General features: G+C 34.0%; 1 protein-coding gene across 1 annotated transcript; it reads left to right on the top strand.

Annotated features, from left to right (window-relative positions):
* Positions 1–11,217: 11,217 nt before the first annotated feature.
* Positions 11,218–48,525, top strand: LOC145242794 (uncharacterized). Its single transcript, XM_080105927.1, has 3 exons — positions 11,218–11,333; positions 20,295–21,515; positions 47,359–48,525. The coding sequence occupies exons 2-3, from the start codon at positions 20,616–20,618 to the stop codon at positions 48,376–48,378; spliced, it is 1,920 nt and encodes a 639-aa protein (XP_079962053.1). The 5' UTR covers positions 11,218–11,333; positions 20,295–20,615; the 3' UTR covers positions 48,379–48,525.
* The last annotated feature ends 23,564 nt before the right edge of the window (positions 48,526–72,089 follow it).

Here is a 72,089-nt window from a genome sequence, read left to right on the forward strand (position 1 = left end):
AAAAAACAACAACAACTTGATTTTGCGGCCATTTTTGGCGGTGCCTAAATAAATATATATAACTGCCAAAAAATCACTTACCTGTTCAAAATTACGAAGCTATGGGTGCTTCTATTCTTCATGTATAAGAATTTGTCCATATTTATATATTATATCCCATGTATTTTTTTAAATAAAAGGATTTTAAGCCAAGAGTTGCGGAAAAACATCTTTTCAACAATTGTTTATCCGTCATTAGCGAAACCGGATGTTCGTCGATTTGTCATATACAGAAGCATCAAAGTGACAAAAAATAATTATTTATGCCATGTAGCCTTATATCCCTTTTGTATTTTTGACATATTTCATTTCACCTACAAAGTGCTCAGTATGTGCTACCATATTTGCAAAATGATAACATTTCATTCATAGATTTTAGCTGATTACTAAAAATTTGCTCTACCAAATCTCCATTTTTTTATTCTCTTAAAGAAATGCATGAATTTTTTATTTATTATATTTTAATTCTTCTTTATCGAGTGATTTTTTTTAAATATCTAAAAAAAGAAAACATTGAATGAAATAGAAAAAATTGTGGTCAGCGTCCAATCTTTACTTGACAATCTAAGCATAACATAAGCCTCCACTCAAAAAAAAAAAAAAAAATTAATGTGGTTTTAAAAAAAGATTTTACATTTTGGACTTTACAGGTAAATTTCCAAAAAAACACTTCTTTTTTATTTTTTCAAATTAGAATATTTTATTTATTGATCTTTTATCTGCAATGTGTAATATATAAAACTTTGGTGCGTAAATTAATTTAAATTTTAATAGACATTTCAAAATGGGGGGGGTGAATTTAACAAAAAACGTTTGTCTAAAATAGTATATTTGGTTTATTGGAAAGAGCATAAAATTTCACATTGACCCTGAAAATATCGTAAGAATTGAACCAAGAAAATTTTTTTTATAGATTTTTAAAGTTTAAAAATTGAAAAATATTTAACTCGTAAAATTCAATTGATTTCATTACGTAAAAAAAATGGCTGCATGAAGGCGCGCCGGCACTTTGTAAACACTATGTTGGCTGCCGTAGTGGGTTATATCGATAGCCTTCATTATCTGGGGTGCTACGTTTAGCCCAAATCCGAGTCGCGTAAGACAGTATCTCTTCCCGGAAAACATCACTGTCTGGAAAGGCCACATCGCCTCGCCGATCCGGACCTGCAAGTATGCTTTTCTCAAGTCCAGTAGGGACACATTGGACCCCTGCCGGCGCCACTCTCGCAGCTTGCTGGCACAGACGTCGGCGTCTGCTGTGAACGCATCAACGTGCGCATTCAACTCACGGTAGTCCATTACCGGCCTCACCTTTGACTTGTTAGGTTGGGCAACTGCCATCAGCGGTATCAGGCTCTTGGGGGGTCCAAGTTTGTCATAGGGGTATGGAATCAGCCAACCGTTCTTAATCCATTCACGGAGCTCGCTTTCGTATGCAGGCCTTATCTGGTCGGGCATACGGTACTCTGCCACTTTGTTTTGTAGTTTGGCCGGTTCCTTGTCTTCTGACCACCTCCAAGTGGCGGTCCACGCCTTCTGTTGGTCGTCGAATTCCGCACTGAAGTCCGGCTGGTCGACACTTAGTGCTGCGCACACCGGGGGCCTATCCTGAAACTCTACAACACCAGCGCGCGTTATGCGCACGCCGCCCAGGGCTTTGATGGCATCGTAGCCTAGCAACAGGTCGAAACTCAGCGGCTTTTCGCGTGTCACCAGCGCTTCGACGTTGGCCGAGTTCCCAGTTCTTGTGTGAATGTGTACCACACCCACGCCGCAACACATTCGTATTTTTCCAGTAATGGTAGTTATCCTGACGTTCTTCTTTTTCCACGCCCGACAGAAGTCCGCACACACTATGGTGCGGGAGCAACCGGAATCAAGGAGGGCTGAACATAACGTGTCATTAACTCGGATCTGAATGACAGGGAGCGCCTTGTTTATTTTCTGTTTGGGGAAGAGGTCAGCACTAGCACCTTGTCCCCGTCCCCGTTTCCCGCACAGTCTCGGGCCATGTGCCCAGTCTTGTTACAGCGGTAGCAGCGAACAGCCATCGACCGCCTTCTACAATTTCTTGCCATGTGGCCCCGCCCGTTGCATCTGTAGCAGATGACATCACCTTGCGGGCTGGGTCCCTGAGATGGTCCTTCGCCACTTGGTGGGGCCTGTGCGACGGCGACTACCGGTTCCTGCACCGTCGAGTCATCCTTCATTATTGTCCTGGCTCTGTCCACTAGGTCACTCAGCGGTAGTGAGGACATGGTAGAGGTTGCTCACAGGAGCTGCTTTGCTCCAGCGGGGAGTCCTGACAGGAATTTGTAGGCTAGGGCCCTCTCGGGAAGACTGCCGAACAACACCGTCAGCTTCTTAAGTTCGGCGAGATACACGTCCACAGTTTCGCCCAAGTGTATAGACCTCGTCTCAAACTGCTCCCATGCAGTGGCGGGGTCAGTGGCGAACGCCCTGTACAACGCCGCCTTGATACTCGAGTAGTCACACTTCTCCTCAGCGCTGAGTTGCTGATATACAGCGAAGGCCCCGCCGGTCAGCCGCAGAGGAATCACGCGCTCGACATTTTTCACGCCGGACAACTGACAATGTAACTCGACCTTCTCAACCCAGCTGAGTACCGGGTCGGATCCGTCGAATTCCGGTATCAACTTTAGATCGAACCTATCCGCCATTGAAGAAAAGAAAACCAAGTTCAGAGTGGGGGGGCCGAAATAGCTTGTAAGAGTATCTTGTGTAGGAGACGGGGGGTCTCGTCGTGGGCGACGAAGCGTTTCACTGAAGAACCACAGCAACACACAGCAAACCAACAAACAATGACAGCCACGGCGCGAAGGTAACTAACAAAGCTCAGCTGACTGCACGAATAGAAACGGAACCCAACGGTCACTGTACTAATCGCCCCGAACGTCAGAACCCGACTGCCTCGCACCTCCAATGGACCGATTTTTATTCCTCAAGATGGCCTAGCTAATTTGCATCCCCGCGAGATCTCGCGCGATCCTGCGAGATTCCGTCTCTAATAAAAGCAGGCAGGCGCCATCTTGAAACTTTCTTCCGCTGCCCCGACCACAGGATCAGCCACCACCCCACACGCCAGGCACACACGGACCCTCTTGCGCCGAGGGCTACGGTTAGTCTCACAGGCTTTTACTGTTATATCTCACTATTGATGATTGAACCTAAATTATAACAAGGTATAATGTATATTTGTCCTAAATTTTTCTCCTATATTTTTAATGCTTAATTCAGTAATTTTTCTTCTGTAATGTTGTGACCCTTTGGCTATGATCATAGCGTAGTATCTGTGTTAACTATGGTAAGCAAGACCAAGGGTCAAAATATTATTTTTACTATTATTATTATTAATTGATTCGAGCGACAGCTGGTCGCTGGATCAATTATTATGATTAGAAAAATAAACGATTAGATTGGGAAAAGGTGATTGACAGAAGAAAATAATAATAATAATAATAATGATAATAATAATAATATCGCTACAAAGAAATGTGAGAATAGAAAATAGATGTGAACATGATTTTTGGTTTGCATAAACAAATAACTAGATTGAGGTTACATCAGCTGTTGGTCTGAGACACATAATGAGACGTAGATTTGGGGAGATTCTAGTTAGTCGTTAGCTGGACATCAGAGAGAATGGACAACTCAAAGGAGGGAGTTGGTCTCTCCATGACGCAGGGAGTGGTGTTTCCCCAGGCAGCCAAATTTAAAGACGTTGTAATCTTTGAAGATGTCGGCCGAAATCATGAAAATAAATGTTCGTAAATAATTCAGGTATGTGTTGTGTTATTTACATCTGTTAAAAAGAACTGTTTGTCCACAACTGTTTCGATACATCTACGTAAATCGTTTCCTGTTAGAACTGTTGCATAAATGTTAAAATATACACAGTAGACGATCAACTAAATGATACGACGTATATACATGCACGCATTTACACGTACATGAATATACAGATAAAATATAAACCCCACTATTGAACATGTACGTCGTAATGGAACATATTCATATGCACACACAACGTCGTAACACTTCTAATTGCAAAAATTTTACAGCCATTTTGATTTTTTGTCATTTTTAAGGTTTCGTTATTTTGCGATGTTTAAATCAAATTTCGCCAGTTAAAATTTGAAACAGGATCTAAGAGATGTATATGATTTTTTTCACATAACCATTTTCTTTTATACGTTTTAGATGACCTCTAACTGTATGTCCTAAAACAAGTTCAGACTAAATCCAAGAAATTTTTTTACAGCTTTCCCGCAGCAAACAAAACAAAATGAACTTTCTCATCCCAAACCTTTTTATATTCAAAACCGAATTTTTTCATCATACACTAGTGCTGTTGATAAATTTTACTTGTCTGTGTTTATACACTTTTCCTTTTCCTGGGTAGTAGATTGGGTATGCTGGGCTGTTTCTGTCATATCCGATAAATATTCCTCTCTGACATTTTGGCTCAAGTTTTCCTCCTTTTGTGTTAGAGTAGGCATAGCACATCGAGTCGAAAATGTGCATTTTTGAAATATATGAATACGGTGCACAAAAAAATCATCGGTGAATGCGACAGCATAGTAGTTTCCGCTTAAATCTGCCAGGTCTATTGAGCTGGCTAAGTCTTATTGTACTAAGTGTAGTATACCAGTTGCCCGTTCATCGGGTTGTTTATTTCTGCTTTGGGGGAATTTCTCTTGAAGGCAGATGTCACAGGTTTTGTTGCTGGGTTTTTTATTTTTTATTTTTATTCCGTTGACTACAGCGGGTAGTTTTGCTACGACGTCATTGTAGTTACAGTGGCCGAGTATTCTGTGCCACGTGTGGATGTCGTTGCATTGATGGCAGCTGCCTTCATCACTTTCATCCTCCACAGTCATTAGATTATATAATCTTTTGTGTACATATGTTTTAGACTTGGTTCCATTTTTGTGCATTAGTTCGTTTTCATTTTCTTTGAAGATGACCGTTGCTCCATTTTTAGTGGTGAAAATATCTTGTGGATAGGTGAGTATCAGTAACGCCATTTTCAGGGTTACTGTGACGCTGTCTCCATTTTCGTCTAGTAAACGCATTTCGGCGTCTCCTCTTTTTAATACTATACTGCTGGTTTTTGTTCCGTCCGCTAATGCCATGTTATGGTTTTTTGGTTGGAACGTAGCGTCGAAGTTTTTTAATTTCTTTTCATATCGCACTGACTCGTAAGCCAATAGGTGATATCGCCTCTCATCTGTAGTAGTCGTCCATTTTGAACGCGAATGTGTTTTCTTCGGTGTTCGCTGCCTTTTCCATAGTATCCTTGCATTTATAGCGGCAGGACTCTCTCTTATGAGTAGTGCTTTTACAGTAGTTACACCACTGTTTTCGCCTGTTGTTGTATATATGTCCCTTCCCACCACATGTAAAACACGAAGCATTTCACTTGTTGTTTCGCTCGTCACAGCTATCATTTCTCATAGTGGCTTTTGAAAAAGAAGATGCCAGTTTGATGACGTCGTCACTGCTAGACTGATCTCTGTGCCTTAGCGTTTCTTCGAAGCTGTGAAGCTCGGTTTTAACTCTAGAGAACGTTAGTTCTTTTTTGCTGTGGGCATCATAGATAGAAAAAGGGTCGAACTGGCCTTTAATATCATTGCGATGATTAAGGCATCATCTCCTGTTTGTCCTGCATTTCTGAGGGCTGTTAAAATGGTTTCTGTTCTTATAATGTAGTCCGTAAAGCTTTCGTCAATTTGCTTTTTAAAGGATGTCAGTTGGGTATATAAAGAAATAACTCTTGGTTTTCCTTTTCTTGCATAGTGTTCGCGTAATATTCCTAGGGCTTCTCTTCCATTATCGGCAGCTTCTGTCATTATCAGAGGTAGGCCTTTATCATCCAGGAACTGTACAAGATCCGCATAGGCTTCTTCGTTTCTCTCATCATCGTGTCCATCTCCAACGGAATTTACGCCCAAAATGGCGTCTTTCATGCCAAGCGTACGTAGATGGCCTAAGAACTTAATTTCCCAAATTTCATATTTGGTTTTGTCCCCATCGAATAGTAATCTGCTCCATCGGTTTCCATTAAATTCCTGGGCCCATAACCTGTTGAGTGGTGCATTTTAGGTGGAATTGAGATAGGAAATGGGTTAAAATTCAAAGGAGGAAATATAAACACGTGTGAACGGATAGAGAGAAGAAAATTTTATTATAGGGCAAAAAGGGGTTGGAATAACCTTTTGAAAACGAGTTGATGTACACATAATTGTTAGTAGATATTGTTTACTTACTTCTGTTGTTGGAAGAGGATCAACACAATCCACTAACCCTCCAGTAACTTGTTCCTCAAATTTTAGGATAGATCTTAAAGGGGCAGGTTTGGTTGTTTTGGTTGTTTTTGTTTTACGGCATATCAACCCTTTTCAGGTTATTTAATACCGAATCCCTTTGGATTCGGCGTTAAATAACCTGAAAAGAGTTGATATGCCGTAATTCTGAAGAAAATGTTTTTAATAGAATATATTTGTTGTTTTCAAGTCGGTTTTTATTTAACCCATAATTGGGACCCTAACGGGTCAGAGTGGACCTGGGAGCAACGGCAATTAAAGGGTGGCTCCACACTCTCCAAAGCCCGCAAGCTGGGGTCTCACCATTAGATATAGTTTAAGGTCATATCCAGGACCTTAAAGGGGCAGATGGAATCTTTTGATTGGTAAGAGTTACAAAAGCCGATGACCTCCTGTTTCAGTTTCGGCCAGTAAAAATGTTTTAATATTTTATCATATGTTTTATTTATTCCTAAATGTCCTGACATAGGACCATTATGAGCTATGTTGAATATTTGTTGTCTATACATTTTTGGAGCCACTATCTGGTTTATTGTTCTCCACTCTTCATTTAGATTAACATCCACTGGTCGCCATTTTCTCATTAAAATGCACTCATCCCCGGTAGGCTTTCCTGAGGCCAGAAACTTGTGGGTGAGGACAGTTGATGGTCTACTTGTATTGCATTTCTGATATTCTGCACAATCACTTGTTCAGCACCCCTCACTCACCCTAACTGAAACTTTAAATTAAATAAAATGAAATGGCAGCTCAAGCGAAAGTTACGTTTAAACCAGGACCAAACTCAAAGAAAATCAATCTGCCTCCTCCCTTGAGGCTTGCATTTACGAATATCCGCGGGCTCAGAACTAACTTGGATGATGTTGAATCATTTCTCCTTGTAAACACCCCGGATATCTTAGCATTAAGTGAAACTAACCTACACTCCTCCATTCCCTTGTAGCGAGCTGCTACTACTACGAGACTAGGCTGTATTCTCACCTTAGTTCTCTCTTTCTCCCTACTCTTTTCTCTTTTCCTTCCTTTCTTCTTATACGTCATCAGAGGTTCCAGCCAATGAAAAGTGAGAACGGTTTACGTGGGACATTCGAGTGAAGGAAACGTCCTTACTTCCACGGCGACTAGAGACAGAACACACGCCTCACTCCTCAGCTCCCGTTAGGTAGCCAAGAGGAGCATTGAACATTAATACAGACTTTACAAAATGCACTGTCTTTCTTTGTAATCCGAGTTTCGGGAAAACACACATATATATTGGATATATAAAACCTCATGAATTCATAACAAAGTCGCATTACACGTCCTCATTTTTATAAGACGACAATGTCTTTTTTACCAGTATTTCTTTCTATCAGCGCTCCAGTTCTCCCTGTTATCGGAGGCACCCTGAAGTGGGAGCCTACCGAAATGGTGACCTCTAATTAGTACCCCTGTTAATGTATGGTAATAATACCATACCTTCTAACCACTTTAACATGCCTGGTTATCTCCCACTCTGCTGTAAGGACTCAGACAGACATATGCATGGGCTTGAAGTCTATATTCATAACACCCTCCTCCTAACTAGAGAAATAAAACTAGAATCAGACGATCAGGCCTTTATATGCTTCAGGCTAAATATGTAGCACAATATTAGCTACTTGTATTTTCTCTACCGCTCTCCCTCAATCCAGGACTGTCCCCTAATAAACAAAGTCTCTGACAGCATAGATATAGCATTCTCCCTCGATACTAGCACACAAGTACATGTATTTGGTAACTTCAATGTCCACCACAGTAACTGGCTTGCATTCTCTAATTACACAGACATAGCTGGTAGCGCAACACATAGCTTCTCTATATCCCATTCCCTATCTAAGAGGATTATATTTCTGACATGTTTCCCAGACCAGCAAGCTCAACATGCCTCACTTCTAGATCTATTTCTGACAACAGTTCCTGATGATTGTACAACAAATGCCCACAGCCCACTTGGGAATGCTGATCACGCTGTGATGATAGTAGAAATCACCCTAAATTCTCGCCTTAAAAATTAAGACCCACTATTCAAAACAACGAGGTATTACAAAAAGGCTGACTGGGAAGCCATCAGAGGATTCATCAGAAATGCCCCATGGCGAAATCTCTTTTCTCATCCAGTGGAACAGTGTGCAAATGAGACCACTGAATGGCTCAAAACTGCAATTGGAGCACATGTTCCCACACGGAAATTCTATAGCAAACCCCACTCTCCCCAATGGTTGACTTCTGCTTGTGTCACTGCCATTCTCCAAAGGCAGCATGCGTTCCACAGATTCAACCGATATTAGTCCAGTTCAAACAGACAGAAATATATAGAAGCTATAAACAATTGTAAGAGAATAATAGTGACAGCTAAGACAGATTACACTGAAACCACCAGAAAACACATCGAAGCACAGAAATTAGGAACCCGTGATTTCTGGAAAATCTACAACAGTATAGTAAATAATAGGCAGTCAACGATTCCTCCACTATCAAACAATCATCAGGTTGCTTGCACGGCAACCGACAAGGCTAATCTGCTTGCCAGTCGGTTTGCCTCAAACTCCACACTAGACCCAGCACACCATTACCTCCTCGACTTTCCTTTGCAGACATACGCCACACTAGACGATTTGGTACATGGTATCATAAAACAACCTAGACACCTCAAAAGCATGTGGCCCTGATCTCATCCCGGCTGTGCTATTAAGAAAATACTCTGCTGAAGTTGTTCCAGTTCTCTCCAAACTTTACAATAAATGCCTTAATGAATTTTGCTTTCCCGATTGCTGGAAAACCGCTTCTGTGGTACCAGTCTTCAAGAATACTGGTGAAAGAACTGATCCATTAAATTATCGCCCCATTAGTCTCCTCCCGCTTTTTACCAAAATATTTGAGTCCTTAGTAAATCAAGCCCTAGTCCAACACCTAACAGTTGCTAAACTCCTGACTGACAAACAATATGGATTCAGGCAAGCCCGTTCAACAGCAGATATCTTAATTGTAGTTTCTGAACGTATATACCGTTCACTGAATAAAACAGGGGAAGGTAGAGCGGTAGCCCTTGATATATCTAAGGCTTTTGACAGGGTATGGCACGATGGTCTTCTAAACAAAATTAGATCATATGGAATCACTGGAAGAATACATAATGTAATTAAATCCTTCTTAAGTAAGAGAAAAATCCAAGTTGCCCTTGACGGTCATACATTTAAACAATATGACATAAATGCGGGAGTACCTCAGGGGTCTATCCTTGGACCTCTATTATTCCTGATATTCATAAATGACCTCCCTGATAAAATTGTTTCGGAGATGGGTATATTTGCTGATGAAAGTACTTCTTTTAAACTCCCCGGCCTAATGTTAACAGGGAACATGAACTGGAATAGATACATTGAGAGCATTGCCAAGGCTGCTGCAAAGAAAGTGGGCGCTCTTTACCATGATAGAAAATTACTTATGCCTGAAAGTATCCTGTACCTCTATAAGGCCACCATTCGCCCATGTATGGAGTACTGTTATCACATTTGGGCTGGTGCATCTGCTGCTTGTCTCTCATTCCTGGACAGGGTTCAAAAGAAAGTCGCCAACCTGATAGGTCCCGAACTGTCATCTAGGCTTCAGCCTTTGTCACATCGACGAAATGTTGCATCCCTCTGCCTGTTCTACAAATACTTTAATGGTGAATGCTCTGACAAACTACAAGCACTTGTACCTCCTTGACGTGACTACCCCCGACAAACCCGACAAGCAACTAAGTCCCACCCGTTTACAGTAGAGATGCCTAGGTGTAAGAAAGCCTTTTCCTCCAATAGTTTCTTCTCCAGAACTGCAAGTCTTTGGAACTTCCTTCTGGGATTCTACTTTCCCAACTGTACTGATATGCAGAAGTTCAAGTGTAATGTGAACAAACATTTTGCTACTCATCTCCCTTCATAATGCCCCTGTAAATTATGTCCCCGATAGTAGCCCCCTACTTCAAAGTGGCATTGTGCCTTGTTTGGGGTGAAAATTGATTTAAAAAAGAAAAAAAAAAAAAATTAAACGACTCACTTAAAAAAAAAAAATTACGAGTTTTGTATATTTTATTCAACATTTTGTGTTAAGGAAGTCAAAAATACCCAAAAAATTCTGACACACTTAGAGTAGCTGGTATTGAAGCGTTTAAGTTCTCTGAAATGTGTTTTTTTTTTTTTTTGCCTTTATCATAAATTTATCTTCCTCTGCGTCACCTTCATCAGTTAAGTTTACTCACTAATTATTAGTTCTGATATTACTTTAGCACCTGCCAAGTCGTTGCCTAACAGTAAGGAGACATATATTGAGCGAGTTTCTAACAGGATTTTGTATAGATTTTTATTTTTAACTCATTTTCCCAAACTTGCCATGTTCAACAGAGAGTTAGGCGCCATTTTAAATTTTCCAATACATCGGTAAACACTGTTTTTCGAGCTAAATAAACATGTTACATTAAATAAAAACACTAAAAAATTATCCAATTAGGTAGAAAAGTAACTTATCTTGCCTCTGATAACATTTATTTGTTATATATATATATATATATATATATATATATATATATATATATATATATATATATTTTTTTTTTTTTTTTTTTTGACACCTTCTCGAATCTATACAAACCCAAAAGTCAACTTTTTGACTGTCGGATTTTGTTATTACAACAAAGAACCCCCCTCCCTCCCCCAAAATAAAATCATTCGATTTTCCTCTAAAGATCAATGGATTAGAAAATCAAATCAAAATCATTATTTTAAATCTCGACAGTAAAAAGGTAAAATGACTAAACATTACAAAGGTTTCGTGTGAAAAAACGGGACACAATATTATGTTACACCGTGTAGCGAATTTCTTTGTCTTACAAAGTGGGAGAGTTCAGTGGATTCTTTCGAAAGAATACCAAAGGAGTTTCTAGAACAAGTGAGTATTCCAGCCCTTTATTAAGTGAGTTTGTAAGATTAAGGAATAGTAATATTTCGAAACTTTCTCCTAAATCTAGTTGCTCTATTCGTATTTAAGACGATAATGCATTTCATTCCGTGGATCGTATTTTATATAAAACTTTAGAACAGTTTGTCTTGAGAGGGAGTGCGGGGGGGGGGGGCAGAAGGAAAATCTTAAACGCTGTTAGGGTGTGACTAAGTTCAATTTTAGTGTGGGTAAGCCAGTACGTTTCTGATTTTAAGGTTATTTATTTATTTAAAGTTTATCTTCTCAACAATTACAAGAGACAAGCTTATACGGATAAAGACAACGCTTTGATTGAAGAAGCCGCTATGTCTATAGACGTTATTACTATATTTATTTGGGAATAAAACAGAATTTTCATCTAACTTTTTTTATTTTCAAAATCTTGTTTTCATTCGAAAATGCTAGTCTTGGTAAAGCTAGCACTGCGTTTAGTAAACAATAAACAGTTTTGGTTAATGTTGACGTTTTTTTTTTGTTTGTTTTTTAATTTACCATGGGCGTGATTTGGCCCAACGAAATCATTTGTCTCGAAAAACAGTAAAATATCCAACCGGAAATGAAAATATAAGACGAAACGAAACATAGCTTTCTTGTTTCTCCTTCCCCCCCCCCATTTTTTCAGCGAATTATTATCTTTTTGAAACGAAATAGCTTTATTTTATTTTCTTGTTGATTTTTTTTTTTTGAGGGGGTGAACCTTTACAAAGCGAATGGGGTCCGTTTTACTATACACATAGATTCGAAATAATTGTAAAAAAATATATATATAACAAATAAATGTTATCAAAGGCAAGATAAGTAACTTTTCTACTTAACTGAATAAGTTTTTAGTGTTTTTATTTAATTTAGAATGTTTATTAGGTTGGAAAAATATGCAGCGTTTATCGGTATATTTGAAAAAAGACAAATGGCGGCAAGGTCTCTGTTGAATACATTAAGTTTGGGAAAATGAGTTCAAACTAAAAGATTATACAAAATACTGTTAGAAACTCCCTCAACATATGTTACCGTGACATATATCCGGTGTGTTTCTAACAGTATTTTTATTATTTTTTTGTTTAAACTCATTTTCCCAAACGTAATATATTCTATAGCAAGTTAGCTGCCATTTGTTTTTTTCAAATATATCAATAAACACTGAGTTATTTTTTTTAACCAAATAAACATTTTACATTAAATAAAAACATTAAAATGTATCCAATTAGTTAGAAATGTAACTTATCTTGCCTTTGATAAAACTTATTTGTTATATATTTGTTTTTTTGACAACTTTTTCGAATCTATGTGTATCGTAAAACAAACCCTGCAAATGTTATTAAAAAAAAAATTAGTTCTTTATGAAACAGTTTATAGGACCACAAACTGATTTTATGCTGTTTTATAATGAAAACAAACCAATTACTTTAGACTCTTTGAGCGATTCTCGAGAATCCAACGGAGAAAACATAATGATGCTGTCTTTGTACCACTTCAAATTAAAAATATAGTTCAAAGAATTTTCGAGCATAAATGCTACCAAAGGCGACAGGTATGCGTTTTAGGTTGCAAAATAGCCTCTAACTCTTGCACAGCGAAAACGGGAAAATGTTAGTTACCCTGTTTAAATAAACGTTAATTTTTTTTTCACTTAATCGCAGTTAACAATATATTATTTTATTTCTAAATCATGTTAAGAAACGTTAAACAATAAATGCATTAATTTTAAAAAGAATGTTTTATTTCTTATATTTAAAAAAATGCTGATCTACAAGCTTCATATAAAGTAGTCGTCTACTCTCTTCGATCTTTTGTACAATACTCTGTCCTTATTGCAATTGTCAAAAAAGCTGCTATTGCTTAATCTTAATGAAGTTGCTGTGTGCAACTATTATAGCTTTCGTTAAGATTGGCACTTCTTTGTTTTTAAAGCCATTCAGCAGAAGTGATGTTAGACAAATTATAAGCGACGGATGACTAACACTGTATATTAATTTTTTTAAAGCAAATATAAAAATAGGCAGCACCACGAGACCTCTACACATAAGAATCAAGGAACACACACAAACACAAGCATCATCATTCCACAAACACCTCAACACCTGCAGAAACACTAATACATCTATTAAAGTCGATATTTTAACCACAGAACACAATATTGGGAATCTTCGCATAAAAGAATCATTACTAATATCCAAATTACGGCCAGAACTCAACAACAGACTGGAGCTCGGATTTTCATTCCTTATATAACTTTACATACGGCTCCCACCAAAGACTTACCATTACAACCATAACCCATTAGAACAGATACACCACTGCACACAGCCCAACTCACATTCCAGATAGGACATTACTACAAGCCCCTCCCATATAAATTATTAAAAAAAAATTTAAAAAATAAATAAAATAAAATAAACAATAATATATTAAAAGAAATTTAATAAATAAAGCAGCAGTATATATTTAAAACAAAAAAATTAAAATTAAAATATAGCTAGCTGAAGTAACACAAACCAATTAAATAAATAAATTTAAAAAAATCTACTACCACTTATAATCTCATAGAAATAAATAAATTAAAAACTCCCAAGGAATGTCATCCCAATTCCCCCTCCCACCTATCTTCCTAGTCCTGGCAACACTAACCTAAACACCCAGCTTCCAACCAGGAGCGCATCACCCTGCACCCCACCTCCCCTCCTCTCTCACATCCCACCCCTACTCTATCCTTCAATAGTTGACCTGACACAGCCCACTAGTGACTTACGTGACCCAGATAAACATAGACACCACACACATCAGCTGAAAAAAAATAAATAAATAATAGTAATAATAATAAAGACAACAAAATAGAGAACATACAAAATTAAAAAAAGCTCACGCTAAAGCAACAAGTTATAACAAAAAAAAAACGACAAATAAATAGAAATAAATAAAATTATAAACATGTTAATTACCTAATCATAGCGTACATAAATCCCCTACTCACATTTGCTCCAAGGCCCCACATAGCTACCCAACTTCCACTCCATCATCTAGCACGCTTTGAATCGACCTGTTACGCCAACCATTTGAAAAGGGAAATTTTCCGAAATTAATAATGGAATATGTCGCAGACATAACAAGTAAGACATTTTACCAATACAACTGAATAAATATATGTATATATATAAAATATATGTATGTACTTATTGATTTGTAAATCGCCACTTGTTCTCGTCTTCTCTTACCAACAACGACTATAATTCATTCTTCGCATGGTGACAGCCTTCTAAATCTCTACAACATACAGATCCCACACAATGCTTCAAGCAAATTACATATCAATCCTATAAAAATACAAGTTTTATTAAAACAGTCTTTATTTGAACTTTTATAGCAAAATTATAACATTTGTAACAATGTTTATGAACTGTTTTTTTTTAAATTAAACATCAGGTGTTGGTAATTTGTCTTTTTCACATCAAACATACAGTTCATAAATATTTCGTTATAACAGTTCTATTTTTATGTTTGATGTAAAAAACAGTTCATAAATATTTCGTTATAACAGTTTTATTTTTATGTTTGATGTAAAAAACAGTTCATAAATATTTCGTTATAACAGTTTTATTTTTATGTTTGATGTAAAAAACAGTTCATAAATATTTCGTTATAACAGTTCTATTTTTATGTTTGATGTAAAAAAAACAGTTCATGAATATTTATAACATTTCTTTATTTTTTTTGTTTCATATAAAAAAAACATTACCAACACCTCTGATGTTTGAAAAACAGTTTATAATATACCATACTTTGGGGTAATTGCGCCAAATTCGAGGGGGGGGGATAATTGCACCAACTAAAAAAAAACTGCTCTTCATATGTGTGCTTGCCAAAAGAGCACTTTTAGCTAGTTGGTGCAATTACTCCGCACTTGGTGCAATTACCCAAAAGTATGGTATATTTATTAGAAAAGTTTTATTTTTATGTTTGATTAAAAACATATAGTTCATAAACATTATTAAGACAAAAACAGTTTATATATATATATATATATATATATATATATATATATATATAGAACAGTTCATAAATATTTTTTATAATGGTTCTATTTTATGTTTGATATAAAAAATTTACCAACATCTGTGATGTTTGGTTAAGAAAAAAGTTCATATTTTTATTATAAAGGGTATAATTTTGTTATAAAAGTTGAAATAAACACTGTTTGAATAAAACTTTTATTTTTATATTTGCTTTTAAAAAAAAAAAAAAGTAAATTAAAAGCTATATTATTTAATGTTGGTCATCCGTAACTTCAAATTTGTGTTACGTCACTTCCGCCAAATGGCTTTGTAAACAAAGAAATATGACTCTTACCGAAAGCCGCCATGGCTTAATCCTAAGCTTATACTAATTAGAATCAGTTAATATGCTGGATTGCCATAGATTTTCTATATATAACACTATTTGAGTATTTTTAAGCAAAAATGATGTATTAATTGGAACCAATTCTGACTAAATACTGTTTACTGCAAACTTAGAGTCAGTCATTATCAATATTTGAAAATAAATAAATGGTGAATGTAGAAAGCTATCACCATTATTCTCGAAATATACTTCTCTCTTCACACTTTGGTATTTTTCTGTGGACATGCTTTTTAATTGCCATTTTAAATTTTCATCTCCCACTTAGATAAAAAAGCATCACTCAAAAAAGTAAGTATGGTATTTAAATTTCTTTATTTTACCACTTTTTAAAAAGTACTTGGCATTCCGACATATTTCTTGAGGCATTACATTGTAATATTACATCCGCTGTTTTCTAGACGATGATAGCTGATTTGCATTGCTCCGAAAATATTTAACCACCTGACTAAACATTCATACTCCTTGTCCCAATTTAAGATAATTTTAGTTGACAACAAAACTTTTATTTTTATTTTTGCTTTTAAAAAAGAACATAGACACTATTGGTCATCCATACCTTAAAATTTGTCTGACATCACTTCAGTTGAATGGCTTCGTAAACAAAGAAGTGTCAATTTTAAAGAAAGCCGTAATTATTTAATAAATGACATGAATACACAAATGTCCACTTTGTTTTCGTTAATTTCCTCGTTACTTATTACTCGATCCATCATATTAATCTTCATTTTGATGGCAAAATACTGAAAACAAATAAAATGTAAAAAAAAAAATGCGAATAAAGAAAGGTTAAAAAAGCAAATGAATTGAAATTTTCTTAAAAATGTAATTGAAATTTTCTTAAAAATGAAATTGAAATTTTCTTAAAAATGAAATGATGAAAACAAAAACAAAATCAATTTAAAATCTTTTTTAAAACAAAAGGAAAAAATAGAATTAAATAATAAAACTATTGAAAATTATACAAGTGCTCATAAAACAGATACACTTGTAATCAATTTAAATTTAACCATGTGTTCATATATTAAAGAAAACAAAACTAATTTACGTTTATGTAGGCAATGTGATTAATTATCTTCCCCGTTCATCCTATAAGGGTTAGAGGCTATTTTTGCAACCTAAAAAGACAACATAAGTTACTATTCTGTCTACTTGAATAAGTTTTTAGTGTTTTTACTTATTTTAAGGCGTTTTTTAAGTTTGAAACACAAGTAGTACCTAGGTATTAACAAGATCACAATTTTTTCTGAGTTTCAGAGTCACCAAGTGTTGACTAAAATAAACACTTAAAAATAAGTTATAAGAGTAACTTATCTTGCCTTTGGTTGACTGTATTTGATATATTTTTGAAGTTTGACACGTTTTCGTTTGTTGGTTTCTCTTTAAAACCCCCAAAAATGATGAATTATTGTTATTTTTATTTTTTTGCATGCACTGATTTTTTTATTGCAAAATCATTTTCTACTTCATTTATTTTTGTTGTTGTTAATTGTCAAATATTTAGCAGCAACTATACAAAAAATACAAGAAATATACAGAATTAAATGATTAAAACTAAGTATTGAAGTAATTAAACAAAAATGGAAGAAGCTTTGTTTCATTTCCTTAAGAAAAGATTTTATCTTTTCATTCTTAAATCAACTTCTGCTTCTTAACACAAGTTTGAGCAAAATATTTTTAGTCATAGAGGCGAGTAAATAACCAGTCAACATTACCCAATTGTGCCTTAGCTCTTGCCCAGAATCCCCTTATGTTAATAAAAAACAAAATCAAGAAAAATGGGCTCAACAGAAGAATGGGTGGCTCCACATCCAGTCTTACAATATCAGGTGAAAACCTCAAGTGGAACAAATAATAGTCTGGTTATCAAACCGGATTTCCGTTTTTATTGTAAAACAAATAGATTGTCATGAAGAAAAAGTGAAACTTTTGTATTTTTCTTTTTACATATATTTTACAAAAATACTTGATTAAATTTTGTATTAGTATTATAAAAATATCTTACTTTGTTAAATAATTATTGATTTCTTTATATTTATTAGAAAAATAGAATATGATGATTTTAATTGTTTTGTTTTTTAATTAGAATACAATGTTTTACAATGGTTTGGATTTGTTTTATAAAAAGATATTGCTTAGAAAATAGAATGTTTTTTGTTTGAAAAATAGAATACAATATTGTTTAATAGCTTGGATCTGATTTGTTATGGTAAAATTATAGAAACTTGTGTTCAAATTGTAGAATGATTCTTCTGTTACGCTGAAAAATCTGTACGATGTACATACCCATGATAAAACAAAAATAGGTAGTTTTATTTTAGCAAAGAAAATAATTTTTAAGCAATTAATAGAATTTTGCAAGTTTAAATTATTGTTGAATTATCTCCATCTGTTGCTTGATTTTGTTTTAAAATGGCTTGCAAGAAATTTAATGTTCAATTATTAATGAAACTTGATTTTTTTTAAATAATCAAAATAAAAAATCAGCGAAATTAATGACTTACCAAACAATAGATTTAATTCGCTATTGATTGACACAATTTTAAACGTTTGTTATTTCAAATATAGCTGATTTCGACAATCAGAAATAGTGGCATATTTTTGGGGGGGTGTTGGTCATTCATTTCAAGTATTTTTTGGAGGGTGTTGGTCATTCATTTCAAGTATTTTTTTTTTTTTTTTGGTATTGGTCATTCATTGCAAGTTTTAAAGATTAATTAAGTCAATGCAGAAGGGGAAGTTCACTCTGGTCTATAAAATGTTCCTAAGCAGTCCTGTCAGCATTCTCCAATGAGGGCACCTTAAGAGATTAGCAATAAACTAGCGATGCAAATAATTACCACTTTTTTTCAACTAATAAAAATCTACTAAAATCCATTATTTCTTAACAACTTTTGATTATTCCAGGAAGATAAAACCCTGTATTTCATCATATTAAGAGCAAAATTATGTAATATTTTTTCTAAAATTTTTAATAGAAGTTTAAATTTTTCCCCAAAAAGGCATACTTGATCCAATTATTGTCATTATTGATGAAGACAAATAAAACTGAAGTATTTTTTAAAAGGTTTTTTAATTAAACTAGTTTTTATGTTTAAATAATATATAGGATGACATACAAAAATATTAGAATATACATACCTAAATTTCAAATAATCCCATTATTTTATTACTAGTAGAAAATTCCATAAACACATGGATGAACAACACCATGGCGGATTGTAAGATATTTCAAAGTATGGAAGTGTAAACGTGCATACAATTATTTAAGCATTTCCATGAATTTAAAAATTTTAATGGAACCAAACAAGCAAATGTAATGATTTTTCTGTAGTAAAATAGTTTCAATATTATTTTATATTTAGCTTTATACTTTTTATCGTAATCCCTGTCGGTCACCTTACATTATGACAACTCCTGCAAATGACAAATTGTAGAAACAATTATCATAAATTTATAAACTTCCACAGTGATATATACAGAGCGGAAGGATAAAATTGTCGCCCTAAAAAAACAATACTACAACTTTATTTTAAAACTTTTATTGAAAAAAATCAATTCAGATAACTTGATTAGATAGTAGAGCTTACATCTGTTCAATGTAGCCACCTTCAGCCTCAATCACCACCTCGATATGGGTCTGGAACTGGAAACATGCCTTTTCCACAAGTGCCAACAGGAGCTTAGCAAATACTCAGCTGATGATGATGATGATCAGGCAGGCTTTAGTGTTGTGGGAGGTTATGTTGGTGATATTCTTGATGTATGACCAAACGAAGTAGTCCAGTGGGTTCAGGTCAGGGGAGGTGGCAGGGCAGTGAGAGAAGAGTACAAAGTCATAGTACCTCTTCTAAAACTAAGCCTGGGTCTGTTGGGGATTATGGGCCAGTGCTGAATCCTGCTGCCATACCCAGGATCTACTAGCAGCCACCTGATTGCACCAGGGGATCACCACACTCTTCAGCATATCCAGGTACACTTTGGTGTTGACTTTAAAGCCAACTTAGAAGATGTGAGGTGGCATAATGTGGCCCTCATTGAAACCTCACTAAAGACCATAACCGTGGCCAGAAACTTTGTTTTCATAATCCTGTGAACGTCCCTGTTATTTGTAACAATCCAGCAATGGTTCCAGCTGTTGTGCACCTGGTCCTGGCAGAAGTTCTTTTCGTCTCAAAAAAAACCTGAGCATGTTTGGCATCTTGGGATGCTTCAGTTTGTTGAGCAATCTGAAAGATTTGATTAGCCTGAGGTTCTCTGTCTTCTCAGTTAAGATTTATGCTACATAGTATTTAAAACACTAACAGTCAAACACTGTTTTTCGCCTTTAAGACTTTGTGCAAATGTGTGCAAATATTACAATACTTTTGACATGAAATAGAAATGTTCATTCAGAATGTTTATTTTCTGATACATTACACACACAACCATTTTTGTGAGTTATATTTTGCTTTACTGTTGTCTGCTCCTCATGTTTATTGATGTATGATTTGTTAAATGAAATCTTTTATTTGTTCCCAGGTAACAACAGAAAATATTTTTTGTAACATGTGCGACTTCTAATTGACAACTGATTTAAATAAACACATGAACAACATCTATTCTAAAAAGAGCCCTCAGATATAAATCCAAATCGTAATGAAATCAAGTGTTAGCTCCGGGAGGAGTTAGCTCCCTTGATCTCTTGAAAATTATAAAGTAAAATAAATAACAAAAAGAAGAGACCCTCTCATATGTAAAATTACACACTGAGTATTTATACAATGGACCATGTTTCCAAAATTTAAAGTGGAAGAGTCTTTGTGAAATGAACAGAATTAAAATTTGGCAAAATAAGAAAACATGGAAAAACAAACTGAAGAAAAACCTTATTCCTGTAAGATTTGTGGTTCATCATTTCCAACAAAACCGAATTTAAATCGACACGTACGAATTCACAGTGGAGAAAAACGTAATTGCTGTAATGTGTGTGGCTCATCATTTACAACCAAATCTGATCTAACAAGACATGTACTAATCCACACGGGAGAGAAACCATATTCATGTGAAGTATGTGTCTCATCGTTTACAACAAAATCTGATTTAAAAAGACATATCAAAATTCACACGGGAGAGAAACCTTTTTCTTGTGAAGTGTGTGCAGCATCGTTCACAACAAAATCTGATCTAAAGAGACACATACATATCCACACGGGTGAGAAGCCCCATGCTTGTGACTTCTGTGATGCATCATTTGCAAGAAAACATGACTTAAAGCTGCACATACAAAAACACACTGGCGAGCGACCGTTTACTTGTAGTGTGTGCAGCTCATCATTTACAAAAAACAATGAGTTGGAGAGACATTTACAAGTTCACACTGGAGAAAAACCTTATCCTTGTGAAATGTGCAGCTCCTCATTTGCCACAGAATCTATGTTAAAGGTTCACACACGAATCCACACTGAGGAGAAACCTTATTCTTGTAAATTCTGCAGCTCATCATTTGCAACAGCATCTAAATTAAAGGTACACACACAAATACACACTTGGGAGAAGCCTTATTCTTGTGAAATATGTGACTCGTTCTTTATGCATAAGCAGACTCTAAAGAGACACCAACGAATTCACACTGGAGATAAACCTTGGTCCTGTGAAGTGTGTGGCTTATCATTTGCATGGAAAAATAACTTAAAGTCCCATGTGCAAACGCACAAACATCAAGAAATTTTCTTCTCCAAAGTAAACAGTGACCAAGAATTCTAACATAAATTTTTATTCAGACATAAAGCTTAATATCTGGCAGAGCAAATAAGTATAGAGATACTATAATAATTGTTGAAAGTAATACTATTATAACAAAATCAAGTGGCATTTCAGAAAAAGTCTTAATCCCTCAACTCAAATTTTAAAAGAAAAACTATATTCATCTGAAGTTTGTGGCTCATCAGTTTCATATATATCAGTATCTATCTATATTAGTCTGTATAAAAAAAATACTGTTTTAAAAAAAAAACAAAAACAAAAAGCATACAAAATACATTGCAAGAGAATAAAAACGTTTTATCTATCCAGTCAATGTCATCTAATGGAAAAAATGACATGTTTCACTCCAGACAGATTAAACCGACTTCCCCTAAAAGGGAGGAGGGGGACATGGGAATATAAAGTCTATAAGCAGTTTCCAGTTGTATATATTCCAGGAAGGAGAAACGGTGATAGATTTTTGCAATTCTTGCAGGAAAGTGTTAATATCTTCTTAACTACAGCGCTTGGTATTTCAAAATAAGCACCCATCTGCCTTAACCTCAGTGATCTAATAAGAACCAGTTTATGAAGATGATTATGTTGTATATTAATGAACTTTTAAAAATAAATTAACTTGCATTTAAATAGCAAGAGCTGATGGCATTCTTTTTGACATGATATTTTGTTTATCGATTGTTTTAAACTAAATTCAAATTTCCTCAGAGTTACTTTACTCTCTTTCTTCTATTATTTACAATGTTTGTCTATGCATCAGACATTCTGTGAACAACTTCCAACTCCTGTGCTTCAATTTTACTTGTACCACTTGTTAGTAACAAGTCCTCATCGACTGATTTCCTCAATGTCTTCAGCATTTTTGGAGCAATTCCACCAGTATGGGACACACTTTTCAGTGATTTGAATAGAATATGTTGGCAAACCATATAATTTGAGACGTCATAGTGCAAAGTAATTTTCATGAAACATGCAATTTTCGTCATCCCACATGCTACAGCAAAGACTGTGCAATTTTTATATGTTGTCATTGTTGACGTCTCTCACTCATACAAGAAAAGTCTGATGTGTTTTACACTAACCATATAATGGAAATAAAGCTTTTGTTATTACACAACCTTTTCATTTGCCAATGTACTTCTTTTAGATTATCTTATGCAATATATTTCTCAACAGATTTGTTTGATTTCTATCTTTTCAGAAAATGGAAATATAGTATCATGCGGTATATTCCTTATAACAGATGTTTATGATTGTATCATGTAAACTAACATGTAATCAAAGGAAGATTTTCTGTTTTTTTGTGATACATGTAAATCCCTTGTATATCTTATACAAAATATAAAATATTTTTTATTTAAATGCCGGCCAAGAATGTTAGTTAAATTTGTATTGAAACTATATGTTAGGGTTAGAGTTTCCATAGAGAAATTTAAACAATATTGAAAGTGTATTAATAAATTCTAATGCTCTTACATGTATAAATTAAAGTTTCCTTGATGTATTTTGTTTTTATAAAATCACTGTATTTCTAGAGGAGATAAAATTTTGAAGTGTTTGGTATTTGTATGCTCAGTATGCATAATTTGTTAAATAACAAAACATTTGTTCTGTCTCCATCTTTATGGAGGAAAGACTATGGTTTTTTCATCAAAAAGTGCAACAATTTGAGCAAAAAAAAAAAAAAAAAAAGAAACATCAAGTGCCTGAGACTGGCACAGGGTCAAATACATCAGGTTAAGTTAAGCTTTCTTAGAGACAAGATGCAATCTGTACTACAATAGTCTAAGAAAAAAAGAAAGGCAAAATTTATTTATTTTAACAAAGGATTCATTACTGTAATTATTGCTCAGAAAGAATATTTAACATTAACCACTCTATCCTAAATGTGCCTTTCACAAAATTTCTACGTTTCCTGTAGGTTTGAGAGATGTTTTAGAAACTCGTTTTAACAAATTTCTCCAAAAAAATTGTATATCCTTTTTTATTGTAAACAATATGCATAATACAATTACAAATCTAGAGTTTTATCATTATTGAATTTGGTTATTTACATTCCATGAGCCTATTAACATAAAGGATAACCAAATTTGAAAATTCATATGCTATAAATCTATTCTTATGATTAGTAAATGAATCTTTTGAAACTTTCATTCTGTCAACTGATTAGTTCCACTAGATTACAAAGTAATGATATTTGGCCAAAACGTGGTGAGATGACAACAACTATGAACGGCAGTAATTGCTGAGAATGCAGTTAAGAGATTTGGAGTTCCTATCTTGTGGTAACCACCTGACAAAGGCCGAAGGAATAGTTGGCCGAAACGTAAAACACCAACTAAAAGATGAGGATAATAGTCCGCAATAAACAAATTAATAAATAATATTCATCTCAATAAACATTCCAATTGATTAAATTATTTTACATTAGTAAGAGATTTTCACTGGACACCAGTTTTAGTCGCCTATTTTTCTGTTCTGCTGAAAAATGTGTATAAAAAACTACATACCTCTGATGAAAAAAAATATCTCAAAAATCATGAACATGGAACAAGTTTTATTTTTGTAAAGAAAATAATTTTTCATCGATTCATGGCAATTCGTATTACAACATAAATCTCAAAAGTTTGAATTATTTTCGAGTTATCTCCCTCTGTTTCTTGACTTTGTTTTCAAAATGGCTAGCCAGAAAGTTTCTATTTGGTTATTAATAAACATTGATTTTCTTTTTTAAAAATAATCAAAATAAAATATCAGTGGAATATACAGCAAATAACTTTTACCAAACAACAGAACAATTTATTTTCTATCGACTGGCAGTAGTGGAGCTGTTGAATGTTGTCTGTCATAAAAGTAACATTTTATAGATGACAATAAATACAGAAATAATGCTCACTAACTTGAGTAACTTACAAACCGTATGAATTTATTATGGCCAACACATAAAAAACATGCATATAAGCAAGTCAGGAAGAGTGTGTTCTAAATATGCCTGTTCAGGGTTGCGAGAGAAACAGATGAAGTCGATATCGCCACCTATGATCTGAAAAATGCAACTACTGGAAAACGGGAAGTGTTGCGTATTGTGTCCATGTGTGTGCTTCATGCAAAATAAGGCTGATTAGTAGTTTGACAACACATCTTTATAATACTTTCCCTCCAGTTAGCCAGAAGCAAGAAAATGTTTAAGGAAAGAAGGAATATACAAACAAACCAAGTCGGGACATGTAAAAAATCTGTGTATTTGTGTGGAAAAGTTACATGAAGATGACTATGAATTGTGTGGGTCGCATGTACGGGTACAGGGGTGAATGCAAAGTCTAGAGCAGACACAATAATGGGTTCTGCATCTTAAAAACTGATTGTAGTATGTATTGAATCTGATGGGTTTTCGAGAAAAGCTGGTTTAACATGTCTATTGCGACAGTATCATGGTTGCCACTACAATTGATACCAAATATTTATCGGAGCATTCCAGTACTAGGTATTGTACGCTCTAAAGGGGTTTAAGCGATCTGCATACAGAGTCAATGGAGACGAAAACAAACTTTGTATTCTGAAGGGGAGTGAATAATAAGGTTTGGAAATAGCAGAGCAAGGTGGTGTATACATTACACTCTATATAATGAGTCTAAAACAGTTTGCAAAGCAGAGGTGTGAGTGGATATGGACTGGTTCTCTGTTAAAAACTCACCAGGCAGATGAAGAGAAGTTCCAAACATTATTGTAGCTGAGATAGGATTCAAGTCTTCTTTAATAATGAACAAAAATCCTAAAAGAAAAAGTGGCAAATGTTTACTCCATCCATGTGGTTCTGGTTGAGCGGCTAGGACATCCTTAAGCTGGTGATGAAAGTGTTTCGCCATAGCGTTAGCAAAAGGGTGATCAGCAGTAGTTGCGATATGCGACATTCCAAAAGATTGACAAAGTTCCTGAAGGTATATAGGGAAAATTGTGACCCCCCCCCCTGTCAATAGTAACAGTAGTGGGCACACTGAAAATAGAGATTTAATTCTACGAATTAACAGGTTACATATTCCAAGGAAATGGACAACGAGTAAAATGATTTACAGTTGTGAAGATGTCGCTCTTACCAGCAGAAATGGGTAGAGGACTTATGTCCAGCTGAATATGCGAGAAACAAGCATCAGGACTATGAAAAATTCCAGGGTTGGGCTTAGTGTAACAATGTATTCTGGTAGTCTGACAGAAAATACATGTTTGGGTCCATTGGAGTATGTCCATATTAATATTAGACCAAAAAAATAAGCCGTTATCATTTTGACTGTTGCGCTTTTTTCAGGGTGTGAAAATGCAGGAAAATTCTCTTCTGGCAAGAAAGAGGCAAGTAAGGTCTTGCATGTGCAACGGACATATTACACCAGATAGTTTTTTCTGAAAATGAAATTAGTACCTTTTTCAGTGGAATAGTAGAAGTAGACATGAAGTTGGATAGTGTGGTATCACTCTCCTATTCCAAAGCAATCTAATCATAGTCCAGTGGTTGATTCAAGCTGTTGCGATCACAAAAACGGAAGAGTGCATCAGCTACAACATTTTAGTCACCAGGTAAATATTGAATATCTGCAAAATATTGAGTAACGAAATCTATTGTAATTCTCTCAGACTATGTTTCCCCCAAAAAGACTATGCAAGGGAAGCAATCAAAAGTTTGTGGTCAGCGAATATAGTGAATTGTCTCCCTTCCAACATGAAACAGAAATGATTTACTGCTAAATACATAGTGAGTAATTCGCATCCAAAAACACTATATTTATGCTCGGAAGTGCTCAGCTTCGCAGAAAAAAAGACAGCGGTCACATTTGACCATCCACTAACTGATGAAGCACAGCTTCAATAACAACATCAGAATCATCGGTTGAAAGGCTGTTGGGTTGAAGTTGATGAAAGAAAGTTTTGTAAAATATATCAGAGCCATTTTGGAAGTGTGAAAAGATGGCAGGGCTTTTGCTGTGAGAGACAAGCTTTTTGTATGAATGTACAGTGAGTCGGTAAGCTTGGACAGGTGAACAGTTAGGATAAAAACAACGATAGTAGTTCATGGGTACAATGTAACGATATAGTTGATGCAAAGAGGTGAGTACAGGAAAATCTTGGATTGCTTGCACTTTCAATGGCAAAGGTTTAAATCTAAATTTATCGATTTGGTGTCTAAGGAAGTCAAGAGAATGAATGCCAAATTCGCACTTTGTAACATTGATTTTTGATGTGGAGGATTGTAAGTGCTAAAAAATCTTGGTCATGTGAACTAAATGTTCTTCCTGGGAGGAACTTGTGATCAGTATATGTTATATCCTTACTTTAAATAAGAATACAGCAAGAAACACGGGGTTATAGGTGAAAGACAAAGGGGTTTATTTACAAGGGAATACATCTGACATATGAGTTACTCGACATCTATTCTTATTCTCTTCCTGTCGTTTTCCTTCTGCCTCAGTCACGTGAGAGGGGCAATATATACATAGCCCATTTCATCTATGAAGGGATGTTAGGTTATTCCATTACATCAGTATCTCATTGATGTACACAAAAACGAAGGGTAATCCATGAAGTATTTCATCAATAAACCTTTGGAAAATTTGGGCTGCATTATGCAATCCAAACGATAGACGCATGAATTCATACAGTCCAAAAGGAGTACAGATCATTGTCTGAGGAATATCTTTTTCAGTGAAATTTGGTTGTAGACACGAACCAAATTTATCCACGAAAAAAATGTCAGAACCAGATAAGAAAGAAGAAAAGTTATGCAAAGTCTGCAGATGCCTGTCAGAAACAGTGGCTGTGTTGAGAGCATGGTAGTCTCCATAAGCTCTCCAGTCACCCTCCGATTTCTTGGGAACCATGTGAAATGAAGATGATCATGGGTTATTTGAGGACCGTATTATCCAAGGTCCATTATGGATTCTGTACAAGCAAATCCCAGTGTTTCTGGACACAAGCAACAAGGTTTGGCACGCATGAGAGCACCACAAGTTGTAATATGGTGACGTACATGATGCTTGAAATCCTCTATGTGTGAAAATGGTCGTGTAAGCTCAGAAAACTGCATTTGATGGAGTTTTTGTGTGGATTCTTCGTGTATCACAGGAAAGCATACTGCATGTCCTCGTGTCAGATGAATGACGGTTTGTCAGGTCGATTGTGAGGTTGAAATGTGAAAGGAAATCTCCGAATATAGGCGCCTTCACATTGACGATGATAAAGATGATCGAGCTGCCATTTCTGACCTACAGTGAGAAGGAGTCAGCTGTTGTATTATAGTAATCTATGGAAAGAATCACAGTTACAGCTACACAAGTATTCAATAAAATTTTCCAAGAAGAGAGTTTATCAGATATGTAAATCTAGAGAAATGGGGGTGGAATTTATCGCATGCACCTCCTGGTTTACCCACAGTCCACCTGCATCACAGTAATGGACGTCTGCCTTCAAAGTTGCATTTCTGGCTGGAACATAAAGGTCTGTCTGCAAGAAGAGCTTCTATCGCCTTGGTGAGGGCGGTGATTCCCACCGGTTCTTCGTTGAAATTAGTAGAGAAACTGAAGGAGTAGCTGCGGCTACAATGGTCGGTACCCCAGAGGTATAGTGATTGTTATGAGGAATGCAGCCTGCTATTACAGTCAGTTGAGTGAGGTCTTTGTCTCCAATGAACATGGACAATATTTGATGCAACTGCTGTGACAATTTATCCAACTTCAATTGAAGGAGCAAGTAGTCGTCCATCGTGTTATGCCCTAGAAGTCCTCTCATCTGTCGCAAATGTTGGGAGGGTTTCTGCTCCCAAAGATAGACCATTAAAAGCTGATTGAGCCAGGTTGTTTCCAAAGTATCGGTACACTCCAAAATAGCTTGTTTCAAGGATTCATACAAATCGTCGCTGGGTGGGGCTGCCAAAATATGCTCACTCTCCTCAGTGACCTATGAATGATGAAGGAGTATATCTGAACCGAAAAAGAGATTTTTGAAAGAAAAAAAAAAAAAACATGTGGCACGTTGTATGGAGGCATCTTAAAATGAATGGAGTCTGCTTTATGTCGTAGGATTGCTTTAGTCTTTACAGTGACAAAGTAAGAAAAAATGAGTTTTACATCAAATTAGATATTTTGGGTGCGTTTTTCTTCTAAAATATACTTATTTTAGAAAAATATTGGGGTATTACTTTGACAGCACCCAACAAGCCATAAGAAGTTATGGGACAAATGGAGAGAAAGAAAAACTCGAGAGAAAGAAGAAATTGCTTAAAGCACATGAGATATGTCATTTCTTGGTGCGTGGAATTCTCCATATTGTTGAAGAATTTGTAGCTGGTATTCATACTGGTTTCAGGTTAATATCATGTCGCCGGGTCAACATTTATAGTGGAGCTGTCGAATGTTGTCTACCACTTTGGAAAAGTAATATTTGTAGATGAACAGAAATAATCCTCACTAAGTGTAGGGAAAATTGTGGCTTACCATTAAAGTGTCCATGTGTGTGTGCATCATGTGAAGTCGAGCTGTCAGGTGGAAGGAGGAAAGAATCAAGATGACGCCACCTGCAGCTTTTATAACTGGGTAGTCTTCCAAAGTGATGAAAAGTCTCACAGCTTGTGTGCAAAATCTTGCCACTTGGCTCCATAAAAGAAAGCAGTGGGGAAAACAGGGACAGATGGTGACGAGAATCCTTGGTGACGGTTGTATGAAAATTCTTGGAGACTTGTGTGATACTGTTGTTTTTTATTTCTTTTTTCTTTCTTCATTCATTCCTTTTTTTATGTTACAAGTTATTTCAGCGTTATGGACAAATTCGACCTAAAGTTGAACGGCTCCTCCACTGGCCTGTCTGTTGTTGTCTCAAAAGGCTGAACGCATTTGCAGGCTGTCCAAAATAAAAGAGCCTGTATTAGTTATCCCATTGAGATACATATAATGAGCCTATGCCATGTACCAGCAACTTGGATGACGTGGACCAGGAAGAAATCAAGCAGGCACTATATGCGGCCTTTGGTATAGATCCCTTCATTGCCTGGAAACAATTTACTGAATGAAGGCTCGAACCAGGCAAAAAAAAAAACAATTATTGTAAATTTATAAACTCCCACAGTAATATTTTCTTTTTTTGACCAAATTAGGGGGATGGCTGTACCACCATTCGGTGGAGTGAATGACCGCATACTAGGGATGAACTTTTTGGTGAGTTTTCCAACTGACAACGGTCACCTACTGTGAGCGTCTCTGAGGCTTAATGAGCTTGAACTGGACGAATCACTAGAACAGATCCTGAAACATTTTCAAAGACTCGGGAGCAGTTGTGGCAGCTATAAAAGCACCTGAATCAGCAACAGAAGGATCAAGATACTATAGATGTGGTGGACCCAACCATTTTTCCAAGGACTAGCGAAGCTGGGACAATGCAGAGAACACAAATGACTAAGGACTACGAGGACAAATACTCTGCAAGAAGGTAGGCCACATAACGAAATTAACCTTGGCCTAGGTCAGTCAATAGATGTGGCACTGCATGTGGTTCATCTAGAAGAAGTGGACGGCATACAACACTCAGCACCTGTCAACAGCAGGTGTTCCTAGTCAATAGTTAGTGCTGATCGATGATGGACGAAAGCTGAGCAGCAGTGGAAAGACTAAACCAAGACCAGATAGCCAATGTCCATTTTCAAAGCAGACATCCGGGTGTAAAGCAGATTGTATTTCATCAGATTAATCGACCTGCAAATGTCGTGAAATCCATTGCAAAAGCCTGTGAAACCTGCCAGCACCTGTTCACTGAACAAGAGGGAGACTGAGCACAAAAGACAATTGGAATAGACTGGCGATGGATATAATCCACCACAATGGTGAGAATGTTTTTATGCTTATCGACTGCGATCTATCTAGGTTTGCAATATGGCAGCCACTGTGTCGGCAAGATGCGACCACCGTCATCCAAAAATTAGAGAGTGTCTTCATTGCGCTACGCCCATAAATGGAGATACACACCAAAAATAACGTTGCATTTATTAGTGAGAAGTTCAAGAAATTTGTGGATAGTTGGGATGTACATCTGTGGTTTTGATGTGCTTACTTCAAAGTGGGAACTGGATCATTGAACAAAATCACAGAACTGTTAAGACCATTGCAAAGAGGAAGAACTTACAGTGTCTGAGGTGATCTACTGATACAATGTAACCCCAAAAGATGACGTTTCATCTTCCATAGCACCAATGCCTTGGGATAGATACCATGTCAGGGTGAATAACATTGAAGCCAACCTGCTGCCCAAACTGGAAGTGACCAGAAAGAAGTTTAAGAAGAAGTTTAAGAAGAAGTTGATGTTGTTTTGGTCAAAAACCTGTGCAACAGGGGTTCAAGATATGGTACTGAACGCATCACTGAGGTAACCAACCCACAATCAGTGCGCATTGATGGTGTGCCCTGTCACATAAAAAAAAAAACAGCAACACAATCGCAGCCACCATTGGATGACGAAAGTGAATTGGATTCTGAGTGGGGCATCACTCTTGTTTACACCAGCTTCATCAGGCAATGATTCATATATTAGCAGCCTCTGGGCGGATGCAGTGATTCTCAACCCTCAGATGAAAGTATACGTGAGGATGAAGATTGCGTTGTTCCTCTTCGAAGGAGTAAGGTGGCCAAGACAATCGCCACCTCCCTGTCCTGTATATGACAATGAATTCGGAAGAAGTGTAGGAAAAATTGTGGCTTACCATTAAAGCTGTTGGCAAGAGGGAGAAAAGAATCAAGATGGTGGTGTCGGAATTTATCTTGCTTCCAGATAAATTCGACGCTAAAGTAACTAAGCTGAAAAAAAAGCATGAAACAAAAGAGGGGGGGGGGGTAAAGAATAAAATATAAATGTCTTGCTTTAAAACGAAGAAGAAACTTTATTTACAATAAGTTGCAAATTTTTCCCTTTGCGGGCATTAAACTTAAAACGTCAATGTAACATATAATGAAAAAGTAACATGTAAAGAAAAAATAACATCACTGCTGGTTCTTATAAAGAAGTTGTGTGTATCCATTACGAATACAACAAGAATATACAAAATAGTGGTATCTCCCATTCATTCTCGCATATGAAGTTAATTTCAGGAGCGTACTCACAATTGAAAGCCTGTTAGACAATTGGCCTTTTTCTTTTTTCTGTTTAAAGTTCCTTGAGAATTTTCCTTCCTTGCATGAAAACACGTATTACAGGACCAAGACCTCGTCGCTTGTCCGGATAGGAAATTCCATAATACCTTGTCACGTAAAAGGCATTTTCTTTAAATTCCACTCCTTGTAAAATAATAATAAATAAATACGTGCAGGACCGCAGCCACGTAGTTAATTTCCAGAAGCCTGTCTCGTCACAGCCGGGTATAAATTTCTTGCCGGGTTTACTTCTTTCAAGGAGGGCTCTTCAAAATTCCATCTTCAGCGCCGGGCAAAGAACACGTTCTCTCTCCTCGACAGCAGAATTTCAAAAGAGCGCGAAATATGCGCGGAGCTCGTGACGTCATCACAGAGCTAGCATTTCTCTTTTCTCCAAATTGAAGGGAGTTTCGTACAAACCGAGAATATACGAAACTAAAAAGCATAATGGATATAAAACACAAAAAATCATATATAAGAACCAGATAAACAATAATAAATGTAAACAGGGGGGATGCACCATTATGGGTACAAAAAAAATTCCAACAGTGGCAACCACAGCTTTTATAACTGGACAGTCTCACAAAGTGACGAAAAGTCTCACAACTCTTGTGAAAGATCTCACTGCTCGGCTACATAAAAGGCCACGAAGAGAACAGAGATAAAGAGTGACAGATGATGAATTGGAGACACTTGTACAAGAATCCTTGGAGACTGTTGTTGCATGATACTGTCTTGCCTTCTTATTTTATGATATTTTTTCCTTCCTTTTTTTGTGTTACACGAACTTGAGTAGCTTACAAACTATGAATTTATTACATGCAACATATACAAACCATGCAACATGTACAAGCCATGCAACATGTACAAACCATGCAACATGTACAAGCCATGCAACATGTACAAGCCATGCAACATGTACAAGCCATTCATGAAAGAAAGTCAGGAAGATCATGTTCTCAACATGGTCATTTCAAGTTTAAAAAAAAAAAAAATCTGACTTCAATCCGACTAAAAACCAAATATAAGTACCTGAATTTCAAATAATTTCATTTTTTTTATTACTAGTAGAAAATTTTGTAAACATATGGACGAACACTGTGCCATGGCGGAGTGTAATAATTTTCAATGTATGGAAATGTAAACGTGCTTACATATTTATTCCATGAATTTTAAAATCTAAATGAAAGCAAACCAGCAAATACAATGTTTTTTTTTTGTTGTTGTTTTTTCAAATAATTGAATTAAATTATAATTCTAAACGCTATTTATGGCAAAAAGCTTCAATATTGTTATTTTTAGCTTTATATTTTTATTTGTAGTCCCTCCTGGCTATTTTAACTCATGTAAACGACAAATTGTAAAAATAATTATTGTAAATTTATAAACTCCCACAGTAATATTTTCTTCTTTTTTTTTCGTATTTATTCTTCAAAACATTTTCTACTTAATAGTATATTAGAAAACAACCGAATACATGTCAACTTATGTCACGGTAACATATATTGAGCGAATTTCTAACAGTATTTTGTCTAGTTTATTATTTATAATACTTTTTCCCAAACGTACCCTCTCCGAGAGACAGTCGGCTGCCATTTTGAATTTTCCAATACATCGGTAAACATTGCATGTTTTTCGAGCTGAATAAACATGTTACACTGAATAAAAACACGTGAATTATATCCAGTTAGGTAGAAAAGTAACTTATCTTGCCTTTGATAACATTTATTTGTTCTATATTTGTTTTTTGACAACTTTTTCGAATCTATGTGTACAGTAATACAAACCCAAAAGTTTTAATTGTCAAAGATTTAAAAAATAGTGTTTTTCAAAAAAATAATGAAAATGATTTTTTTCGTGCTGATCTGAAAGTTATTAATTATTAATAACATATTCAACGGAACATTTAAAATTTGGATTTTACATCTCAGAATTTGAAAACAACTCTCTCTCTCTCTCTCTCTCTCTCTCTCTCTCTCTCTCTCTCTCTCTCTCTCTCTCTCTCTCTCTCTCTCTCTTTCTTCGCCCTTCCCCATATAGGAAGTGTATGTTCAGTTCTGGCTTTTTATTTCATGATTTAGAATGTACATAGGCAACAAAAAAATGTATATATGGATAGTGAAAAAACAAAACAAAAAAAAATCTTTATAAAGGCTATTCTTCATTTATTAATCGATGAAAATTTGATATTGATCACCTGAGTTTTGGTAGATTTTTTAAAGAGAGACTCCGCCAAACCTTACACCCCACCTCCATTTTATTCGTCGCTGCCTTTTGGTCAAAGTGTAGTATCTGTTCTTCAGATGCTGCACTTCCATTTCTTGTTCTCTTTCGGTGGAGGAGAAATCCTTCACGACTAAGACAATTTTTATTTTTGTACCCTTTCTCCACGTTAAAAAACGACCCTGGTGTCTAACTCTGCCCCGTGGGGAGGCAAAGTAAATAGGTACAATAAACTAACCCTTTTCTGAGAGAGAGAGAGAGAGAGAGAGAGAGAGAGAGAGAGAGAGAGAGAGAGAGAGAGAGAGAGAGAGAGAGAGAGAGAGAGAGAAAACAAAAGGACTGAGAAAGTGAACCTCCTAGGACTGGGCAGAACTGTATCTCAGCCCAATGGCAACAACAACTACTGTCGAACTGATTTTCAAAGATGTATCTCCAACTGATACTAACACGCACTCATACAGCGCCATTTAGTTCGTGTATGAGCGTAGTAGTAGTACCTATTTATTTACTATGCCTCCCTAGACACCAGGGTCGTTTTTTTTTTTAACGCGGAGAAAAGGTACAAAAGTAAAAACTTGTCTCAGTCGTGAAGGACTGATCCTCCACCGAAAGAGAACAAGAAATTGAAGTGCAACATCTGAAGAACAGATGCTACACTTTGATCTTGGCCAAAAGGCCAAATGAGCGTAGTAGTATGAAAAGCTTCGTTATAAAAAAAGGTGGGAGGATTAGCAAAGTTATGTCCCCTATCGGAACTCACTAATAAAGGAAACCATATATATTGGCTATAATACATTTCTAAATAAAGACTGCGCGTGAATGTTTACGTATTCGCTACAAACACAAGAATATAAATAACAGGTCTGTATGCGATTTTCTATTATGACGATCGAAACCTCAATATAAGTATGTTTCATGAGCTAAAAAAGCTGTCCTTCAATTTAATGAGATATAAGAGTAAGGGTAAAGATTGGCGGTCTAAAATGTTTCTTAAAAATTCGAATAATACCAATGAATTTACAATAATATATATATATATATATATATATATATATGTATATATATATATATATATATATATATATATATATATATATATATATATATATATATATACACTTATCTTGTGTTTCCTTTTGTAAAATTAAATATGTTTTTAACTCTTTTTCAAGATGTCTTTTAACATGTTTTATTAATCATTTGTTCATATTATAAGCTCTATTTCCTTTTCGGTTTTATTGAGCTTTTACATCTGGCTGAGTTTATTTTACTTGTAAATATTAACTCTTTAATATTTATAATATATTTTAAGTTTACCATTTTGATTACCTTGGTAAACTTATTGTAATTTTTATTATATATATATATATATATATATATATATATATATATATATATATATATATATATATATATATATATATATATACAAAACCTTAATGGAGGTGGGGGTTTAAAACTCGTTGCTATGGTTTCAAAGGATCTGAAATAACGGCACAGAGAGACTTGAGTCCAAGTATTACTCATCTGTTATATCTCCCCTCTTTTGGAAATAAGGGACAATTATAAATATCTCCACTATCAAATTATCTTTATACACTGTGAAAATTACTTTATGTATGAAAACAAATAAAGGCCAGAGGGTTTGGGGGAAATATCAGATATTTTTGTAAATTCATATGCAAAACTAGGAAAACAAATAACTATTATTGAAACATTTTATGGCTGTAAAAAGTGCCAAAAATAGACTCTGAATGAAGGAAGATTCCCTTAATGTTCATCTTAAAAAGCAAATGTCACATAGCCAACTACACAAGTCAGGTCATTACCTTTCCAACGAGCCTTCATTTGTTTATTTCTGATTAATAATAGCTGAGATTTCAAACTTGTAAAATTGCCAAAAAAAGTGGCATATCTATCTATCTATCTATCTATCTATCTATCTATCTCAATATATATATATATATATATATATATATATATATATACTCGTAGCCAAATTGAATATTGAAATGCTCATATCCATAATATTTATACATAAAAATTTGCAGGCTTTTTGAAGATTATAATACTATTCTATGGTTAAAATTTTATGATAATTAGTAAAAAATAACCTATATTTTCAGACCAATAAAATGTGTCCAAATTTGCTTACATTTGTATATTTTGTATACACTATATATAGTGTCCTGGCATGCAGCTTCAGTTATTCTGCTTCGATTGCCTCTCTTGTATTGTAATTTTTGCAGTATTCTCAAGAAAGATTCTAAAAACACTTCATATTTCATTTTACTCTCAGTAAAACCGGCAAACTTAAAAAAAAATCAAAAAAAATCCCACCAAAGCTAAAAACGGTAAAATTGGAACCACATTTCTACATATTATGACGTAAACAAAGTAAACAATACGATTTTCAAAATTCTCTAAAAAATTTAGTAATTCATCAATTTCTGTCAATTTTTTTACAAACTTATTTAAAAAAAGGGGGCTGACTATATATAAACGGTAGGTACAAAATGGTACGTGCAAAATGAATGGCCTATCCTAAAAATGCATAAACATTTTGATCCCTCCTTTCAATTACAAATTCACTAAAATTCAGGAAATCAACTAATTTTAAAGTAGTTATTAATTAACAATCACAGGATATAAGGAACCTATTATTTTGTTGTTAATTTTAATGAAAATGTATTAATTTTTTCTAAACAAAAACACCTAAAGTTAAAGTTTTAAGTACTAAAGATGCATTAATTATTGTTTTGCTTTTTCTTTTAATAAAAGCAAAGCATTGTAGATGTTAATAATTTTTTTAAAAATTCTATTTCAGGAGCCCCTAAAGTCCGTGTTAATTAAATCAATAAAACTTGAAGAAAAATTAATTTCTCGAACTATCGATACTATAGTTGAATTAAGCATTGTTTATTCAATATTTTCATCAAAAAATAATATAATTGCGAAAAAGTATTTCCTGTGATTTTAATAACAATTCCCACAAAAGTTTCAAATCTAATATTAAAAATACTTTTCTTGTATGCATGATGGTGAAGATATCAGTGTGAGAAAGTTTTTTTTTTTTTTTTTTTTTTTTTTTTTTTTACAAAGGCGTCACCACATTATCAAGGCCCAGAGGCCACTCAAGGATAAGGGTTAAAGAGTGTACAGTAGAAATTGGTCAATATAGTAATCATTAGTAATGAAAATTTGGTAAATTTAATAACTTATATGGAACGGCTCATCAAGAACTTATTTACTTTAGACTTGAACACAACCATATTGTAGTCAGTCGGAAAGCAAGAAAACGGAAGACAATTCCACAGGCGTGCAGTTCTAAGAAAGAAGCTTTGTTCATGGAATCTACGTTTAGGTTTAGGCATAGATAAAGAGTGGGGGAAATTATTGATAGTGTTTACAGCTAGACGAGTGTTTCTTGTGAAAGTTTGGCGAGGGGGGACCATAGATTGAAGCTCAGTTGAACACTTTCCATGAAAATAACGATACATCAGAGACAAACTCGCAACATCTCTTCTGTGAGATAGAGGTTGCAAGGAGGAGAAAAGGACATCTCCTACGAGGCTACGAAGTCTATTTTGAACTCTATCAAGGCAGGACAAGTCCTTTCTAGCAGCTCCTGCCCAGATGTGGCAACAGTATTCCATCCTTGGACGTACCTGGCTCTTATATAGGTAGAGAATAGCATCAGCAGTGAGATATCTACTGGATCGATAGAAAGATCCCACCATTTTTCCAGCGGCCTTGGCAACAGATTTGATATACGTGTTCCATTTAAGAACAGGAGTAATGGTCAAGCCCAGAAGCTTGTCAAAACTTGAGGCCTCCTGAAGACGAGAGCCATTCATTTCAATTGATGACAAATGTGAATTAGAATGTTGATGATGTAAAGAGAGAAGCTTGGTTTTAGATGCATTAAAAGTAACCAGCCACTCCTTTCCCCATTGTACTACGTGCTCAAGATCAGAGGAGAGAGAATTGGAGAGAACTTGGTCGTTTACTGTCTTAGATGTGCTACCATAAATGGTAGTGTCGTCAGCATAAATGTCTACAAATGATGTAAGGATATGATTTGGAAGATCATTAATGTAGATCAGGAAAAGAGTTGGGCCCAAGATGGATCCCTGAGGGACACCGGCATTAATACTGTGAGCTTCTGATTTTTGCCCCTCAACTACTACTCTTATGAACCTATCAGAAAGAAATGATTTAATAATTGAGAAGACTTTTCCAGCTATACCATAGCTAGCGATCTTATGAAGTAAACCTTTATGCCATACCCTATCAAAGGCTTTAGATATGTCAAGAGCAATTGCCCTAGAAAGATTGCCACCGTCGAGAGATTTGCTAATCCTATGCGATATAACTGTAAGGACATCTGCTGTAGATCTAGCAGAACGGAAACCATATTGAGTGTCACTAAGAAGGTTATTTTTGTTGAGATGTTTGATTACTTCTGTATTTAACACAGATTCTAGCAACTTACTCATGACGCACAGGAGACTTATTGGTCTGTACTGAGAGGGGGATGAGCGATCACCTGAATTCTTAAATACAGGGCATACTGATGAGATTTTCCAGGGAGATGGGAAACTATTCTCCTTAAGACAACGTTTAAACAGTTTTGTAAGTATGGGCGCTAATTCAGGTTGAAGTTTTTTGAGTACTATAATTGGAATACCGTCAGGGCCAGTTGCTTTACTCGAATCAAGGTTTTTGATTAGCTTCGCAACATCACATACAGATATACGTATATCACATAGCGTGTTTTCTGATACAGGAGGAAATATTGGGGGTTGGCGGTCTTGGTCGCAAAGGGTAGAATTAGCTGCAAAGTTCTTGACAAAGAGTTTGGCTTTGTCTGATGCTGACGAGATTACCTCAGGTCCATTGATAATAGTTGGGATGGAGCACACGCTTCTGTTCAGGATTCTGTTTGCTATTTGCCAAAACTGGTGGGAACCAAGCCGCTGCTCAGCTACTTTGGACTTAACAGATTGAGCATACAACACTCTTGCGTTCCTTATTACTTTCTTACAATGGTTGCTGGCAGTCCTGAAAACGGCTTTAGTTTCCATACATCTATTACGTTTGAAGCAGTGGAAAAAGTGATTTCTGTGCGCAATGGCAGCAGCACATTCTGGAGAGAACCATGGCTGGCTGTTAGGTTTTTGCTGAAACTTTTTAGAGGGTATGAAATGATCAATACCTACAATTAACCATTCAGTTAGGTCTAATACTATAGAGGACACATCCTTTTTAAACATGGAATGCAGAGGTAGATCAGATATAAATGTACGGAAGCTATCCCAGTCAGCCTTAGTGTATCGATATACTGTACGATGAAGAGGTACGTCTGGGGACTTATTACATTTCATTTTTATCTTGATTGATACAACAGAGTGGTCGGAAGATCCAAGAGGCGACAGAACAGAAACTGAACATAGTTCAGGGCAAGTTGTGAGAAAAAGGTCTAGTAGGCTCGCATACTGGCCGTCATTATCGGGCACACGGGTAGGTTCCTGAACAATCTGAGTGAGGTCATAGGCAATGGAGAAATCATGACAGAACCTCCCCTCATCATCGGTCTTGTTTGAGTAGGTCAACCAATTCGACGTTGTGAACATTGAAGTCTCCACATATGTGAATGTTAGCTGAAGGATAAGTAGAAAGGACTTGGTCAATTTTCTCAGATATGCTTTGAAAGATAGTAACTCCGCTGTTGTGGGGGCGATAGAGAGTAAATATAAATGCAGTAGTGTGAGCTAAAGCAACCCGGAAGCACATATAGGGTAAGTTAGGATCTTCCCTGGAGATGTCCCTCCCACATGGAAAGCTATCTTTAATATAGGCACATATTCCATGCCCATGGCGACCTTGGGGGTCAGTTTTAGAAGTTAAGTTAGAGTATCCTGAAATTGCAAACTCATCTAGGGAAATAGCCTGTCCAATGCCAGTTTCACTTAAAAATAAAAGGTCTGGTTTAGTCTCCTGTAATTGGGTTTCAACCTCTGGAAGGTTAGAACGAAGACCCCTGATGTTGGAGAAGGAGACATGGTAGTAGGGGTCTACGTTGGAAGTTGGAGAACCGGGTTTAATCGTGTATTTTATCTTGAAACTTGTCATGATGAAATTTTGGAATTTGTGGACTAGGTCGACAGATTTACTTAGAGCAGGACAGAGAGGGGAAATTAAGAGAGAAAAAGAAACGAAGAATTTTTTTTTTATTTGTAGCTATGATAAGGTAAAGCCGTAACAATTACCCACTAGTATGGCATCGAGAGGCCCCACCAGAAGCTACTGCATGGTCCAGAATCCATTCACCAAATGGCAATACAGCAGCCCCAGTACTTTGCACCTGCTGATAGGACAGCCTCCTTAGTGGTTAATCCAAGGTTCGGGTCCCTGACTATCAGGCGGATAACGTCAGCCCAGACAAAACGTTTACCTCCAGCACCCTTACTAGTGACATGGCTACAAGGATAGACATAGAAACAGAAAATTTCCGCCATCTCAGCCAACTGTTCGCAAAAATACTGCCAACCTAGAAAACAGCTTTTTCTTCTCCCTTTGTCCGAAAAATCACTCATTTAAAAAATGAAGACTGAGGGACAAATAAGAAGAAGCGAGAGTAACAGGAGCTGCCGATAACGCATCCACAATGCGTTTTCTACTCTCCATTAAAAAAAAAAAAAAAAAAAAAAAAAAAAAAAAACTATTAAGTATTGTACTTAGTAAAAGTCCGACAGACGTGTTTAAGGGAAAGTATGGTGATAGATTCCCCTCACACGAACTAAAAATAAGTATAATTCGTAATTTTTGCTATCAACTCGGTAGATAAATAAACATATGTACGAGGAAAAAAAAAAGCTAGCATTTAATAAAACAGAAATACACAAATTAAATACTGAAATAAAATGGAGTTGTTAATATTTTAAATCTAAAATAAAAAGCATGATTGAAATCACTTATCTCAACAAAAACAATTCCGTCTCCAAATTGCAAACTGCATTGAAAGAAATTCAGTTAGTAGCGTTCAAAACATTTTTTTTTTTTTTTTTTTTAAATTAGCCGTTAAAGAAAGTCGTGATTTTATTCTGAACTTAAGCTAGTAACGTTTTAAGAAGCTTACGACATAAAAGAAAAGGCTGATGGTGGGGAGGGGTTCTTCCGAAAGTAAGTTGGTGCCGTTATAAGTAATTTCAAGATAAGATGGAAGCCGGTATTGGACTAGAAAAAAGCTAGTATTTAATAAAACAGAAATACACAAATTAAATACTGAAATAAAATGGAGTTGTTAATATTTTAAATCTAAAATAAAAAGCATGATTGAAATCACTTATCTCAACAAAAACAATTCCGTCTCCAAATTGCAAAAAAAAAAAAAAAATTGAGAGCCAGGATCAATAAGAAAAAATAATTTAAAAATGGTATAATTTTTTATAACGATTAATTTAGAAAAATACAGATGGGTAGAATTATATAGCAGGAACATAGAAAAATAATTAAATTAAAAAATGGTAAAAATTATACAAATGTTCATGATAGAAATGTACTGAGGCACGGCTGGGAAAAAAAGAAAGAAAACCAGTCAACTCCCTCCAACTACCTGACGTCATCTTCAGACAGCCTTTTGACTTTCTGATATTTTGGGCTTCCATAAAATCCATACTTAGACGACTTCGTTTTGTTTTGTTTGAGCAAAGCCAGAATCTCTTTTGGGGTCTAATTAAGCTATTTTATTTTACATTTAACAGTTTTACCTGTGTACGTTCAAACAATTTCCGAATTTATTTCTTACCTTTTTTTAATGATTGAATTTTTCAAGCTTTATTAAAAAATGCTGAAGTTTCAGTCTTAAAACTTATAAATAAACAGACAATCTTACTGTTAATAATTGAAAAATATTCTTTAATCGATGTCGTTTTTGAATAGTGAATAATGGAAAAATTTAATTATAAATTGAACATGAATAATATTTTTGGTGCTAATGCAGAGAGTGATCCGCGCTATTTTTTAAATCGTATTTCCAAGTTTAATTAAAGTTTTATGATATGTTTTTTTATTCAATTGTAAGTACAGAATAGGTACAAAACACCCTCCCCATGTTAAGAATGGCTTTTTAAATAATGTTATTATTTCAGCACGATTCACTCTCTGCATACCATTTTTTCTACGGAAGGCCAATGACGCAGTAATCTGTTCGTATGTCACTGATAAAAATCATAGCATTACTCGTTTCTTTTGTCAGAACAAAATTATAATTTTAAACTAACTAACTGAAACAATTATGGTTTAAAAGTTAATTAAATTTCTTTGTGCATGGCATGTTTAATCAGTCTGTTTGTATTAAATAAAAATGTGACTTTTGTCAAATTTTGTATGGAAAATAAGTTTCCGATAAAATCAATTCAAGGATTCAGTTACAATTTTAAAAATAGCTTAGTTTTATGAATTAAAAATTGATATTTTCTAGAATACAGAGAAATAACATAAAAATAATTTAAATATTTTTCAAGTTTTTCAAGTTACAAATTACGATATTGAAAATTAATATTAAATGAAATTCCATCAGTTGATGGGTTCCATATCAAACTGAAAGTTAAGATGTTGTCTACTTAAAATATGAATTTTTTCTTGGATATTCTATCTATATATGTTTTCTTCATAATATTTCAAGTCAATAGTAAAACTTTTACTGTTATATATCACTTGAATAATGATTGAACAAAAACTTTAAAAAGATATAATATGTATTTGTACTAAGTTACTTTTCTATATGTTTAATGTTTTATAAGACCTGTGTTTTGTATATTTGTGATGCCTTGTTCATTTCTCATTTTTTCATTATAAATATTCTTTATTTTATCTGATCTTTCTCCTCACTACACAGTAAAAATGACGCTAAATTAATTCCATTTTACTAGTTTTTACTTGTATTTTTTGTTATGGGTGTTGAAAATTAGTGCCATAACTACTTTAAAACTAGTTAATTGGCGATAATATATGTTGTATTTGGAAAATGATATGAGCTAAATATCAATTATTACTGTAGTGGGATAAACTTCGATTTGCAAGAAACAAAATAAATACGAGTTTTTATTCATATATTCAGATGAATATCGGATGTTCCAGAAGCAGTAACTCTGATAACACCCGAGATTATCTCCCTTTTAATGCGTTTTTTTCTTTTATATATATATATATATATATATATATATATATATATATATATATATATATATATATATATATAAAGCAGAGAAAGATCATTTAAAATGTATTTGTACTGATGTCAGAGTATTTGCACTGATGAGCCAGGTTTCCTGTATGAGACATCTGTCAATTTGAATGAAGGAAGATTACAATTAATTAGTTATTATGTACAGAGGTATATTTGGGTGGTTTTAGTAATCGAACCTTCTGGGTGGTAGTTTGGTTCAGCTGGAACGCCTGAGACTTAAAGTTTGTTGTGCTTGATTGTCTTTTGGCTTTAGTTGTGTTGCCATGGGTGTGTGGCCTTCATCATCGCATCCTCAAGCAGGTCGTGTGTGGGGTTTATTGGGGATTTTGGTTTTGTATTACTATACACATAGATTCGAAAAAGTTGTCAAAAAACATATAACAAATAAATATTATGAAAGACAAGATAAGTTACCTTTTTACCTAACTGGATATTTTTTAGTGTTTTTATTTAACATGTTTATTCAGCTCGAAAAACATACAGTGTTTACCGATGTATTGGAAAATTAAAAAATTGTATTACTATACTCATAAATTCGAAAAAGTTGTAGAAAAAACAAATATATAACAAATAAATATTATCAAAGGCAAGATAAGTTACTTTTCTACCTAAATGGATATTTTTTAGTGTTTTTATTTAATGTAACATGTTTATTCAACTCGAAAAACATACAGTGTTTACCAATGTATTGGAAAACTAAAAATGGCACCCAACACTCTTTTGAGCATGGTAAGTTTGGTAAAATGAGTTAAAGATAAAAAACTAGACAAAATACTGTCAGAAACTCGCTAAATATATGTTACCATGACATAGGCTTACATTTTTTTTCTTTGTTATAGTCATTGGGTTATATTGGTAGGGTATGATGGCCTTCAAGGTGTGGTTGTTTTTATGATGTCTGTATCACTCACACTGAGATCATTATAATGTATTGTTTTATTGTTTCTTTGGCTTTGGTGTCATGTTTCTTAATGTTAGGGTCTCCAACTATGGGTGTGACCAGATATGGCAGCCGTTTTTTTATGGTTTAACCAAATAGACTCAAGGATGGGGATATGCCAGTGGTGTAATGTGGCACTGTCCAATAGTCCAGCAGGAACTTGAATAATTCTGGTTTCCAGCTTCGACCTTTAATTAGGGCTGCTTTGATGGACTTTTATGGTTCTCATAAAGCGTTCTGTTTCAGAATTGACTTGAGCCTATCTCCTGTGTCTAAATCAGTGACAAATTCCGTCTGTGTTTGTTTACAATATCACGTCAGCTGACGATAAATTTCCTGGAAAAGTCACTTCTGATTAAGGTTTAGTTTTAAAATATGCAAACAAAGAAATGATTTGCAGCGATTTTAAATGGTACCTCTTTTTTTATCGTAAATTAAACTCATTAATAAGAAAAAATTAAAATAAAATCGTGAGGTACATCCGAGCTTGAACAGGGGATCATTTGATCTGTAGTTGAATGCTCCACCACTAAATATTATAATAAATCTGTTTTTTTTAAGAAAAAATGATTTGTTGAAATTTTCTTATTTTCCTTGACCAGTGTAACGTAAAATATTCCATTATTCTTTTCTGTCTATAAGAGAGAAAAGCTATTTTTAGGATCGGATGTTTTTTTATTTTTGATATGTATTGGATGAATTTCTGTATAAAACATATCTAAGACATAAATTAGCTTTGTATGAAATTTGCAAAAGATAAACTCAGCCATATTTAAAAGATTAAAGATAGACTCAGCCGTATTTAAAAGATTAAAACCTAAAATTAATTTACAAAAGAAAAAAATATTTGTATACGTGAAAAAAAAGTTATAATGAAAAATGTTTTCACAGCGACATTAGGAAACTGACATGGTCAGATAAATTTTGAAGTTAAGCAAATTAATTTTATAAATGCCTTGAAAGAAAAATATTAGTTTTCTGGGTCTAATGCCTTGTTTATACAAAAAATGGCTTATTTAACCCCCACAATCAAAACAAATGCATGAATTTTACAGAAGCCCAAAATGTCAACAACTCAAAAGGGTATTGGAAAATGACGTTGGGTGGTTGAATTGTAGGATCTTAGATATAAAACTTACACTAAAATTTTAATCTGAAAAAACAAGGGGATGATTTTGGAATAATAAATTTTTTGTGTGTGAAAATATTAAATAATCAATGCTTAATTCAATAATAATATCATTAGTCCGAGAAATTAATTTTTTTTCGAGTTATATCGATTTTGTAAATATGAACTCAAGGGGCTTTTTTCTTAAAGTTCCTGAATTTTTTTAAAAAATTTTGTTACAGCAATTAATCTTTAAGGTTAGTCATTGTTACATTAATTTTTAAAAATTTTAATGAATTTTATTTTTCTTTTTTATGAAAATAAATCAAAATTCATTCATTTTTTTTTTACTACTGAAAACGATAATTTTAGTAAAGGTGTTTTTTTTGTTGTTGTTTGTTAAACAACATAATGCATTTTTACTAAGATTCAAATAAAACTAATAGGTTCTTTATATTTCGTGATCATTATTTGATAAATACTGATAATTCCATTAAAATTGGTTAATTCTCTGATTTTTTGTAAATGTTTACATAAAATGAGAAGTCAAAATATTTACACATTTTGATTATCAGCTATTCATCTTGCATGTATCTAGTAAAAACAGATTGGTTTTATCACCTTAATAGATACACGATTTCTTCTTAATGTTAGAGGGGAACCTATCTCCAATTCTATGCTTATTTATTTGGAATAGAACAAGACTTTATTTAAGTGAGATACTTATTATTTTCATCCATGTGGGGCAGTCACAGTGTAAAAAGGTGCATGGTTACATAATTATATTTGAAGAATAATTCTTATATTCTACTTCATATGTTTTCAGTTCTTTAATTTTATCTTAATTAACACATACGTTGATACTTCTTTATTGAATATATTAGTTTAATATATTTTATTTTATGATACTTTTTGGACTGAACTTTCGTAAGTAGCTCTCATTTCATGTTTCTCAATTTCTCTATCCCTTAAAAATCTGTGTGTACAATGGTTAGTACAAATGTTTGGCGATACTTGAATATTTATTAGTTTGCATATAAAATGACTAAAATAGTTAGAGCGGCATGAGACCATATTTTGATATTTGTTAGTTTGTATATAAAATGATAAAAATAGTTTAAACTGCATAAAGCAATATGTGGATATTTGTTCATTTGGATATAATACAATATTTTAATATTTGTTTGGTTATAAAATCATTAGAATAATTTCAGCTGCATGATGCATTTATTTAATATTTGTTTTTATACAAACGTATATAAAATGGTTACATAGTTAATGCTAGATATTGGTTAGTTGGAGTGTTGATTTTACGGCATATCAACCCTTTTCAGGTTATTTAATGCCAAATCCAGTGATTTTGAAGAACAAGTTTTTAATATAATATATTTGTTTTTTTGTTTTTTTTCAAGTCAGTTTCTATTTAATCAATAATTGGGACCCTAACAGGTACTACCACTCTGAGTCAAAGTGGACCTGGGAGCAATGGCAATTAAGGGGTGGCTCCACACTCCTCAATGCCGCAAGCTGTGGCCTCACCATCGGATATAGTTTAAGGTCATATCCAGGACCAGCTACATAATGCAATATTTTGATATTTGTTAGTTTGTATATTAAATGATAAAAATAATTTGAGCTGCATAAGGCCATATTTGTATATTTGTTAGTTTGTATATAAAATAATTGTCACAGTTTGACCCATGTAAGATCTCCACTCTGGTTTATGTTGTAGTATTTGAAACACTAACAGGCAAGCACTGTTTCTCGCCTTTAAGACTTTGTGCAAATGTGTGCAAATATTACAAAACTTTTGATGTGAAATAGAAATGTTCATTCAGAATGTTTATTTTTTCATACATTACACACACAACTATTTTTGTAAGTTATATTTTGCTTCTCGTGTTTATTGATGTCTGATTTGTTAAATGATATCTTTTATTTTGTCTACAGGTAAATACAAAAAATATTTTTGTAACATGTGTGACTTATAATTGACAAGGAACTCTACTTTTAATAAACACACATGAATCCACACTAGGGGGCCCTCTCATTTGCGAAATTAGTGGCTTATCACTCACAACAAAATGAATTTTACAGAAATCAGTATTTTTGATACTCATCATTTTCATCAGGAAACTCATTTTAAATAACACATGATGTAGCCAAACTCATGTGATCAACTCATTCTAAAAAACATTTTAATTTCCTATGAATCAGATGATTCTGTTGTTGATATTAGTTTCCTGGTGCATGTTAAGATTTCAAAAATCTTAAGTGTAAGTGTTTTTGTGAAACGATCAGGTTTCAAACTTTGCAAAAAAGAAAACATGAAAAAACATACTGGAGATAAACCTTACATTTGCCAAGTATGTGGTTCATCGTGTATTGCAAGATCTCATCTCAAAATACATATGCGAATACACACTGGAGAAAAACCATATTCCTGTGAAGTGTGTGGATCAGCATTTACAACAAAACCAAATTTAAATCGACATATACAAATTCATAGTGGGGAAAAACGTAATTGCTGTGATGTATGTGGCTCATCATTTACAACCAAATCTGATCTAACAAGACATGTACTAATCCACACGGGAGAGAAACCGTATTCATGTGAAGTATGTGTCTCATCGTTTACAACAAAATCTGATTTAAAAAGACATATCAAAATTCACACGGGAGAGAAACCTTTTTCTTGTGAAGTGTGTGCGGCATCGTTCACAACAAAATCTGATCTAAAGAGGCACATACATGTACACACGGGCGAGAAGCCTCATTCCTGTGATTTATGTGATGCATCATTTGTAAGAAAACATGACTTAAAGCTGCACATACAAAAACACACTGGCGAGCGACCATTTACTTGTTGTGTGTGCAGTTCATCATTTACAAGAAACAATGAGTTGGAGAGACATTTACAAATTCACACTGGGAAAAAACCTTATTCTTGTGAAATATGTGACTCTGCCTTTACAAGAAAGCATAATCTAAAGGCTCACAAACAAATTCACACTGGAGAGAAACCTTATTCTTGTGAAGTGTGTAGCTCCTCATTTGCAAGGAAAAATAACTTAAAGGCTCACATGCAAACACACAATAGAAAGGGTTTCTCAAGATTTACGAACATTAAGAAATTTTCTTCTCCAAAAGCAGCATTGACCAAAAATTCTTACAAAACTTAAAATTCATTCAGACAGCTTGAAATCTGATTGAATAAAAAAATATTGAAAAACTATAATAGTTGTTGATCAAGTGGTACATCTAGGAAACACCATTAATCCCTAACAATACTCCAAACGAAATTTTTGAATCCAGTATATATATATATATATATATATATATATATATATATATATATATATATATATATAACGCTGAATGTGTATATGTGTATGTGTGTGTGTGTCTGGTCACGAATAGGCTCCTATATGGTTGATTATTTTAAAAAACTGATTACATATAATGATAGAAGATGTATTGAGACACAGGAATAGGTATGTTTGTAGGTATGAACGGTGGTTCATTAAAATTGTGGGGTCTGCGTTCGCGCCTGGTCCACAAAGTATTGAAATAAAATTTTTAAAAAAGTTTACAAGTGTTTTTGATATAGATGTACACAAGAATACTTATGTTTTAATTTAAATAGGGATGGTATAATAAAATTGTGGGGTCTGCGTTTGCACCTGGCCTCCATAGAATGGAAATAGGCACAAACTTTAATAAAGACTTTTCATATCTATCTGCATAAGTATACTTTGATAATTATGTTTCAGTTTGAAGAAATATGGTATAATAAAACTATGGAGTGTTCGTTCGCACCTGACCTCCATAGAATGAAAATATGTCACAAAGGTTTTTTAATATAGATCCACAGAATATTGTGATAAGTGTTTCAGTGTGAACAGGTATGGTATATAAATTATGGAGTTTATCTGTTTTATTTTTACTTTCATCATATTTTGCTTTGGTTTTGATACCTCCAAATTCGAAGCTATCTCTTTACAACCCTTCCTTTTCATAACCTATCATACTTTAATAAATCAGAGTCCATTTTCTGTAGGCTGTTTTTGAACCCAGTCAACGACGGGTACTTTCGCTAGTATATATATATATATATATATATATATATATATATATATATAGTCGTGATTTCAAAAGAAAAAAAAGTATTTAGGTGCCATCAGCTAGAATTGAAACCGAAACCGTAGCATTCAAAGCTGGTGACCTTTCCCCTGTACCAAAGTGACACGTATATAAACTAATTAAATTTAAGAATTAAAAATAAACTAAGACGAATGTACAAAATGTATAACGATTTTTTCAATTTTGACCCATTTTTAACCCCTTAAAATCTATTTTAACTGGCTTAAGACCCATAAAAGAATGGCCTGTAAAAAAACTCCAATCATTTGAGGCTCTACTGCCACTCTGTGACTTTTAGTTCTGGAGGAGATAGAGTTTGAAAATATAGAGACAGACAGACAGACAGACAGACAGATCAACATATAGCCGTTACTTGCATTTAGAATTCCATAGCTAATGACATTCTTTTTGACATGTTATTTTGAATGAATTTAATATTAAACTAAATTCATTAAACATTCTCGCGGAATTACTTTACTCTCTTTCCTCTATTATCTACATTGTTCGTCTATGCGTCTCATATGTTAGACAATTTTGTGAACAACTTTCAATTCATATGTTGCAATTTTACTTGTACCACTTGTTAGGAACACATCAGCATCGATTGATTTCTTCCATGTCTTCCACAGGTTGGGAGAAATTCTACCAATATGGGACACATTTTTGAGTGATTTGAATAGCATATGCTGGCCAACCATATGATTTGAAACGTCATTGTGCCACATAATTTTATAAAACAAACAATGTTTTTCACCCAACATGCTGCAGCCAGGATTGTGTCCTTTTCATATTTTGTAACTGAGGACGTCTTTCTGTCATACAAGAATATTAAGAGAAGTCTGATGTGTTTATTTATTGCGGACTATTATCCTCATCTTTTTTAGTTGTTGTTTCACAATGTTTTGGCCAACTATTCCTCTGGCCTTCGTCAGATGGTAACTCCGAATCTTCTAACTAATATATATATCATTAGGTATAGACCCGACGATGGAAGATCAGATAATAAATAAACATGGATTTATAAGCCCAAAAAATCCAACTTTGATCGCCCTTCGAGGCCCATGGTGCAGTGGATAGAGATGTTGAATCTCTACGGTTTCAGGTGAGAATTGTCTGAAGATAGCGGTTTCAATCCTATCCAAAGCCAGCCAAAGGTTTACTTGGCCAAAACGTGGTGAGATGACAACAACTATTGAAGGCAGTAATTGCTGAGAATGCAGTTAGGAGATTCGGAGTTCCTATCCCGTCATGGCTACCACCTGACAAAGGCCAGAGGAATAGTTGGCCAAAACATCGTGAAACAACAACTAAGAAAGATGAGGATAATAGTCTGCAATAAATAATACTGATCTCAATAATGAATTCCAATTAAATAATATATAAGTCTGATGTGTGTCTTTTACATACAGGTCCCCAGGTGTGCAGTTCTGAGAGGGAAGTTTTGATCATGGAATCTACAATTAAGTTTAGGCACGAATAAAGAGTGGGGCAAATTATTGATAGTGTTTTCAGCTAGACAAGTGTTTATCGTGAAATTTTGGCATGGGGGATAATAGATTGGAGCTCAGATGAGCACTTGCCAATCTAGTTAGCCTCTTTGTATTTAAGATTAAAATATATTTAATTCTGTGAATGGTATTTTATATAAAACTTCAAAACAGTTTATCTTTTGAAAAAAAAACAAAAAAAAACAGCAGAAAGATCTTTAACTAGGTAGGGCCAAAAATGGACAAATAATGATAGGGGGACATAGTTTTAAAAGCCAATTTATCATAATTTTTTTGTAGGTTTCCGACTACGTTTTGATTGTATCTGAAAGATTCAAGACTAAAATTAATTTCCAAAAAGGAAAAAATATTTGTACAAGTAAAAAAAAAGTTATGAAAAATGTTTTCACAGTGAACTAACTAATTCAGCTAAATTTTGAAGTTAAATTAATCCATTATAAACATCCTTTGAAAGATAAATATTAGTTTTCTGTGTTTATTTCTAAGTGAATCCGTTTACTCCTGTTTTAAAAGTGCAGGTGCTTAGACACTAAATCACTATGTTCTATTTGCGGTTCTCACTTCTTACTATCCTCGATTTGCATAACTGAAACGAACAATCTGAAATCTCTTTCACCTGACCGAAGCAAATGAAAGAATGATACCCACACACAAAAGTCCGGCGTCTTTTATCTCTCCTGCAAATCAGTACCAACCGGATTTCCTGTTCCATCACGCAGGCACAGTGTCATTTGTGCATTGGACACGACAGCAACCGGCTCGTCATACATTGTCTACACAAAGATAATCAGTAAAGTCCTAAGATATTGATTTAATTTTAAAAAAATACACTGTTTGTACAAAAAATAGTTTAATTAGCCCCCAAAAGCGAAAGATTCTTGCTTTGTTCAACCGAAAGAAAACAAAGTCCTTGTCACATGGATTATACAGAAGCTCAAATTTCAGACTGATTGAAAATGATATCAGTTAGTTAAAAGGAGGTAAGGGGTGCTGTTTTGCTTTTTTTTCTTCCATATATGCATCCGTACATTCCTATCGGTTGTCTATTTCTTTACAATTTTTTTATTTAATTATTTTTCTATCTTCCTGCTTTTAAATTAAAAAAAAAAAGGTTTTATTTTTCAAGATTATATAAAAATTATGTTGCGCTGAAAGTTTCACGTTTGTGCAACCAAGTAAAATATTAGAATCGTACATATAAAAATCATGTGAAACCTGTAATTAAAAAAAAAAAAGTAGAAATATTTTTTTGCAATTATAATTTTTTTTTTATGTGAAAATATTAAATCAACGATGCTTACTTCAATGATAATATAGGTAATTTGAGAAATTAATTTTTCATCGAGTTATATCAAATTCATTAATACAGACTTTAGGGGGCTTTTTTGTAATGTTCCTGTAAAAATGAAATTTCGTTTTAATTGTTATATTTTACGATGCTTTATTTTAATTTAAAAAAAGCAAAAATAAATTCAAGCATTTTTTTACTACTGAAAACCATAACATTAGTAACGGTATGTTTTGTTTAGCCTAAATAATACATTTCAACTAAAGTTTAAGTAAAAAATAATCGGTTCCTTATATTCCATGATCATTATTTGATAAATACTGAAAATTTCATTAAAATTGGTTAATTTTCTGATTTTTTATAAATTTTTAAGTAAAGGGAGGGGTCAAATGTTTATACATTTTGAGCATCGGCATTCATTTTGCATGTATCTATCTTTAACGTTGTTAAGGTGTGACCAAGGTCAATTTAACGTGGCTTACCTTGTGCGTTTCTGATTTTAAGGTTTTTTTTTTAAAATCTTTTGTCTTTTCAACAATCACAGGAGACCAGCTAATAGGGAAAACCGGTAGACTTTGTTGCTATGTTTATTTAGGAAAAAAAAAAAAAAACAGAATTGCATCTATTTTTGGTACTTGTACAGTTTAATCAAGACATTAAAAAATGAAAATATCGAAAAAAGTTTAAATTGTATGTATCCGTTATGGAATGAAGTTCTTCGAAAAACAATTTCACTTACTTTCATCAAGTAGTTTTTGTTTGTTTTTTTTACAGCGAAAAAACAATTTGTTATGATACCGAGCAAAAGGTTCGATTTTTAGGAAGAAAAGCTAGTATTAAAGATGGGGAGGGAGTATCGGCGCTTTACATGGAGTTATCTCCGCGTGGCGTTTATAAAATTCAAACAAAATTTAAAAAAATATCCAAGATGTCTGCCTTTAACGCGCTCTAATAAAAACGTGTTTTTCCACTGTAAAAACAAAAACAAAAAAAAAACCCAAAAAATACTCGATCAAATCAAGTGAAATTTTTTTTGGAGATCTTCAGTTCAAAACAAATACGTACAATATAACCTTTTTTCGATATTTTCATTTTTTAATGTCTTGATTAAACTGTACAAGTACCCTATTTTTTATTGTCATTTAATTGCTCACCTACTAAAGCATTATGTGACACAAGGTCGTTTTTAATTTGAGGAAAAACTAGCTCCCCAAAATGGGTCACTTTGAAGCTAGGCAAAAATAAAAATTGCCTTAGTATAGGCCCCCCACCAAAAAAATAATAATAAAACAAATAAAAAAAAAACTCTGCATAACACTGTTAGAAACTAGCTCAGTATATGTTACCGTGACATAGGCTGACATATATTCGGTGGGTTTTTACAGTATTTTGTACAGTTATTTATTTTTAACTCATTTTCTCAAACTTACCGTGTTTAACACAAGGCCCAGCGTCATTTTAAATTTTCCAATACATCGGTAAACACTGCATGTTTTTCTAGCTGAATAAACATGTTACATTAAAAACACTAAAAACATATCCAGTTAGGTAGAAAAGTAACTTATCTTGCCTTTGATAACATTTATTTGTTATATATTTGTTTTTGACAACTTTTTCGAATCTATGTGTATAGTAATACAAACCCCTAACTTGTCAAATGAAATTGATTCATTGTAATTTTTGCAGAATCTTCAAGAAAAAAGATTCTTAAGATATCTCATATTTATTTTTTTATTTTATTTTTTATTTTTTAACTCTTCGTGAAAGCATTGAATTTTTTAAGAATTTCCCAAAAATCTAAAACCGGGGAAAAACGGAACCGCATGTTATTTTTACATATTTAGACAAATGAAAACCAGGCGATTTTTCAAATTCTCTCAAAAATCAAATAATTGATCGATTCGTTAATTTTTTTACAGACTTATTTAAAAAAATAAAAAAAGGCTGAACTATATATAAACTGAAATAAAATAATATAAAAAAAATTAATATAAAATAAAATTTAAATTATAAAAATATACTGGACCGATGAAATAAAATTTAGGCAACGTACACAAGTGCTACTGTTCCCCTACTAGCGAAATACGCATCGACTCCGATGTCTAACGTTGTTCAGTTGAGGAAGACATCAATATTTTTACTAGGAAAGAATTTTTGCGCGTGCACGCGTTTTTTTTTGGGGGGGGGGGTATATTTATTTATTTTTTTTTTTGCCGGGGTTTATGTAATTATTAACAGGAAAATTGGTGAATATTATTTTTAAGCTTAATTAAAGTTTTACGATACCTGCGGTATTTTTTTTAACTTTACTTTTTTTTTTTTTTTTGACGGAATTAACAAACAAACAAAATGAAAGCAAAACAAAACAAAATAAAAATTTGGTGCTTATGTACTTATGTTACCGTTAATTTTTTTTGATGGTTTAAGTGCCTCCACCAATGTTTGAATTGTTTTTTAAAGGAAAATTGGTGAAAGTCAAAATTAGCACTTGTGACGATAAACAAAAATAAACAAAAAACCTTAGCGTGTAAGTACCTCTCATGGAATGTCCTAGATTGAAACACAGTGAAATGTTATTTGGTGCTAGTGCATTTATCGATCCGCGCTATTTTTAAATAGTACTTTCAAGTTTAATTAAAGTTTTACGATACCTCTTATTAAATTGTTAGGTGAAAGTACACGCACTATTTTTAAATAGTATTTTCAAGTTTAATTAAAGTTTCCCGATACCTGTTTTTATTGTTAGGTGAAAGTACAGAATAAGTACACAACACCCACCAATCCCCATGTTAAGAATGGCTTTCTAAATGTCATTATTTCAGCACGGCTCAATAAGGGCATGAGTACCTATTATTTTTTTGAATAAAATAAAAACTACTCGACGAGAACACTACTGTTTTTGTTTTAATAATTATTTTTTATTTAAAAATAAAATTTTCAATTGTTCAAAACATGTTTTCTCCCCCAAAGCTTATTGGGATTTTTTTTAATTACCATATTTTTCATGAACATAAACTCCGGCAAAAAAAAAAAAAAAATACCCCCCCCCCAAAAAAAAACATAAAATGTGGGGCCTATACCTATTCTATACTTAGTGTACTTTAGGCACCGCCAAAACCGGGGGGGGGGCGGGTAAGTACTTTTTGACGGACCGTCTTTTTAAAAATCTACCTAAAATCAGGTAATTATCCAATCAATACGAAATTTTCAGATATTATTAAGAGAAGAATGAACTTTATAACAGTGTACTTATTTTTCATAAACGATATATATATATGTATATATATATATATATATATATATATATATATATATTTTTTTTTTTTTTTTTTTGCTTACAAAACCCCCCTTGTTTTGAGGGGGTTCCAAATATGCTTAAAATAATCATCTGAAACTGAACAAAACATATTGTCTTGTTGTAAGGGACAGGATCAGTGGCGGCTCGTGCCTAAGATTAGGGGGGGGCTGTTTTATAGAAAATACCTATTGTTTTAATATTGTGTAAAAATAAAACAAGCATAAAAAATATAATTTATACGTATGCACACGTATAAAAATACAATAACTTAAAGGAATCCTAAATAGATGTAAATATTTTAAATATCTTACTTATTACATTCATTTGAAAGTAAACTCCATTTTTCTTGTTTTAATTTGTGAGAAAAGATTGATAATTTTCTCCTTAACTTCTGAAAGACTGCTGAAGAACTTTTTTATCAATTGAAAGCACTGCAAGTTCATTTAGTCTTTCGCAACCAATGTTTTTTTTTTCTTTTCAGAGTTGAAAAACAACGTTCTACCTCTGATGTAGTCATGGGAATTGTCAAGATAATTTTTATGAGTTTTGTGATTTCACTAAGAACATCGTTTAAATTGTTTTCCAAAATAAATTTCAGATCAATTACTTTGCAATATTCATGGATACCTGACTTACTATAAAATATTTCTAGCTCAGTTTCAAACTTTTGTTTGTCAATCATGGGATAAGCTTCAGTTGTCAAGGATATCTCTTCTGTAGGTAGTTTGTTTCTTAAAACTAGCAAAGCTTATCTTGGAAAACAATTTAGCAAGTATTAAATGTTTAGTTGAAGAATATCTGTCCGTTATATCAACAGATATATAGTCACACAGTTCTTTAGCTTCGCTCTTGAGTGTTTGTGAAGGATTTTCACAGTATTTGGTGTTTCTTATCTCTAAAATAGCAGTTTTGAAATTTGTTATGTATTCATTGACTTTATATATGCTAATTTCCCGAGAAATAATTTCAACATGAGACATAATTTTATGAAATAGCTCAAACCAAAATATGAAATTTTCATCGTTCAAATATTTCAGAATTCCTGTCGCTTCTGCAACGGTCTCATCTACATATGATGTTGACTAAATTTCAGTGACAGTTTTTTAATGCTTGAACATTTTCATGAACTCTATGTATGATAAAGTTCCACCTTGTGGCGGATGGAGGTAGAATGCTTACATCCAGATGCTTCTTGAGAATGTGGTGATCTAGAAAAGAAAGTCGGAATAGCCAAAATGTTAGAGATAAATATTCTAGCATTTCGTGTAATGCTTGCTGCATTCCTCATTATTAAATTAAGTTGATGCGCATAACAGTGAGTGAAATGCGCATTGCTTTAAACTGCTTTTATTTTCGCCTGAACACCAGCTTTTTTGCCTTTCATGACATTTGCACCATCAAATGTCTGAGCTATCAGTTTTTGACGATTCCCTTGTACGATTATATCTAATTGTTGTAGAATATGTTTTGATATCCCATCAACGGTTTGGTTTTCTGGAATAAAGAATCCCCAAAAGCGTTCAAGTATTTTTTCATCCAAGACGTACTGTAAAACAATGATCATTTGTGTAGATTCAGACACATCTGTTGTATCGTCAGCCATGAAAGCTACAAAGGAAGCTTTACTAATTTCTGCCCTTATTTCATCACGGTATATTTGTAAAAGACAGTCAAGTATGTCATTCTGAATAGTCTTGGAAACACCTTTGAAGACATTACTGGTTTCTAAGTGATTCTTTAAATCTGAATCTAATTAAAATGCAAAATTTAAAAATCCTCTAAATACACTTGGATTTACTGAATCATCTTTTTCATCATGTCCTCGTAAGGGAGTTTCAAAGTTCCCACAAAAGAAAATACAATCTATTATTTTAGATAAAATTTCACGGTTCTTCTTAACATTCATGTTATGATGATTGATTGAAAGTCTGTAGGCCTCACTAAGTTTTTCTTTAATATGTATGGTCCCACAAATTGATAGGGAAACTACAGTGTCATCGTGCTTCTCATGATTTTCAGTTCTATCTTTCATTTTGCTAATAGTTCTGAAACTATCTTTTGCCCACGTTACATCACCCCCTAACAACAAACAAGGAAAACAGAACAATGCCTTTTTTAGTTCACAGCCGCAAAGCAAACTTTTCTGTCGGTACCATTAAAGCTACAAATATACACTTTGTTGTTGCTAATGCCTGGCTGAGATATTTGAATATCAGGCGTTGAACGGCTTCTTTTCTTAGTTTCAACTTTATCATGGAGAGACAGCTGTGAAAACTCAATCTGTTGAAGTTCACTTACTGTCGCAAAAGTTATTTCTTGCAAGGAGGCCATGGTTAAATTCTGTTTATATCAACTGTGTTGGGAAAGGTAAGTACTAGGTAGTCTATTAGTAGAATATCAATTAGGGTAGAAGGAATACAATGTTTATGTGATCCACTTTTCGCTATTCAACTGAACCGGAAGTTCTGAGTTGAATCATACTTTTATAACTTTTAGGTCACAGATTTTTATTAACGAAAAACGTTTTACTATTTAATAACGGTTTTATTTATAAAAAGCTTGTTGTTAATTAAAAATAGGCGTATAACAAAATAAGCTTGTCACTAAAATTGCTTTTTTTGATACAAATATTTTTAACTTTGCTATTATAAGTCGTCGAAAAAGGGGTAATACGCAAAAACATTTTAATAAAACACTATTTTAAATAAAGTATACTTTACAGAGTAATAAAAAAAATATACAAATATATTTCTTTTAAACTTTACAGATTAAATAAAATTTTAAGGGCTTTTCCGTAGGCAAACAAACGAAAAACATTTTTTAAATACATTTTATTTACAATTTTTTTAATAATTTATTTTTTCATAAAAACAAAATCTTTGAAATTTACTTGCCTGCAAACGATGGTAAAGTTAGGAGTTTAGCATTTAAAAATGGTTTTATTGGATAACAGTTTTATTCAAAATTTAAAAATGTGTGTTTATAACAAAACTTTGTAAATAAAATATAGAATAAAAAAGTTTACATGTTTGTACTATGAGCAAACAAAAAACATTTAAAAATACATAATTTTATTTACAAATCTTTTCACAACTTTTTATATAAAAACAAAAACAAACTTTGCTATTTACTATTTGCTTATTATAAAAACGGGTTTACTTACTCGTTTTGTTATTACACATTTTAATTAAAAAAACTTTGTTCAAAGTGTAAAACTTCTTACATTGTACTCGTGGAAGGTAAATAAATGCTAAAGCTTATATATATGTATATATATAATTGTGTGTGTGTATATATATATAATGTGTGTATATATATATGTATGTGTGTGTATATATATGTATGTGTGTATATATATATATGCGTGTGTATATATATATGTGTGTGTATATATATGTGCATGTGTATATATATGTGTGTGTATATATATGTGTGTGTATATATATATATGTGTGTATATATATATATGTGTGTATATATATATATGTGTGTATATATAACGTGTGTATATATGTGTACATATATGTGTGTATATATATATGTGTGTATATATATGTGTGTGTATGTATATATAAGTGTGTGTATATATGTGTGTGTATTTATGTGTGTATATATATATATGTGTGTGTACATATATATATGTGTGTGTGTATATATATATATGTATATATATATTTATATGTACATATATATATATATATATATATATATATATATAAGGTAAAAACATTTCTAACTAAAATGTATTTTAAAAATAAAATTTTCTTCGCTTTTCTACAGAAAAAAATGTAAATACTTTTTCTTCTGTAAAGTTAAACTACTACAAAGTAAATAGATTTCAAACTACTTAAAAACACAAACAAAATAAGTAAAAAAAAAAAATAACATTAGTCGCGTTGGTAGCCCGAACACTTTTAATAAAAAAAAAGTTTGGCATATTGTATATTTTTGTCTGCTTAAATCGCATTTAAAAGTGTAGGAATTTTTTTAATGTGGAGATTTTATTTACAAGAACACGTTACACTTTTTAATAATAATAAAAAGAAAACATTTGTAAACAAAGCCTCTTAAAAAAAAATAAGCGAAAACGCGCAAACACCGCATTTTACGAGCGTTTGGAACTGCGAAAACTACAGTTCCAAATTGGCTCATATCGGGCGTCTAGATCGTTTTTCTATAGAAAAAAAAATTAAATATTTTTTATTCTGTAAAGTTAAACTACTACAAAATAAATAGATTTCAAACTACTTAAAAAAAAACAAACAAACAAAATAAGCCATATAGGTAAAAAAAAAAAAAAATAACATTAGTCGCATTGGTAGCTTCAAGGATATAAGCCCGAACACTTTTAATTAAAAAAAAAAAGTTTGGCATATTGCATATTTTTGTCTGCTTAAAATCGCATTTAAAAGTGTGGGATTGTTTTTTAAGGTGGAGATTTTATTTACAAGAACACGTTACACTTTTTAATAATAATAAAAAGAAAACATTTGTAAACAAAGCCTCTTAAAAAAAAAGCGAAAACGCACAAGCACCGCATTGCACGAGCGTTTGGAACTGCGAAAACTACAGTTATAAATTGGCTCACATTTGCCATCTAGATCGGGCATGCGCACAAGCAAACTTCACTAAGAATGTGTAACTGTGAATTTCGCAGCTCCAAGCAAAGTTTTACTTTTATGCTTATATGAGTATGGGGACAATTATCGACATTAAGCTTCAGGATTATATATATAATATATATATATATATATATATATATATATATATATATATATATATATATATATATATATATATATATATATAAAATGATATATTATCACATAGAAAGAAAAAAAACTACGTATTCTTTTTAACGTGTATCGATAATAATGAGTAGAAATGACTTGGGGGTGCTGCAGTTTCACAGCACCAGGCACAAGCCGCCACTGGACAGGATTATAGATTAAAAAAGAAAACCAACTTGTTTACATACCTTATTTTGACGTCTAAATATCAGACATTCGATTGTGTTTAATTATTCCGCTTTTGAGTTTTGAAGTGTGAAATTCAGTGAATATGTTAGGTAAAATAATTAATTTAAGTTAAGCAAAACAAAAAAAAATATTTTTTAATATTTATACGAAAAAAGCCATTTTAAAATCTTAGATAAATGAATTAACAATTTTTTTTTTTAGCAAGCCAAATAATGCATGACCATTATTAAACAGGGCATGCTTTGAAGAATCGATACAAAAAAATCGATAAATATTGTGCCCTTTGTGTTAAAAATATCATCATTTTTTTCGATCACATTTGAAAACGTTTGCCGCTTTTCGACTACGGTCGACCAAACGCGCTGAAATAAGTTTTTTTATTCTGCTTTAAATTGCCCCCCCCCCCATTTTGGGGAGCCTGACCCGCACACACATACACATTAAAAACCAAACTCATACAAATGGTCACCCATCTGGTACTGGCCAGCCTCAGCGTTAATAATACATTGAAATTTTCGTCACTGAAAAATAAGTATTTTTTGGCCTGTTTGGTCTTCCATAGTTTGCTTTTTATCAAGTACAAATGTAAACATTGTCTAAATCGACGCGAAGTAACTGGTTGCCTATATGAATAAGTGGAATTATTCGAAATCCAGGTCCTTATATTATAATATTTTTGCATATTCTCATAGAAAATCACCCTAAATCTTAATTAGACAAGAAATAAACAAATTAATTCTTTAAAAAAACTTTTTATTTTTAACTATTTATATACGTTTTTGTGCAAGACAAACAAATGTCAATTGTTAACTTTTGGGGAAATTTTAACATTTAAAATTTAATTAAAAATAGTAGAAAAATTTTACATTATTCTGCTTTCTATATGATAAAATTCAGGGTTCTATCTTTCTGGAAAAAAAGTTACTCAGAAATAATGGATTTTAATAAATGTAATTTCGTTTTAAAAAACAACAACTTGATTTTTCGGCCATTTTTGTCGGTGTTTAGTGTACTTTCACCAAACAATTTAATAAAAACAGGTATCATAAAACTGTAATTAAACTTTAAAATACTATTTAAAAATAGCGCGGGTACTTTCACCTAACAATTTAATAAGAACAGGTATTTTTTTAACATTGGGGAGGCACTTAAACCATTAAAAAAAAATAACAGTAACATAAATGCATAAGCACCACATTTTTGTTTTGTTTTGTTTTGGTTTGCTTTGCTTTCATTTTGTTTTTTTATTAAATCCAGCCAAAAAAAAATAAACTGAAGTTTTTTTTACCAATGTTCCTGTTAATAATTACATAAACTCCGACAAAAAAAATATCCATCCCAAAAACAAAAAAAAAAAGACCTCAGATAAAATCATAAGAAAAATCATGCGCAAATTTCAAGCCAAAATAAATAAATCTATATATCTATAAAAGCCTGTGTGTGTGTCTGTCTGCCTGTGTGTCTGTTAATTTTTAGTCTACAGACTCGAAATTTGATATACAGGGTACTGAGATTTGGGGAAATATTTATGATCTGTTTTCGGCCAGAAATTGGGCGGTTAAGGGGTCAAAGTTCAATGATTTAACCTTTGAGAACTGTACCAAACCCCTCCGACAATTATGGGTCTAAACACTTGAAATTTTAGATATAAGTTCCTTGGACATGGATCTAACTTAACAACTTGATTTGAGCCCAAAACAATAAATATTAAGGGGTCATAATAGGGGTCAAAGTTAAAAAAATTAACCTTTTTTTTTTTATTATTATTTTTTGCTCAGCATACACCTCCAAACACCCGGGCAACGCCGGGCTGAAATGCTAGTAAATAAATAAAGCTAAATTCTTTCCTTGTAAAAATAATGTCTCCCTCAATCGAACAACGTTCAACATTGGAGTCAATGCAAATTTTGCTTGTATGGTAACACTCGTGTACGTTGGCCAAAATTTATTTAATTTTGGGCCACAAATGTCGATTTATACGATTTTCGGAAAAAAGAAGTTAGAAAATAAATTAAAATTATTTAAGTTTTACAAAATTTTTAAAAATTATTATTTACACTTAACAGATTTTACCTGTGTAATTTCTAGGGACTGCCAAATGATTGCGAAGATTGAACCGCATGTTTCCGTGACGTCAGATTCGTGTTAACTATACGAACTATGGAAAGCAGAAATGACTTAATGATTTTTTAAAACCTTTGTTTATCTTCTTCAAACTGCAATTAATAATTAATCTTTGTTATAATTTTATTAGGTTTTAAGATTTACGCAGTTTAATTGCCTATTAGTCAGGTGCAGAGACAATATCACAGTGATTCGACAGAAACGCAGTGGTAGATCTTGTTTCTTGTCTAGGGCAATGAACGCCATTTTCCCAACTCCCGACACATCTCACCCATCAAAACTGGGCACTTGGGAATGCTTAAGTACCACATATGCCTGTGCAATTAGATTGGGTTGACCTTCTTCTGATGGGTTGACGGTACCAGATTGACAGTTCCTGGCTGCTGTTTCCGACTGGGAGTACAGGTGCCCTAACTCTTTGGTAGCGCTTAGAGCGGCTGCTCCATCAACAGTTGTATAATATCGGGTTGTTTGTAGTGCTATGTCGTGCATGGAAAGGGACCCTGCACTCATCCCCGGTGGGCTTTCCTGAGGCCACAATCCTTGTTGAAGAAAGGTCAGCTGATGGTCTACTTGTGTTGCATGTGTGATACTCTGCATAACCTCCTGTTCAGCTCCCCCTTACCTAAACTTAAACTCTTTAAAAAATATGATGACAGTACAATCTAAAAATAAGCTTAAACCAGGCTTAGGGTCAAACAAATCCAATTTGCCTCCTCCCTTGAGGCTTGCATTCACAAATATCCATGGGCTTAGAACTAATTTAGCTGATGTTGAAGCATTTCTGCTAACAAATACCCCGGATATCTTAGCACTAAGTGAGACTAACCTACACTCTTCCATCCCCTCTAACTACTTTAACATGACTGGATATCTCCCACTCTGCCGTAAGGACTCTGACAGACATATGTTCGGACTTGGAGTTTACATCTGTAATACCCTTCCTTATCTAGAGAAACAAACCTAGAATCGGACAATCAAGCCTTTATGTGCTTTAGACTTAACATGCAACACAACATTAGCTGTTTTTATTTTCTCTACCGCTCTTCCCTGACCCAGGATTGCACCATAATAAACAAAGTCTCTGACAGCATAGACACAGCACTCTCCCTAGACACTAGCGCACAAGTACATGTATTTGGTGACTTTAATGTCCACCACAAAAACTGGCTTGGATTCTCTAATTACACAGACGCAGCGGGTAGCACAACACATTGCTTCTCTATATCTCACTCCCTATCAGAAATGGTTACGTTTCCAACCCGTTTCCCTGACCAGCAAGAACAATACGCATCACTTCTAGATCTGTTTTTGACCACAGCTCCTGATGATTGTAAAACGAATACCGACAGCCCACTTGGGAACGCTGATCATGCAGTGATAATGGTTGAAATCGCCCTAAACTCTAGAGCCAAAACTGAAGAGCCAGTGCTCAAAACAATGAGATATTATAAAAAGGCTGACTAGGAAGCCATCAGAGATCTTATCAGAGATGCCCCATGGGAAAATATTTTTCTCTTGCTGCTGAACAGTGCGCAAATGAGACCACTGAATGGTTCAAAACTGCAATAGAAGCACATGTTCCCATGCAGAAATTTTATAGCAAGCCCCACTCTCCTCAATGGTTTACTTTGACGCACAACTGCCATTGCTCAAAGGCAGCATGCATACCACAGACTTAACCGACATAAGTCCAGTTCAAACAGACAGAAGTATATAGAAGCTAGAAATAACGTTAAGAAAGAAATAGCGACGGCTTAAAGAGAATTTACTGAAACCACTAAAAATCGCATCAAAGCACAAAAATTAGGAACTCGTGACTTCTGGAAAATCTACAACAGTGTAGTAAATAATGGGCAATTAACAATTCCCCTACTAACCAACAATCACGAAGTTGTTTGCTCAGCAGCCAAGAAGGCTAACATGCTTGCCAGTTGGTTTGCCTCAAACTCCACACTGGACCCTCTCAACCATCCCCTACCTGACTTTCCTATGCAGACAGATGCCACGCTAGATGATCTGAAAATCACCCTTGCTCAGGTGCATGCTATCATAAAAAACCTTGACACTTCAAAGGCATGTAGACCCGATCTCATCCCAGTTGTGCTATTAAAAAAGTGCTCAGCTGAAGTAGCTCCAGTTCTCTTCAAACTATACAACAAATGCCTTAATGAATCTTGCTTTCTGGGCTGTTGGAAAACTGCTTCTGTGGTACCAGTATTCAAGAATTCTGGAGAAAGAACGGACCCATTAAATTATCACCCCATTAGCCTCCTCCCACTTTTTTCCAAAATATTTGAGACCTTAATTAACCATGCTGTAGTCCATCACCTTACAGATGCTAAACTTCTGACTGACCAACAATATGGATTTAGACAAGCCCGTTCCACAGCAGACATCCTCACTGTAATCTCTGAACGTATATACCACTCACTGGACAAAGCCGGGGAGGGTAGAGCGGTAGCTCTAGATATATCTAAGGCCTTTGACAGGGTATGGTATGAGGGTCTCCTCAGGAAAATTAGATCATACGGTATCACTGGTAGAATACTAAACATAATTAAATCCTTCTTAGATAAGAGAAAAATCCAGGTTGTCCTCGACGGTCGTACATCTAAACAATATGATATAAATGCGGGAGTGCCCCAAGGGTCTATCCTTGGACCTCTGTTGTTCCTAATATTCATAAACGACCTCCCCGACAAAATTGCCTCTGAGATGGGTATATATACTGATGACACCACACTCTATAACAGGCATGACAGGAAAACAAATGAACACATATCAAAAGAAATGGCAAAAACACTAGAGGATGACCTCCGATCTGTAGTGGAATGGGGACAAAAATGGATGGTCACGTTCAATGCCGCCAAGACTAAACTAGTTTCTACCACCAATAGCAATTGCCAACGACACTTTATCTGAGAGTACATCTTTCAAACTCCTTGGCCTAACATTCACAGGAAACATGAGTTGGAACAGTTACATTGAAAGCATTGCCAGGGCCGCTGCAAAGAAGGTAGGCTCTCTCTACCATGCTAGAAAATTACTAACACCCGAAAGTATCCTTTACTTCTATAAGGCCACCATTCGCCCATGTATGGAGTATTGTTGTCATATTTGGGCTGGTGCATGTGCTACTAGTCTCTCACTCCTGGACAAGGTTCAAAAGAGAGTTGCCAATCTGATAGGCCCTGAACTGGCATCTAAGCTTCAGCCTCTGTCCCATCGACGAAATGTTGCACATCCTCAACAAACCTGACAGGAAGCTAAATCTCACCCCCACACAGTAGAGATCCCTAGATGTAAAAGATCTTTCTATTCCAGTAGTTTCTTCCCCAGAACCGCTAGACTTTGGAATGCCATTCCGGGTCCCTGCTTCCCCAACTGTACTGACGTGCAGAAGTTCAAGTGTAACGTGAACAGACACCTTGCTGCCACACCAATGTAGCAATGTGCCTTGTTTGGGGTGAAAATGTAATAATTTTTTTTTTTTTTAATTAATGATTAATAATATTATAAAAATTTGTATATATGTATTTAAATATGAAATATGGTTTAACTGAATGTTATTTTGGTTACCTACAGGGTTCCATATTTTGTTCGGTAAAAAGAGACAAACAAAATATGAGGGGGTCTACAAAATGCTAATATTTGTGCAATAATATTTGCAAATTGGTTTTAATCTGGCAATAAAATAGCTGACAAGAATCATGTTTATATTAAAACTTAATATTTAAAAAAAAAAAATTTAACACAATTAATTCAAAATCTATGTTGTAACGGAACATTTTGAAATAATGGAATTTTAATCGTTTTAATCTTTTAAAAATTAATTAATGTTTACAAAGTTTTTTTTTTCTTGGCAATTCAACCGATTATAGTATATATTAATTCGAAAACACGTTATTTAAAAAAAAAAAAAACATAATAATTTATATCAATTTTTTAATTGCAACTTCAAGGAAAATTTTTGTTCAATATGTGTATTTAAATTTTTAAAAAATAAATATTTTTTACTTATTTGAACTCTTATGTTTCATAATAAATAGAAATTTAGATAGATTTAAATATATTTTGTTAGAATTTCGAAAAAAAAAATGTGGGGGGGGGGGGTCACGCACTAAAAAATATTTCCCCTAGTATATTTTACGAAAACTGCATTTTATATGTAATTTCATTCTAAAATGGATAAGTATCGAAAATGTCACGAAAAGCTGACCATTAGTTGATTTTTGCTAGATTTATTAAATACGGGTATGTTTTCACGTTCGGAATGTCTACTACATGGGAACCTTATTTTAAAGCGCCAATTATGTAAACACGATTTTCGTCTCGCAATTTCATTAATTTCGTTCGATGAAAAATCTTTTTTTAATTATTACTGGTTTATTTTGCCCTTCTTTTAAATGGTACAAAAGTTATATTGATAATATTAATTTATAATAAAGTTACATCGTGTTACATATAGGATGGGGTAATTCTGTGGTGACTTTTGGCAGTCCCTAGTAATTTCAAACGATTTCCAAAATTATTTCTTACTTTTTTCTTGAATTTTTCAAGGTTAGTGGGAAGGGAGTGTGGAAGATTCGGTTTTAAAACTTATGAATAAACAGACAATCTTACTGTTAAAAATTGAAAACTTTTTTTTTAATCGATGTTGTTTTGTAATAGTGGATAATTAAAAAGTATAAGCGCTTCTACAGAATTGGGACGAGATTTTGTAGTCGATAAATTGAGTTTTCAGATAAAAAAAAAAAAAAAACAACAACAATGGTTTCATATTATTTAATTGGAATTTATTGAGATGAGTATTATTTATTAATTTTATTTTTGGAACGTGGTGAGACGACAACACCTACGGAAGGCAGTAATTGCAGTGAATGCAGTCAGGAGATTTACTCAGAGTTCCTATCCGTCGCGGTTACCACCTGATGAAGGCCAAAGGAATAGTTGGCCGAAACGTCGTGAAACAACTAAGAAAAATGAGGATAATAGTCGGCAATAAAAATAAAATTAACAATGGTTTCAACTGATTTGTGATCAATTCTAATAAGTTACAATTGTAGCTGCCAAATTATGCAGTCGAAATTACCTGAATATTACTGAATTATTAAAAAAAAAAAAAAAAAACTTTAATCGTATTAGCAGGTGGAAAATTTCCTCCATCTTGTTTAAATCCAAACGGAAAAGTACATCCTTTTCAAATTCTCCTGTGTTTTACGATCGTTTTCTCAAATTAAATTTTTTTATTTTCTTTAATAAATAATGTTTGTAAAAAAAAAACAACAAAAAAACATGTTTAAAATTAAAATATAACAAAAACATTTATTTTTATTTCAAGGGTGCCATTATATACATTTTGTGCTTCCATAACTGGGTGGACAGACAGTAACGCCACCTATAGTTAAACGGAGGAAACAGGCTCTCTCTTTCTTCCAGATTACCTAATTGGTAAGTTTCTACCTTATCGGTTTTCGTAATTTTTGGATATAATCATCTTTAAAATGTGAGGAATACGTAGATACCATTGTTTTCATGTGAAATTCAGTTTTATGATTTCTGAAATTTCGTCCCAATAGTGTAGAAGAGCCAAAATATATGTAGAAATCCTCCTTCTTTTCTTGTCTCTATCACATTCTTATTTTATTTTCTTTCTTGTAATCTGGGTTACTGGTTCTTCATAGACCTCGGTAGTATTTTCCAGTATGACTCCACTGAAGTTTTCAGCAAGCTTTGTAATTGAGGTTTATTGGAATAAGTGGTGGCTTACTTATCAAGGCCCATAGACCTCCTAAGGATAAAGATTAATGAATGTAAGGTAGTAGTGTAGTAATCGTTGATAGTGGAAATTAGGTAGAATTTGCTTATTTAAGGAGACAGCTCATCAAGAACTTGTTTACATTGAACTTGAAGGCTACCATATTGTAGTCAACTGGGAAGCAGGCCAGTGGAACAGTGTTCCAAATGCGGGCAGTTCTAGGAAAGAAGCGTTGTTCATGGAATCTGCATTGAGATTTAGGCACAGCTAGAAAGTGGGGGAAATTGTTGATAGTGGTTGTAGCTAGTCGAGTTTTTCGCAGAAGTTTGGCAAGAAGAGACCATAGATTGGAGCTTAGTCAAGCACTTGCCATGAAAATAATGATAGAGTATTGGTGATGATCCTTCACCATTCCCATTGTCATGTCTGTCGAGTTTTTGACCTCTTGCTTATTACTTATTCAAAGCTAAGTTTAGTGTTGCCAAGAGTGCCTTTATTTCTTGACATATATCCTGTTTATGCATTAGTTTCAGCATATACGAGGAGCGTGCAATAAGTAATGCCCCTAACCTACTTCCCATAGCAGTAGAGCAACGAAACTTGGCACAGTTATTAGTCTTTCTCTACATAGGAACACCCCAGAGTTATGCATTTCTCCCATCCTGGAGACCCTTTTTGTAGAACACCTCAGGTTGGACCTCCAACCAGGACGTGACTTCAGAAATCAAGGCTGCATCATCTGGGAAACGCTTTCCTTTTAAAAACAACTTCATGGCTGGGAAGAGGTGAAAGTCAGAGGGTGCAAGGTCAGGAGAGTAGGGAGGATGAAGGAGGATTTCATAACGACACGCCCGTGCTTCTGATCTGGTGACATGCAGTTGTGGACCGGAGCATTGTCCTGCAGGAGGAGGGTACCTTTGCTGATCTTGATTTTGATAGCTTCCCTTAATTTTCTCAAAAGTGAAGCATAATAGGCTCCTGTAATTGTGGTACCCTTTGCCACGAAATCTGTCATCACTACTCCGTCCTGGTCCAAGAAGTGGAGAGCTGCACCCCTGCCTTCTTTGGAGGTAATGAGTCCTAGTGCTTCCACTGCATTGACTGGACTTTGGTCTCTGGATCATAGTGATGGACCCAGGTTTCATCCTATGTAATCAGTCTTTTGAAAAACTTTTACTCATCTTTTTGACACATCTCCAAATTCATCCTTGAGCACTCGACGTGTTCTCACTTCTGGAATTGAGTGAGCAACCTGGGAATCCATCTGGCAGACAACTTATGAATATGCAAATGGTCATAAATGATAGTTTCCACAGACCCAGTACTAATCTTCATAACTTGGGCTATTTGGCGAATAGTAATGCGCTGATCTTCCAAAATGGCAGTCTCAACTTGACAGACAGATGCCTCACCAATGGCAGAAGCGGGCGACCAGGTCTGGAAGCTGTTTCCACAGACTTCTGGCCATGTTTGAATTCACGATGCCAGCGTTTTACAAGGTCATATGATGGGGCATTATCACCATAAGTTTCTTTCATTTTGTCAAAAGTCTCCTGTGGTGTTTGTCCTTTCAAATACAAAAACCGAATCAATGCTCGACATTCAACAGGCTCCATTTCACACCTAACTCAATTCAAACACCTGTAAAACAGAAACCACAATTAGTTCAGAGCTGTAATTTGCCACATAACCCGTAGAGATATAAATCATTGCACATGCAAAATTTCAGCTAGATCAAACAATTGGAAGTGGGCCAGGGGCATTACTTATTACACGCCCCTCGTAAATCTATATAAGACCAGCATTTTTTCTGGTCTTCATATTAAGTTTATTGGTGTTACATGGGAGCCAGTGAATAATATACAAGCCATATAGATGACATAATTGCAAGCTGGTTAATGAAAGTATTTTTGTTTATTTTTTTTGGGGGGGGGGATTCAATTCTGACTTTAGGATCTATTTAAGGCATTTCATGTATGCGTGTCATCTTTTTATGTTCCACCATTATATTTTCATCTATACCAACGTACTTGTGTTTGGTATCCTCTCCCAGTTCTCCGACAAGGTTATTATTGATCTAAACATGTTCTGCTTTTACTGTGTTCCCCTTCCCTTTTTATTATTGTTCATTTAACAAATCTATCAAACTCCATGCAGACATCATCTGTGAAATTTCTTACAGTTTTCTTTCAAGGAGACAAGATTTTGGGGGGGGGTTTTTTCGTCTCCCCATAAATACTAAATGATGGTGGCGATCAGGCTAATTTTGGTGTTGTGTAAGGGCATGTTGGTAATGTTCTCGATGTATGACCAAACAAAGTAGTCTAGCGAGTTCAGCTCGGAGGAGGAGGGGGCAGTGAAAGAAGAGTAGAAAGTCGTAGCACTCCTTCTGACTCCAAGTCTAGGATTTTGGACTTGTGGCCGGTGTCTAATCCTACTTCCATTCCAGGGTCTGCTAGCTGCCACCTCATTGTACCAGGGTATCACTACACACTTCAGCACATTCAGGTACACTTTGGTATTGACTTTCAAACCGACTTCGAAGATGTAAGGTGACATGATGTGACGCTCACTTGAAACCACACCAAAACTTCTTACAGTTTAAAGGAGATAAATTTTTTGGTTATTTTATTTATTTTTTTTTTTTGTCCACATAAATACTAAATGACTGACTTGTTTTTTAGTTCCTTTTTCCTACCTCTGTTAAGAATCTATCCAGACAGTATTCAGGTTTCTTTGTCGCCTTCAGCATACTTCTAAAGTGATTTTATTTATAAGGAGCTTTTTTTTTTATAGAGTTTGTTCCTGGTTCACATTTTTTGTTCATTTCCATCGTCCATTTTTTATGTAGGTGTAAGGTGGCAGATAGGGCTGAATTTGTTGTACACGTGTTTCTTGATTTTTAGTTTTAAAAGTTATAATCACGACTCTTTTTTTTCCACAGTGACATTATTTTGGTTGTTTTTCTTTTATCAGTATTTTGTTTAAGTTTCGATTTTAGAGCGATTATCGAGACTCCACTGATGATTGTATCATGTCAACCATTTTGTTCTTGTTCTAATTCAAGACTCGGCACTATTTGTGTTTCAAAGTAAATGAATGCTTTAAAGTAAATTAAACCACAAAACACTATTCAAGTAGGTAGAATAGTGAGTTATCTTACTTTTATTTGCTATGTATTTGTTTTTGATCACATTTTCATTTTGTTGTCTATACTACAAAATGCCCGCGTAATTTTACTGGCTCTGCTCTGCCACAGACGACTCTATTAAACGTTAAACATAATGGCAATAAAGTTGTTTATCACATAGAAATTTGGGATCGTGTCAATTCCTAGGATTTTAAAGTTGATAAAATGATTGACATTTTTATAAACAACTTGCTTAGTAATGACTAAGGGCTGGCATCTTTTTTGTCCCTAACACCTTCTTGTACCTATCTACTCCTTTTTCCCATATTGTTTTTATATAAAGGCTTCCAGAATCTCTCCACTTCTTCCTGGGTAGGTGGAAATGATACCTTAATTTCATCACTTTTTAGATGCTAGTTGATCACTCCTTTATCTATCAAATCTGCATTTTTAAGGTCAAGTTAAACTTTTCCCAATATTTGACTAGTTGCTAGTTTATGACACATAAATCATGTTTACCAAATCAGTTTTAGTTTTGTCGATATCTTCGATTAGTTTGGATTTTCTGCTTTGTTTTACTTTACTGTAATTTGAGAGCCCACAGATGACGATACAATGCAATATTATAAATTCTGTGGCAGGTTTTTACAAACTTGAAAAGC

The sequence above is a fragment of the Euprymna scolopes genome, chromosome 21, assembly GCF_053919585.1.
Source record: "Euprymna scolopes isolate OS-2025 chromosome 21, ASM5391958v1, whole genome shotgun sequence".
Classification (NCBI taxonomy): domain Eukaryota; kingdom Metazoa; phylum Mollusca; class Cephalopoda; order Sepiida; family Sepiolidae; genus Euprymna; species Euprymna scolopes.

Coding starts and splice junctions, on each gene's coding strand:
- LOC145242794 (XM_080105927.1), top strand. CDS start 20,616: ATGGAAAAACAAACTGAAGAAAAACCTTATTCCTGTAAGATTTGTGGT. Junction 21,516..47,358: donor TAAACAGTGACCAAGAATTC/TAACATAAATTT, acceptor CACATGATGTAG/CCAAACTCATGTGATCAACT.